Raw genomic sequence first — 72,089 nt, 5'->3', positions numbered from 1 at the left:
CAGGTCTCTGCCTGCTGTGAGTTAAAATACCCCAAGTGGTCCCCCTCCAGTCCTAGACCCTTGGAAGAGGGACTAAAAGTGTTCTATCAGTCCAACTATGGTCTCATCGGAACTGACGCAGGGTGGTGTAGCTTTGACGCGAACCCGCCTGGCTCTTTGGAACCGCCACTGAGCGATGCATCCTCAAGGCATGCCTTGCAGCCACTCATTGGAACCGGCATAGTGTGACGTAGCCTCGACACAAGTCCTCATCATAGCGGTTCCAGCTCATCGGAACCGCAGCTGTGTGATGCATACTTGATGCAAGCCTTCATCGCAGCCCTAGCAGCTCCTCAGCGCCACTGTTGCATAATGCACCTGATAGAGATCAGGGTATGTAAATTATTCCCACTACCACAGATAGAGTAATCTCACAGTTACACGCACATACATTCATCATACGCTAGGGCCCATTTCACTAACATACGCTCAAATACTCTACTGGCAATGAACCTGTGGGAAGAAACTCCTAAACACCCTGCATCTATATCGAGGACGATAGGACCTAATTATAGTGATTGTCCTTAAACATACTCTATACAATCTATACAATAATGATCAAAAATGCACACAATAATTGACAAGAAAGAAGAATATCCAACACCATGTTTAAAAGTTATATTGCTTTATCTAAATTAGTCAAAGTAAATCAATCAGAATAAATCAGTTCTCATAGTTACCTATTCTAACTAAGTGTCAGAACGGGTCAGGACAAGTCTCTCGGTAAAGTCTCTCAAGACGAAGTCCCTCAGCATCGATCCTCAGCAACGCAAGTCCACGCAGCAAAGGTAAAATGGCAAGTGGCAAAAGGGTGGCAAGATCCCTCCCTAAACTAACAGTTTTTATAATGAAAATTACAATGGAAAGACTCATCAAGTTTGCAAAAAACACTGAATCACTGAGCAGAGCGAGAAGGAAAGGATGCAACATTGCAACATTTGTGAACCTCCGCTCAGGAAAAATATACATAGCGAAGACTACGGAACAGGAACCAAGAAAATAAAACATGTATCACATTTAATCCGGCTTCTCCTCGGCCATCGAGTCACAGTTCAGAGTTTCCCTCTAAGGCTCCTTTGTCTCTCGAGATTGCCAAGGACACTTTCACTTTTCTTGGAGAACACCCAAAGCTGCTGCCGTCCTCATGGAAAGTTTCATAAAAGGACCATGGTCAGTCACCCTCAAGACCATTTCCAGCAGAGGTCTCCCTCGTCACGTCTTTCACATATTCACTCGAGGCCAGGCTCTCAAAATTAGCCATCATGGATTAGGCCTCCATAGGCCACAATAGACCATCTCAATTAAAAGAAATAAAAACAACGTTACTACAGCATAATGATTAAACAGTGTTAACCCCACTAATACCCTTATGTGTATGCATTTATCTAGCTTTTGCAACATAAAAAAGCATTAATTCAGACAGCGTTTTGTGCTCAAAATAAACAGCACACAGCAACGTTTAAACATGAAAACGTGCACGTTATTTTTTAGAAAACAAAAGCAGCACACACATGCTAACCCTTGTGTAACTTTCTCTTATGTTAAGACAAACAGATTGATTAATTAAAACACACTTGCACAAGACAAATAATTAATTTGTTATTTATTAACAGTTAATAAAACGCATAGACATACTAGAGCTTCAAAAAGCCCCTGAATTTTCTAAATGAAAACTCTGCTCCAGCAATCCCCCCTTTGGTGATTTTATCACCAAATAAACCCAAAAAAAAAAAATTTGTGAAAATTTAGTCCCATTTTAGGAGAAATCAGAAATGTCTTTTCCCCTTACACAACATTACACACCAGTCACTCTTTCATCATCTCTCTTTGTCTCTAAATATACACTCTCCCTCAATTCTTCTAGTTCAATTTCTTGAGGTTCTCTCTTCAACCTTTTGTTTTTCTTTTCCTTATTCAATTTCTTTTTCCCTCCCCTGTTTTTACAACACACACACACCAATTTTATTATTAATAAAGCCACAATTATACAAGACAAGGGAAACAATATTCTACCTATAATAGTACTACCTATTTTTGCAATAAAATCCTTAACAGCTATCATCTTATTAGCAATTTTAGTCCACAAACTCCCAGCTTCAAGTGGTACTAATTCTTCATGCAAATCAGTAATATTTCTGATATAGACCTTCAGGTCTTTACTTTCGTCAGGAATGTAAGTGCAACAATGTTGAACTTTCAGTATTCCACAGACTCCACCCTCCTTGGCCAATAGAATATCAAGGGCAAGTCGATTTTGCATAGACATGGCACGTACGGCACTTAATTCCGTATTCACCAAAAGAAACCCTCCTGCGGTATTTGTTGACAAGCGATCAACCACTGTGGACAGTTTCCGAGTTCCATAAGCATTTAAAGAAATTCCCACTGCTGGAATCAAAACCCCAAAAATATCACCCACAATTTCAGACCAAGTTTCTCTCTTAAAACGTGTTAATAAGTTAATATCTTCTACATCTCTTATTTTATCTGTATGAAAAATCTTAGGAAAAACCAGGCCCACATAACACGTGCCATACCAATGGTCAGGCAACTTGTAATAAGCCTTGTTCCCACAAACATAGTACACTCCTGGAAAAATCGTATCTTCTCCACCTCTGAAACCCCAACCTGCCGCAATGAAGTATGTATCATGGCACTCACTAGTTCCCACAAAATATGTATCATATTGGGATTTCCTTCTGGTAATGCAAAGTTTACCCTTCTGTGGCGCATCTAAAGCTAAAGTTGGACTAGCCCCGTTTTTCAACTCTTTTCCCATCTCAATGTCCCAAATTGTCTCACTCACTTCATATTTTCCCGCTTTCTCATGCATGTTCACTCTCCTTTCCTCTACCATATCCAGAAAAGCTTTCTCCTCTTCTTTCAGACTGCAAGTTAAATTATTCTTAAAAATATAATCTAATGTTAATCCTTTTTCTTCAATAAAAATCTCACCAAAAGTGTTAGCTTCTTTAGCTGGATTCAGCTCTTTGTTCATTGGCAAGTGCCCAAAAATACTATCTCTGTTAGACATCTTATAATCTACTTTCCCTAACAAATAAAAAACACTACTTAAAATGCTACAAGAAATACCATATGTAGCTGGTAAATGGTGATAAGTAACACCTTCTGAAACGGATGCAGGTAACTGCATACAGACATAGCAATCCCTGACTTCCATTGTCTTCACATATTCATATAACAATTTTGAAAAAACATTACTAGAAAAATTATTAATTGACCTATCTTTGTGTATGTAACTACTACTTCTAATTGGAATTACTTTTTGTGAACTCTTCTTTATATTTGTCACATTTTCTGTATTCATCCCAAATTCAACCTTAAAAGTCACTAATAAAACTAAAATACCCCATAGAAGCATTAATAATCCAGTACAGCAGCAGCACATCCTACACCACCTTTTAAAGAAGGCACATCTATTTTGATTATCCTCTATGTTAGCCATTTTAGTTTAGCCTCTACTACTCCGCTACTGTTTAAACTTCTTCAATTCTTTAGCAATTCTTCAGCTTTCAGTTTATCCAAATGATCTCTTCGTTCACTTGATCCAAGTGAATCCTTCTTTCACTCAGTTTGGATACTTGTCATCCTTTACTTCACTTTCTTCAACATCAAACTGTATTAGATCTCCAACACTCAAATCCAAATCCTCAGTATCTGACTCTTCTCCAATGTCAGTCAAGAGTACTTTCAGGATCTCACCAGTATCTTCCTCAACCACTCCTCGTACGGTCTCCTCTGGATTTCCTTGACTTTCCACCTCTTCACCTTCAGGCAGTGTCACATACATCCATTCCGGCGACCTATACTTTTGGTTAGGTTTTCTCACTCTTTTGACTTCTTCTGGTTCTTTTGATTCTTTTGATTCTTTCCCTTCAGCCTTTGAACTTTGACTTGAAATTTCATTCACTTGTTCAGCTTTTGATGAATTTGCTCTTATTATTCTGTATCTCAGCCTCTTAACTCGGTTGTTAGGCCAACGATCTCCTCTCACAACCTTTTTCGGCTTTGTTTCTTTATTACTCCTTTCTCCAATCCAAGTTCTCTTTCTCAGAACTCGACCCTCTGTTTGTTCATTTTCATCATCCGATTCTGTTTCAAGTGCTTTCTGCTTTCGTTTCTTAGCAGTTTTCTTTTCTTCCACAGATTCTTTCACCACTATTTGAGACTTCCCTACTTCTGTCCCTCCTCGGGTCTCCGACACGCAATTTTCTTGCTGTCTACTTGTCCCTTCACCTAGCTCGTCATGAATGTTCCCTTCACCTCCTCGGGGGTCTTCCGCAATCTGTCCCTCTCTATCTTCTTCTGACCCTACTTTTTCAAGTATAATCTCAAGTGGTTCTTCAAACTCCTCCTCCTCTGATTCAGGAGTAGTCTCTGTGTGATGTTTCTTTTCTTTTCTTTTTCCTTCACTGCTGTTTGAAACTTCAGGCTCTCTTACAGAATCTGATCTTCTCTCTGATACTCGCAGTGATTCTCTTGAAGCTCTCTCTGCTTCTTTTCTCACTGATTCCGTATCATCAGTATCTTCACCATCACTGGAATCTGACTCTTCAAAATACTCTTTACCAGTCCCTTCCTTTGGGTTTGGAACTCTCAGAGTATGACTTGCATGTACCCAGTGCTTCACTCCAGCACACTTTACTGCAGTCGTCGTAGTCAGAATAACTTGTCTCGGCCTTCCCCACCTTGGAATCAAGCAATTTCTTCTTCTGTGCACCTTAATCCTCACCCAGTCTCCTGGACTCAGATCATGGGCTTGCTTCTTCTCAAGTGTGGTAGCTTCTTCTCCAACCTGGTGAAACACAGAATGAACTGCGTCAGCCAGGCCTTTACAGTAATCCAAAATCATGCGATCAGTTATTGTCACCAACTTATTGACAGGCACGAATGCATGGCGCATAGCACGTCCCATGATTATCTCGTGCGGGCTCAAACCTGTAGTTCTATCTGGAGTAGATCTCATCATCATCAGAACTAAAGGCAAAACATCTGGCCATTTCATGCCAGTGGCTAAGCACATCTTTCCAATCCTATTCTTGATTGTGCCATTAATCTGTTCAACCACACCAGAAGCCTCTGGTCGGTATGCACAATGTAGCTTCTTCTGTATTTTCAATGCTTCACAAATTAAACTTATGAGCTCATTTTGGAAATGTCTACCTCTATCAGACTCAACTGTTACTGGAAACCCGTACCTAGGAATCAACTCCCTCAACAGTAACTTTGCCACTGTTAATCCATCATTTCTTCTAGTCGGGTAAGCTTCCACCCACCTTGAAAACAAACAGACTACCACTAGAACATACCTCAGTCTGTTCACTTGGGGCATTTCAATGAAATCAATTTGCATTCTTGTAAAAGGACCTCCTTCTCTGCCAATTGTCCCTAGACTCACCACTGTCTTTTTCCCAGTGTTAAATTGCTGACAAATTAAACACCTTTGACAAATGCTCTCTGCAATTGTCCTGAACTTTGCATTGTACCAGGTCTGCTTAAACGACCTAACCATCGCGTCTCTCCCCAAATGTCCCTGGCCATGATACATCCTTGCCATTGACGACAAGATTGAGTTTGGCATCACTGGTCTGCCATCTCTGTAGACCCAAACATGGTCTGTTTCTCTTGGAGCACATCCTGCCTTAATCCAATCTTGTTTCTCTTCTTCTCCTGCCTCATCCTGTAACTGCTTCACTTCATCCCATGTCTCTAAGACATTAGTAAACAACACAGAGAGAAAAGACATTTCCCCCTCTCTTTCCCGATTAATAGATTGATTTGTCTTGGCGCAGTATTGCGCAACATCATTGGCGTACCTGTTTCCAATCGTTATAAAATCCTCCCCCTGACCATGGGCAGCACATTTTACAACTGCTAGCTCTTTAGGCAGCTGTATCGCCTCAAGCAATTTTCCAATCAATTCAGCATTCTTTATTGGAGTTCCACCTGACGTCAAGAAACCTCTTTGTAGCCAAAGTTGGCCAAAATCATGCACCACTCCAAATCCATACTGACTATCAGTCATCACAGTTGTTCTCAAATCTTTCCCAATCTCACAAGCTTTCGTCAATGCCACCAATTCAGCAACTTGCGCAGATTTCACTCCTTTCAATGGTGATGCTTCCATGACCTCTGAAACTTTGCACACCGCATATGCTTCACATAGCACACCATTATCATTTCTCAGGCATGATCCATCCACAAACAACACATGGTCATTCTCAGGTAAGGGAAGATCCCTTATGTCTGGTCTCGGTTTTGTACAGTACTCAAGCACATCCAAACAATCATGATCATCTTCCATCTTTATACCCACATTTTCAATATCCAGCAAAAGTGTCGCTGGATTCACATTCACACATCTCTCAAGAGTCACATTTGATGCTCCCAGAATCACCTTTTCGTACTTAGTCAGCCGACTATGTGACATATACTGAGTTCTGCTTCTTGTCAAAAGAATTGCCACATTGTGAGGTACGAATACCCTTACAGGATATCCCATTATGATTCCTTCACTCTGTTCCAGGCTTCTGCATGTTGCAGCCACAGATTTCAGACAACCTGGTAAACCCACAGCTACAGGGTCAAGTGTCGATGAGAAGTACGCAATAGGTCTTCTCAATTGTCCATGTTTCTGGATTAACACTGAAAGTGCACATCCATTTCTCTCACTGCAGTACAGTTCGAATTCTTTTTCGTAGTCAGGCATACCCAGAGCTGGAGCCTCACACATTTTACTTTTGAGCTCTTCAAATGCTGCCAATTGTTCTGCATCCAGATCTAATGGATCTGACATCTCACTTTTTGTCAATTTAATCAGTGGCTTTGCTATTAGCGAAAAATTAATTATCCACTGACGACAATATCCCACCATTCCCAGGAACATTCTCACTTCTCTCTGAGTTTTTGGAGCTTTCATTTCTCTGATTATTCTGATCCTGTCTGTAGTCACTTTTCTCAGACCTTTTTCAATATTGTGTCCAAGATAATGCACCTCTTTCTTGCAAAATTGCAATTTGGCTGGAGATACCTTTAACCCTCCATCTCCTAGATGATTCAGTAAAGCTATGGTATCTACTTCACAAGCTTCACGTGTCTTTGATGCCACCAATAGGTCATCAATATATTGAACTAGTACTGAGTTCTCAGGCATGATTAAACTTTCCAACGATTTTTTCAATAACTGATTGAATATTGAAGGACTTTCTGTATACCCCTGTGGGATTCGACACCATGCTAAGATACGCTGGCCAAACCTAAATGCAAAAATCGGCTGGCTGTCATGATGCAATGGAATTGAAAAGAACGCATGACACAAATCAATCACTGTATACCACTCAGCATCATGTGGAATTTGATACAGAATCACTGATGGATTTGGCACAATAGGACAACATGCCACCACAATTTGATTAATTTTTCTCAGATCTTGCACGATTCTAAATTTGCCATTGGGCTTCTTCAGTCCCATTATCGGTGAATTACACGGGCTACTCAGTAGTTCTCTCAGAACTCCTTGCTGAATCATTTTCTCAATTATAGGAGTTATCCCTTCAATTATTTCTGGTGTCATTTTGTACTGAGGAATGTTAGGATATGTAATTCCCTCTTTCACTGCAATTTTCACTGGATCTACATTATTCATCAACCCCACATCCTCTCCTGTAAAATCCCAAACTGCTCTTTTCACTGTGTCTCTCAGCTCTTGAGGCAAATCCTCCGGATTAAATACTGCAAATGCACCAATTAACTCACTTTCTCTATTTTCTAGAGTCATTCGGTAGAAAACATCATCATCTGGTGTCTCAAAAGCTATTCCATCCGGTGTACAGAAAATTGTGCAGTTCATCTTGCACAACAAGTCCCTACCTAACAGGTTCACTGGACTCGTGTCACAGACAATAAATCTGTGCATGTCTGAAAATTTCCCTATCTGTACTCTTACTGGTTCAGTAAGACGTGTTCTGATTTGCGTATTGGCTACACCAACTACTTGGATTGCTTCATCCGAGAGAGGAAGATTTCTAACATCTGTTGACCTGACAGTGTGGCGTAGCGGAAGCGTGCTGGGTCGGTAATCCAGCTGACGATGAATCGAAACCATCCTCTGCTACCAGAGAAATTGATAGAGATCAGGGTATGTAAATTATTCCCACTACCACAGATAGAGTAATCTCACAGTTACACGCACATACATTCATCATACGCTAGGGCCCATTTCACTAACATACGCTCAAATACTCTACTGGCAATAAACCTGTGGGAAGAAACTCCTAAACACCCTGCATCTATATCGAGGACGATAGGACCTAATTATAGTGATTGTCCTTAAACATACTCTATACAATCTATACAATAATGATCAAAAATGCACACAATAATTGACAAGAAAGAAGAATATCCAACACCATGTTTAAAAGTTATATTGCTTTATCTAAATTAGTCAAAGTAAATCAATCAGAATAAATCAGTTCTCATAGTTACCTATTCTAACTAAGTGTCAGAACGGGTCAGGACAAGTCTCTCGGTAAAGTCTCTCAAGACGAAGTCCCTCAGCATCGATCCTCAGCAACGCAAGTCCACGCAGCAAAGGTAAAATGGCAAGTGGCAAAAGGGTGGCAAGATCCCTCCCTAAGCTAACAGTTTTTATAATGAAAATTACAATGGAAAGACTCATCAAGTTTGCAAAAAACACTGAATCACTGAGCAGAGCGAGAAGGAAAGGATGCAACATTGCAACATTTGTGAACCTCCGCTCAGGAAAAATATACATAGCGAAGACTACGGAACAGGAACCAAGAAAATAAAACATGTATCACATTTAATCCGGCTTCTCCTCGGCCATCGAGTCACAGTTCAGAGTTTCCCTCTAAGGCTCCTTTGTCTCTCGAGATTGCCAAGGACACTTTCACTTTTCTTGGAGAACACCCAAAGCTGCTGCCGTCCTCATGGAAAGTTTCATAAAAGGACCATGGTCAGTCACCCTCAAGACCATTTCCAGCAGGGGTCTCCCTCGTCACGTCTTTCACATATTCACTCGAGGCCAGGCTCTCAAAATTAGCCATCATGGATTAGGCCTCCATAGGCCACAATAGACCATCTCAATTAAAAGAAATAAAAACAACGTTACTACAGCATAATGATTAAACAGTGTTAACCCCACTAATACCCTTATGTGTATGCATTTATCTAGCTTTTGCAACATAAAAAAACATTAATTCAGACAGCGTTTTGTGCTCAAAATAAACAGCACACAGCAACGTTTAAACATGAAAACTTGCACGTTATTTTTTAGAAAACAAAAGCAGCACACACATGCTAACCCTTGTGTAACTTTCTCTTATGTTAAGACAAACAGATTGATTAATTAAAACACACTTGCACAAGACAAATAATTAATTTGTTATTTATTAACAGTTAATAAAACGCATAGACATACTAGAGCTTCAAAAAGCCCCTGAATTTTCTAAATGAAAACTCTGCTCCAGCACACCTTTGACCCGGAACTCATAACCTTTCAGCTGCTGCATGGCGCAATTCTCTGCAACCAGGATTTAAGGTATATTTTTCAGCAGACTAGCTTGGTCTTTGTATCTGTCCTGCACTCCATCACGGTTGGCCTAAACTTGTGTCTTTTTTCCTAGACCTCCACGACCAGATAACCACACTTGGCTCTTTGTGCTCTTAAGCATTACTTTTACCTAAATCTTTACATTTGCATTTCTCAAGTTCTACTAATTGGATTTTTTGTTTTTTTCGTGGCAAATATTTTGCTACATTTTACTCTTTTGTGTTTTCACTTTCTTACTGCTTGAAGTGCTCCATGAGTACTCACATATTACCTTTAAGTTTGTGTGCCGAGTTATCAAAGAGTTGAGCACAAGTTAATATGGGGTTTGCATGTTTTTCACCCTGACAAGAATTGTTATTGCTGCCTGAGTAGGGTTTCACTCCTTCAATCAGTAACCCATTTTCCTACAGTGCACAATTGCACATGGAGAAATCTCATTGCATTTATGCAATGGCGTGTTTAAAAAAACACACTGGCAAACCCATTATGTCTGCTTTTTTCCTCAAACAAGCATTGGCAAAGGTTCATGAGGTCTGACTGCAGGCATTAGGTATAAGGCACAGTTGCAGACGTAGAGTAAATGAGGCGTGACCCTGAAATTAGGGTGCCTGAGACCTGACTGACCTCGGGCTACATGAGATGCTCAGACTTAAGGGGTACATATGATGAAACAGCAGGCCTTTACTACATGAGACAAAGCTGCGGTCCTCGGGGGACATGAGCCACTGCAGATTTCAGGGTATATGTGCATGACTGCAGACTTGGGCACATGAGACATGACAAAATTAGCCATCATGGATTAGGCCTCCGTAGGCCACAATAGACCATCTCAATTAAAAGAAATAAAAACAACGTTACTACAGCATAATGATTAAACAGTGTTAACCCCACTAATACCCTTATGTGTATGCATTTATCTAGCTTTTGCAACATAAAAAAGCATTAATTCAGACAGCGTTTTGTGCTCAAAATAAACAGCACACAGCAACGTTTAAACATGAAAACTTGCACGTTATTTTTTAGAAAACAAAAGCAGCACACACATGCTAACCCTTGTGTAACTTTCTCTTATGTTAAGACAAACAGATTGATTAATTAAAACACACTTGCACAAGACAAATAATTAATTTGTTATTTATTAACAGTTAATAAAACGCATAGACATACTAGAGCTTCAAAAAGCCCCTGAATTTTCTAAATGAAAACTCTGCTCCAGCAATCCCCCCTTTGGTGATTTTATCACCAAATAAACCCAAAAAAAAAAAATTAGTGAAAATTTAGTCCCATTTTAGGAGAAATCAGAAATGTCTTTTCCCCTTACACAACATTACACACCAGTCACTCTTTCATCATCTCTCTTTGTCTCTAAATATACACTCTCCCTCAATTCTTCTAGTTCAATTTCTTGAGGTTCTCTCTTCAACCTTTTGTTTTTCTTTTCCTTATTCAATTTCTTTTTCCCTCCCCTGTTTTTACAACACACACACACCAATTTTATTATTAATAAAGCCACAATTATACAAGACAAGGGAAACAATATTCTACCTATAATAGTACTACCTATTTTTGCAATAAAATCCTTAACAGCTATCATCTTATTAGCTATTTTAGTCCACAAACTCCCAGCTTCAAGTGGTACTAATTCTTCATGCAAATCAGTAATATTTCTGATATAGACCTTCAGGTCTTTACTTTCGTCAGGAATGTAAGTGCAACAATGTTGAACTTTCAGTATTCCACAGACTCCACCCTCCTTGGCCAATAGAATATCAAGGGCAAGTCGATTTTGCATAGACATGGCACGTACGGCACTTAATTCCGTATTCACCAAAAGAAACCCTCCTGCGGTATTTGTTGACAAGCGATCAACCACTGTGGACAGTTTCCGAATTCCATAAGCATTTAAAGAAATTCCCACTGCTGGAATCAAAACCCCAAAAATATCACCCACAATTTCAGACCAAGTTTCTCTCTTAAAACGTGTTAATAAGTTAATATCTTCTACATCTCTTATTTTATCTGTATGAAAAATCTTAGGAAAAACCAGGCCCACATAACACGTGCCATACCAATGGTCAGGCAACTTGTAATAAGCCTTGTTCCCACAAACATAGTACACTCCTGGAAAAATCGTATCTTCTCCACCTCTGAAACCCCAACCTGCCGCAATGAAGTATGTATCACGGCACTCACTAGTTCCCACAAAATATGTATCATATTGGGATTTCCTTCTGGTAATGCAAAGTTTACCCTTCTGTGGCGCATCTAAAGCTAAAGTTGGACTAGCCCCATTTTTCAACTCTTTTCCCATCTCAATGTCCCAAATTGTCTCACTCACTTCATATTTTCCCGCTTTCTCATGCATGTTCACTCTCCTTTCCTCTACCATATCCAGAAAAGCTTTTTCCTCTTCTTTCAGACTGCAAGTTAAATTATTCTTAAAAATATAATCTAATGTTAATCCTTTTTCTTCAATAAAAATCTCACCAAAAGTGTTAGCTTCTTTAGCTGGATTCAGCTCTTTGTTCATTGGCAAGTGCCCAAAAATACTATCTCTGTTAGACATCTTATAATCTACTTTCCCTAACAAATAAAAAACACTACTTAAAATGCTACAAGAAATACCATATGTAGCTGGTAAATGGTGATAAGTAACACCTTCTGAAACGGATGCAGGTAACTGCATACAGACATAGCAATCCCTGACTTCCATTGTCTTCACATATTCATATAACAATTTTGAAAAAACATTACTAGAAAAATTATTAATTGACCTATCTTTGTGTATGTAACTACTACTTCTAATTGGAATTACTTTTTGTGAACTCTTCTTTATATTTGTCACATTTTCTGTATTCATCCCAAATTCAACCTTAAAAGTCACTAATAAAACTAAAATACCCCATAGAAGCATTAATAATCCAGTACAGCAGCAGCACATCCTACACCACCTTTTAAAGAAGGCACATCTATTTTGATTATCCTCTATGTTAGCCATTTTAGTTTAGCCTCTACTACTCCGCTACTGTTTAAACTTCTTCAATTCTTTAGCAATTCTTCAGCTTTCAGTTTATCCAAATGATCTCTTCGTTCACTTGATCCAAGTGAATCCTTCTTTCACTCAGTTTGGATACTTGTCATCCTTTACTTCACTTTCTTCAACATCAAACTGTATTAGATCTCCAACACTCAAATCCAAATCCTCAGTATCTGACTCTTCTCCAATGTCAGTCAAGAGTACTTTCAGGATCTCACCAGTATCTTCCTCAACCACTCCTCGTACGGTCTCCTCTGGATTTCCTTGACTTTCCACCTCTTCACCTTCAGGCAGTGTCACATACATCCATTCCGGCGACCTATACTTTTGGTTAGGTTTTCTCACTCTTTTGACACTTCTTCTGGTTCTTTTGATTCTTTTGATTCTTTCCCTTCAGCCTTTGAACTTTGACTTGAAATTTCATTCACTTGTTCAGCTTTTGATGAATTTGCTCTTATTATTCTGTATCTCAGCCTCTTAACTCGGTTGTTAGGCCAACGATCTCCTCTCACAACCTTTTTCGGCTTTGTTTCTTTATTACTCCTTTCTCCAATCCAAGTTCTCTTTCTCAGAACTCGACCCTCTGTTTGTTCATTTTCATCATCCGATTCTGTTTCAAGTGCTTTCTGCTTTCGTTTCTTAGCAGTTTTCTTTTCTTCCACAGATTCTTTCACCACTATTTGAGACTTCCCTACTTCTGTCCCTCCTCGGGTCTCCGACACGCAATTTTCTTGCTGTCTACTTGTCCCTTCACCTAGCTCGTCATGAATGTTCCCTTCACCTCCTCGGGGGTCTTCCGCAATCTGTCCCTCTCTATCTTCTTCTGACCCTACTTTTTCAAGTATAATCTCAAGTGGTTCTTCAAACTCCTCCTCCTCTGATTCAGGAGTAGTCTCTGTGTGATTTTTCTTTTCTTTTCTTTTTCCTTCACTGCTGTTTGAAACTTCAGGCTCTCTTACAGAATCTGATCTTCTCTCTGATACTCGCAGTGATTCTCTTGAAGCTCTCTCTGCTTCTTTTCTCACTGATTCCGTATCATCAGTATCTTCACCATCACTGGAATCTGACTCTTCAAAATACTCTTTACCAGTCCCTTCCTTTGGGTTTGGAACTCTCAGAGTATGACTTGCATGTACCCAGTGCTTCACTCCAGCACACTTTACTGCAGTCGTCGTAGTCAGAATAACTTGTCTCGGCCTTCCCCACCTTGGAATCAAGCAATTTCTTCTTCTGTGCACCTTAATCCTCACCCAGTCTCCTGGACTCAGATCATGGGCTTGCTTCTTCTCAAGTGTGGTAGCTTCTTCTCCAACCTGGTGAAACACAGAATGAACTGCGTCAGCCAGGCCTTTACAGTAATCCAAAATCATGCGATCAGTTATTGTCACCAACTTATTGACAGGCACGAATGCATGGCGCATAGCACGTCCCATGATTATCTCGTGCGGGCTCAAACCTGTAGTTCTATCTGGAGTAGATCTCATCGTCATCAGAACTAAAGGCAAAACATCTGGCCATTTCATGCCAGTGGCTAAGCACATCTTTCCAATCCTATTCTTGATTGTGCCATTAATCTGTTCAACCACACCAGAAGCCTCTGGTCGGTATGCACAATGTAGCTTCTGCTGTATTTTCAATGCTTCACAAATTAAACTTATGAGCTCATTTTGGAAATGTCTACCTCTATCAGACTCAACTGTTACTGGAAACCCGTACCTAGGAATCAACTCCCTCAACAGTAACTTTGCCACTGTTAATCCATCATTTCTTCTAGTCGGGTAAGCTTCCACCCACCTTGAAAACAAACAGACTACCACTAGAACATACCTCAGTCTGTTCACTTGGGGCATTTCAATGAAATCAATTTGCATTCTTGTAAAAGGACCTCCTTCTCTGCCAATTGTCCCTAGACTCACCACTGTCTTTTTCCCAGTGTTAAATTGCTGACAAATTAAACACCTTTGACAGATGCTCTCTGTAATTGTCCTGAACTTTGCATTGTACCAGGTCTGCTTAAACGACCTAACCATCGCGTCTCTCCCCAAATGTCCCTGGCCATGATACATCCTTGCCATTGACGAAAAGATTGAGTTTGGCATCACTGGTCTGCCATCTCTGTAGACCCAAACATGGTCTGTTTCTCTTGGAGCACATCCTGCCTTAATCCAATCTTGTTTCTCTTCTTCTCCTGCCTCATCCTGTAACTGCTTCACTTCATCCCATGTCTCTAAGACATTAGTAAACAACACAGAGAGAAAAGACATTTCCCCCTCTCTTTCCCGATTAATAGATTGATTTGTCTTGGCGCAGTATTGCGCAACATCATTGGCGTACCTGTTTCCAATCGTTATAAAATCCTCCCCCTGACCATGGGCAGCACATTTTACAACTGCTAGCTCTTTAGGCAGCTGTATCGCCTCAAGCAATTTTCCAATCAATTCAGCATTCTTTATTGGAGTTCCACCTGACGTCAAGAAACCTCTTTGTAGCCAAAGTTGGCCAAAATCATGCACCACTCCAAATCCATACTGACTATCAGTCATCACAGTTGTTCTCAAATCTTTCCCAATCTCACAAGCTTTCGTCAATGCCACCAATTCAGCAACTTGCGCAGATTTCACTCCTTTCAATGGTGATGCTTCCATGACCTCTGAAACTTTGCACACCGCATATGCTGCACATAGCACACCATTATCATTTCTCAGGCATGATCCATCCACAAACAACACATGGTCATTCTCAGGTAAGGGAAGATCCCTTATGTCTGGTCTCGGTTTTGTACAGTACTCAAGCACATCCAAACAATCATGATCATCTTCCATCTTTATACCCACATTTTCAATATCCGGCAAAAGTGTCGCTGGATTCACATTCACACATCTCCCAAGAGTCACATTTGATGCTCCCAGAATCACCTTTTCGTACTTAGTCAGCCGACTATGTGACATATACTGAGTTCTGCTTCTTGTCAAAAGAATTGCCACATTGTGAGGTACGAATACCCTTACAGGATATCCCATTATGATTCCTTCACTCTGTTCCAGGCTTCTGCATGTTGCAGCCACAGATTTCAGACAACCTGGTAAACCCACAGCTACAGGGTCAAGTGTCGATGAGAAGTACGCAATAGGTCTTCTCAATTGTCCATGTTTCTGGATTAACACTGAAAGTGCACATCCATTTCTCTCACTGCAGTACAGTTCGAATTCTTTTTCGTAGTCAGGCATACCCAGAGCTGGAGCCTCACACATTTTACTTTTGAGCTCTTCAAATGCTGCCAATTGTTCTGCATCCAGATCTAATGGATCTGACATCTCACTTTTTGTCAATTTAATCAGTGGCTTTGCTATCAGCGAAAATATAATTATCCACTGACGACAATATCCCACCATTCCCAGGAACATTCTCACTTCTCTCTGAGTTTTTGGAGCTTTCATTTCTCTGATTATTCTGATCCTGTCTGTAGTCACTTTTCTCAGACCTTTTTCAATATTGTGTCCAAGATAATGCACCTCTTTCTTGCAAAATTGCAATTTGGCTGGAGATACCTTTAACCCTCCATCTCCTAGATGATTCAGTAAAGCTATGGTATCTACTTCACAAGCTTCACGTGTCTTTGATGCCACCAATAGGTCATCAATATATTGAACTAGTACTGAGTTCTCAGGCATGATTAAACTTTCCAACGATTTTTTCAATAACTGATTGAATATTGAAGGACTTTCTGTATACCCCTGTGGGATTCGACACCATGCTAAGATACGCTGGCCAAACCTAAATGCAAAAATCGGCTGGCTGTCATGATGCAATGGAATTGAAAAGAACGCATGACACAAATCAATCACTGTATACCACTCAGCATCATGTGGAATTTGATACAGAATCACTGATGGATTTGGCACAATAGGACAACATGCCACCACAATTTGATTAATTTTTCTCAGATCTTGCACGATTCTAAATTTGCCATTGGGCTTCTTCAGTCCCATTATCGGTGAATTACACGGGCTACTCAGTAGTTCTCTCAGAACTCCTTGCTGGATCATTTTCTCAATTATAGGAGTTATCCCTTCAATTATTTCTGGTGTCATTTTGTACTGAGGAATGTTAGGATATGTAATTCCCTCTTTCACTGCAATTTTCACTGGATCTACATTATTCATCAACCCCACATCCTCTCCTGTAAAATCCCAAACTGCTCTTTTCACTGTGTCTCTCAGCTCTTGAGGCAAATCCTCCGGATTAAATACTGCAAATGCACCAATTAACTCACTTTCTCTATTTTCTAGAGTCATTCGGTAGAAAACATCATCATCTGGTGTCTCAAAAGCTATTCCATCCGGTGTACAGAAAATTGTGCAGTTCATCTTGCACAACAAGTCCCTACCTAACAGGTTCACTGGACTCGTGTCACAGACAATAAATCTGTGCATGTCTGAAAATTTCCCTATCTGTACTCTTACTGGTTCAGTAAGACGTGTTCTGATTTGCGTATTGGCTACACCAACTACTTGGATTGCTTCATCCGAGAGAGGAAGATTTCTAACATCTGTTGACCTGACAGTGTGGCGTAGCGGAAGCGTGCTGGGTCGGTAATCCAGCTGACGATGAATCGAAACCATCCTCTGCTACCAGAGAAATTGATAGAGATCAGGGTATGTAAATTATTCCCACTACCACAGATAGAGTAATCTCACAGTTACACGCACATACATTCATCATACGCTAGGGCCCATTTCACTAACATACGCTCAAATACTCTACTGGCAATAAACCTGTGGGAAGAAAATCCTAAACACCCTGCATCTATATCGAGGACGATAGGACCTAATTATAGTGATTGTCCTTAAACATACTCTATACAATCTATACAATAATGATCAAAAATGCACACAATAATTGACAAGAAAGAAGAATATCCAACACCATGTTTAAAAGTTATATTGCTTTATCTAAATTAGTCAAAGTAAATCAATCAGAATAAATCAGTTCTCATAGTTACCTATTCTAACTAAGTGTCAGAACGGGTCAGGACAAGTCTCTCGGTAAAGTCTCTCAAGACGAAGTCCCTCAGCATCGATCCTCAGCAACGCAAGTCCACGCAGCAAAGGTAAAATGGCAAGTGGCAAAAGGGTGGCAAGATCCCTCCCTAAGCTAACAGTTTTTATAATGAAAATTACAATGGAAAGACTCATCAAGTTTGCAAAAAACACTGAATCACTGAGCAGAGCGAGAAGGAAAGGATGCAACATTGCAACATTTGTGAACCTCCGCTCAGGAAAAATATACATAGCGAAGACTACGGAACAGGAACCAAGAAAATAAAACATGTATCACATTTAATCCGGCTTCTCCTCGGCCATCGAGTCACAGTTCAGAGTTTCCCTCTAAGGCTCCTTTGTCTCCCGAGATTGCCAAAGACACTTTCACTTTTCTTGGAGAACACCCAAAGCTGCTGCCGTCCTCATGGAAAGTTTCATAAAAGGACCATGGTCAGTCACCCTCAAGACCATTTCCAGCAGGGGTCTCCCTCGTCACGTCTTTCACATATTCACTCGAGGCCAGGCTCTCAAAATTAGCCATCATGGATTAGGCCTCCATAGGCCACAATAGACCATCTCAATTAAAAGAAATAAAAACAACGTTACTACAGCATAATGATTAAACAGTGTTAACCCCACTAATACCCTTATGTGTATGCATTTATCTAGCTTTTGCAACATAAAAAAACATTAATTCAGACAGCGTTTTGTGCTCAAAATAAACAGCACACAGCAACGTTTAAACATGAAAACTTGCACGTTATTTTTTAGAAAACAAAAGCAGCACACACATGCTAACCCTTGTGTAACTTTCTCTTATGTTAAGACAAACAGATTGATTAATTAAAACACACTTGCACAAGACAAATAATTAATTTGTTATTTATTAACAGTTAATAAAACGCATAGACATACTAGAGCTTCAAAAAGCCCCTGAATTTTTTAAATGAAAACTCTGCTCCAGCACACCTTTGACCCGGAACTCATAACCTTTCAGCTGCTGCATGGCGCAATTCTCTGCAACCAGGATTTAAGGTATATTTTTCAGCAGACTAGCTTGGTCTTTGTATCTGTCCTGCACTCCATCACGGTTGGCCTAAACTTGTGTCTTTTTTCCTAGACCTCCACGACCAGATAACCACACTTGGCTCTTTGTGCTCTTAAGCATTACTTTTACCTAAATCTTTACATTTGCATTTCTCAAGTTCTACTAATTGGATTTTTTGTTTTTTTCGTGGCAAATATTTTGCTACATTTTACTCTTTTGTGTTTTCACTTTCTTACTGCTTGAAGTGCTCCATGAGTACTCACATATTACCTTTAAGTTTGTGTGCCGAGTTATCAAAGAGTTGAGCACAAGTTAATATGGGGTTTGCATGTTTTTCACCCTGACAAGAATTGTTATTGCTGCCTGAGTAGGGTTTCACTCCTTCAATCAGTAACCCATTTTCCTACAGTGCACAATTGCACATGGAGAAATCTCATTGCATTTATGCAATGGCGTGTTTAAAAAAACACACTGGCAAACCCATTATGTCTGCTTTTTTCCTCAAACAAGCATTGGCAAAGGTTCATGAGGTATGACTGCAGGCATTAGGTATAAGGCACAGTTGCAGACGTAGAGTAAATGAGGCGTGACCCTGAAATTAGGGTGCCTGAGACCTGACTGACCTCGGGCTACATGAGATGCTCAGACTTAAGGGGTACATATGATGAAATAGCAGGCCTTTACTACATGAGACAAAGCTGCGGTCCTCGGGGGACATGAGCCACTGCAGATTTCAGGGTATATGTGCATGACTGCAGACTTGGGCACATGAGACATGACTGCAGACCTCAGGTAAATGAAACATGGCTCCAGGTCTCAGGGTACATAGGACGCATGACTGCACAACTAGGCTTCAGGAGGCAAGATTGCAGACTTTGGGGTGCATAAGGCGTGACCATGGACCTCAAGGTTCCTGAGGTATGACTGCAGGCCTTAGATACATGAGTCATAACAGGAGACCTAGGGTAAATGAGGCATGACTTAGGGCCTGATTTCGATTACAGCGAACGGGATATCCATCACTTTGGTGACAGAGGATCCCATCCGCTAAGATCTAAATCAGGCCCTTAGACCTTAGAGTGACTGAGACATGACTGACCTCAGGTACATGAGGTATGTTGGAACTGGCACGTTCTGGTTGGCTGAGGTGAGGCACTAGCCAGGCAGAACCTACCACTCCCGTCAGGGGCGGGTGATTACACTCACTGTATAACCTACGCTCACCCTTGGATAGCTTAGCACTGAGCAGTCAGGCTCATCACAGAGGCAATGTGCTTAATTGGTGCTGGTGCTTTCCGGTGCTTAGCACCGGCACTTATTCATCAGGGTCGGGTCTACATAACACCACGCGTCTGCACCTCTTTGGCAATGTGAATGTGGCGTAACTTAGACTAGACAGTATATAATTAAATTACCTCACTGACTCGGAGCATCACATACTGGTCCAGACCGTCTGACTCATAATTTATTTACTGCATGCATGAATCCAATATTCAGATCAGATTGATTCAGTCGTGAGTGATGGTCACGATGCATTTTGAATTTGCTTTCTCTAGTTAGGTTGGCAGGACACTGATTGGGCAGGGGGCTGGATTTGGTTATGTGGGGGTAGGACTGTGCGTCAGGCAGCGTGGGCAGAATTTTTTCCAAAATGCCACGCCCCGGCACACCTGCATGCAGTGGTTCCCGCCACGAGTCATCAGCGGTTGAGGCAGTGCTGGGTTGAGGTGTTTAGCCTGGCTCTGAGGACATCGTAGTGCAGGCCGCCTATCGAATATAAAGGCAGGCCAGACGCTCACAACCACCACGGCAGTAACCGTCACTAACAGCCATAATATAATAAGCCATTACTAATGCTGTTTCTTTTTGGTGAATCGTGGTTGGCGTGATCTGATGGTCACCGGCGTGGTAGCTCCGGCCCATGCCCCCTCCTTCCAGCCCTCTCCTGTCATTAAGCAATCTAGCCATTACCTCTACTTCCCAAGGCCTCTTACCCCTCACTACAATCGTGCCTTGTCAAAAGACTTGACCTTCTGACAGACCAAGCATCACACACTTAACTCAACATTGCTGCAAAAAATAAGACACAAACGGAATCCCCAAGAATTTGCAAACAATTGAAACAAGCCCCTTTGCCACTTTTGCATCATGTTTAACATGGGAAAAGTGACGTACGGGTGGCACAAGTCGCTTGTAAATAAGCCCCAAAGTCTTTATCCAAAACCCGTACAGTTTATAAAAATTAAGAATTGCTCATGTCGCTGTTATGCAGATGTCAATAAAGAAAACTTCTTGCACGTTTTCTCAAGAAGCACGATGCTCTTCCGTGAATTACCCCTCGTTAGGCGGGGGGGAGGGGGCTGAAATCCCAGCAGGAACCACCAAGAGGCTGGTTCGCCAGCGCCGAAGTCAGCAGCATTGGCCATTACGCCACATCCTCTCCCCACTTTCTTGGTTAGTAGTTGGTTCTGTTTTAGGCAGCGCTAGCAGAAGAAATGGGCTGGGGATAGCTGACGAGCGCCCCGGCACTTATTTTTTTACAAATTAACCACTCTGTGTAAAGCATTGGCACAGCTCTCTCACACAATAAATACAATGAGAGTCACAAAAGAGACTTCACACCTGGTGTATGTAAATACAGTTTGTATTCAACACACACATTAATTAACAAAACATGAACATTATGCATTTCTGGGCATACATCACATTTGGACATATCACTAGCAGTACCAGGCCCAACCATGTTAAGATGACATCAGTAATATGCACACTTGGAAAGATCCTACTTCACCCCCCAGCAACCTTATGCAGTGTGAATCGTTGTCAGAAAGAGGCCCACCCTGGCAATGATTATAACTCAATACCACACAGTTATAGAGTGCACCCCAGATCACAACAATTTCAAAAATGTGTGCACACAGATAATTACATCACTTTCAAACAGCATCACCAACCAAGGCTGCAAGGGTAAAATGTCAAATGCAGTATTCTTTCGGCAAGGAATCAACGTGTAAAGCAACACCACCATGCGGTGTAATTAATAACAGTCACTTCCACACACCCACTCAGCACTGATTCGCAGTGCCATAGATATCAGGCAGGTCTGTATGGAGCTCACCCACACACACAGCACCATAATGGGGGGCAACTGATATCCAGCAGGCCAGTTGATAATACACATTCATACCCCGTGGCCCAAAGCTCCTCCTCCTGACTATCCTACACCCACGGGCTGGAGCTAAAGAAAATGTTCCCCCTGATACTAGGCTGACCGCGGCCGGAGTCTCACTTAGGCAGGGTCCCAGGAAAGAGGTTAAGGTAGGCAGCAGGGCCAATTAGGAGGCAGTCGACAAATGAGGGGTTTGGCCACTACTCAGGAAGTTCACCCACAGTATGTGGAGCAGATGCGGGATGAGGGTGATAGTCATTCAATTAAAAGGTTCCACACTGGGAGAGGTATGGCGCAGTGGCCAGGGTGCCTGACTCTGGACCATGGGGTTCATGGTTCGATCCCCGGGTCCGACGGCAGGTTATCACAGCACCATGTGACTCTGTGCAATTGCTCATTTAATCTTCCCGATGGCCCCCAGCACCGGGACACCGGAGGTAGTGGTGCACTTTACAAATGCTGGTATTTCATTTCTTTTCGTATTTCACTGTGCCTTCCTGCACCTGTCCAGTTGTCCAACGCACAGGGAGAGTCACGCAGTCTTTTGACCCACTTCCTTTCGCTCTCGGAAGCATACCATAGCCCAGTCAATTACTCTCAACACCGAGGCCTGATCTGGGCAATACTACCTGGCAACACAAATTTATCGGGTAGTTAGTCCACCACACTGATGGCACGAAAGGAACAATTGAGGAATGAGGAAAGAAGCAGGGGAGACTCGCAGGAGAAAGAGTCACCCCTTAGGACACACGTTGATCAAAGTAGCACCAGGCAATATGGGCACAAAGGAACATTAATCTGCTCTTGTGCACCTCTCTGGAAAGGCACAACGTCTGGTGAGCGTTTATCTGAGTCTCACCAGACAATTCAGGTCACACACAATCAAGAGTTGCAAATTCTGTACCTCCCTGGAAATGTGGCACAATGTCTGGTGCGTGTTAATACGGGTCACACCAGACAATTCCGGTCACACACAATTAAGTGTTGTAAATTCCATCTGTCCATGGAAATGAGGCACACCATCTAATGCACATTGATCTGTGCCCCACCAGACAATTCCGGTCACACACACGGGCGCAAGATCATCAGTGCCACATGAGGTAGTATGAGGCATTACTACAGGTAAGCCCTCATCTCCGGGGTTGCAACCTGTAATTAGGACACCACATGCAATGAGCATGCAGTCGGCGTGTCACACAAGAGAGGCCACGTGGGGTCCCAAAACCGTTGAATTCGCTCACTATCAACAACATGCTAATGCGTGTTGAGGCCCCACAATGCAGGGGCCACACTCCATGCGGGCAGTACTCTTGGGGCTCCACACAAGGCAATCCGGTCTCCAGGCACAATACTGAGTTCCACCATCTCACCGCGCTACCAGTTGGGATCCAGCGGACAAGTAGACGGTATGGGTCCCTCGCGGGAGGTCTTTAATATCACTGAGACCTCCACAAAAGGACATGAGGCAAGCCAACAAGCCCTTGAAGAGCACACTTCAGGGTGCCAACAGCAGCAGGTAGTCAGCCCAAGCCAGCTACTATTCAGGAAGGGTGCACTGTCCCTTCCAATTACAGTAATTCTCCTTGTGCGTGAGAGATTCCTCTGGCAGTGTGCACCCCACAGTCCCCAGATCTCCATCCTCACGTCCCGACAAGTGTATCTGTACCCTGCTAAAGTATGGCACCAGTAGTTGTACTGTAGTGTGCCTTTGAAGTTGGGGGTGGTTCAGAAAGTTTACCTTTGAACCACAGACATCTCTCCTAAATGTTTGTCCTGTCTGCCATGGGGCTGTGGAATGCAGATCTTAATCTTTAGTGGGGCCATGATCCAGCTTCTCAGGGGCCAAGTGCCAAAAACTCTACCTCCAATCGATTCAGTGAGGCCCTCAAAGGGCAGAGGTCTGTCATTCCAGTTGCATGCCTAATGTTGATAGCTGTCTCTAGGGAATGTACAGATGTGCTCCCCTAGCCTTCAGTGTGGACAGGAGTCAAACTAAAAGTCACACAAAGAGTTTTAGAACAGAGAAATGGCCCCTTACTATAAGTGCAAAAAGAACAATTGATGGACAGAATGCATAACAATGTCATGCATTCACCCCAGTACAGAGATCTGGGCCTAAATCCATCGTTTTCTTACTCACCATGCCATTCCAGTTTGAACCCAGCCATATGCAAATCAGTCTTCATCCTGTGCCTCATGGGAACAGTCCAGCCTGAACTGCCAGGCCAGGGTCAAGAATGATTTGCATATAGCTGGGTATACTCTGAGGTGGTGAAGTGAGCTAAAGAATAATGATGGATTCAACCCAGAAATGAGACATGACTACAGACCTCAGGGTACACGAGGCAGGACTGCAGACCTTGAGTACATGAGACATGACAACTGACCTCGGGTACACGAGATATGACTGCAAAGTTTGATCACATGAGACATGACTGCAGACCTCAGGCACATCAGAGATGACTGCAGACCTCAGGTACATGAGACATGAATGAAGAACTCGGGTATATGAGACATGACTGCAAACCTCGGTCAAATGAGACATGACTGCAGACCTTGGGTACATGAGACATGACTGTAGATCTCAGGGTACATGAGACATAACTGAAGATCTCAGGGTACACGAGACACGACTGCAGACCTTGGGTACATGATACATGACTGCAGACATTGGGTACATGAGACATGACTGCGGCCCTTGGGTACATGAGACATGACTGTAGATCTCAGGATACATGAGACATGACTGCAGACCTCGAGTACATGAGACACAATTGCAGACCTCGGGTATAAGAAACTCTAACTACAATTCCACTCACTGCATTTACATGATCACCTGCCCATGCAACATGTGTTACGTTGGTATGACCACACGCATGGTAAAAAACAGAATAATGGAACATTACAGCAACATACGCTGCAAACGTTTGACGACTAAGCTGAGCACGCATTTAATTGAGAAACCACACTCTCCACACTATTCGTTCCAGAATGAGCAACAATGGATTTTCCGCCTATCTACCCAAATAACAGGATTAAATGATGACATCCCCGGGGGAGAGATCCAAAGATGACGTCACTCCCACAACTGACCTCGATCTGATCTGCCTTGATAGTGGTACAGGATAGTTGGGGAATCTGCCACATCTGATATTACCCCGTAACTATGTCACTTACTACATTGGTAGATACCCGACTGATCATGACAACATGAACACAACATGCGAGTTGTTGCCAGCCATATAGGACAGAGCACCTTCTCATGTGCTCTACGAGGCCTATATGCATGTATCCACATTGCCATATGGGATAATGCCACCACACTCGGAAAGTCCACCACTGTATGGTCCATCTCAACCCCCTCTTTTTACATTCATCGGGCATCTACTCCACTCCAAGATGGCCCCCATTTTCTGTATGTCCACGAGTCCGAATATGGCGCCTGTTGTACTCCGCATGCAGAGTCCTAGATCTGGTCTAGTAGCTCACCAAACACATCAAGCCAATGCTACTAAAACAATGGCTCTCTAGAGAGCGCTTACATTCGAGCAGAGCTGAGCAACGGGTAGGTTGCATGCTGTCCGCGGTGATCTTGGACTGTAAGTACTTCTACAAAGTTCCATTTCCTTCCTCTTTAACATTTTGAAAGTACCTCGCACTGTGTAGGAATTTCTTGCCCTTGTACCTCTAGGCGGTACAATGCTTTGGGCAACTCCTCTCTGGCTCATTGGGGCCCTTCCCCTTGTCTCTAGCGGTAAGATACCATGGAGTTTACCTTTGAATTACCCCCCATAGCGCATGAGAGCTTCAGCTAACTGTTGATCATTTCGACACTAGCCACATCAGTGAGAATTTATGTTTGATGTCACTGCTATTACCACACTTTTCCATGGCTGCCATCATCACAGTGGCATATTTTCTGAGTATGAACCAGCCTCCAGGCGGCACGTATGTTTGATATTGATGCGCCTCAAGGAGTTTTGGATTCCACCCTGTCCCACATAAGATCGACACTCTAAATTATGTAGCCTTTCTTTAATGACTGCCGATCACTCACCCATACCGTCCACCTTTTGAAAGTGATCCTGACGCACTGCTAGACCAGCAAGGCACTGTACTCGAGCATGTAATCACCTGGCATGCTCACCCTGTCAGGCACAGACACTGTAAACTGCATAATATGTACTACTGTTGTGCCTCTCATCCCTTTCCTCCCATCCCCTCTTTTTCCCTTCTAGTTTGGTACATTTGTTGACTGCAATAAGGTATACTTTATATCATGTTGCGTGTGGGAGAGCACAGCACTAAGTAAGACATGTGCATCTGACTATCCCCCCAGGAGTAGTTTAGTTAGTATCTTTTTCACTGCACTGATGAATTGCCTTGACCTAGGCCTACACTTGTTTTCAACATAACCTAGGGTTTAACACATGAAAACTTAATATACAAATCCCTAAGAGTTATTTTTACATTTATAGCACTCTACTCACACACTACTCCCTCAGCCTCACACTTCACAAATGGCAGCTCAAAAAGAACTCCGGTAAGAGCCCCCTTCCTCTGGCCCGTTGGGCATTGCAATGCCGGCCCAACGAGGAGCTGCCCTATGATGAAGCATGACAGCCCTCTGGTGTGTGAGGGCTCTTGCTCCTGAAGGATCAGATTCCTCAGACTTGATCATTCAGGACTCTGTTGACCGACCTTCAATAGGAACTGCACACCTTCTTGTTTTCCAGCATAACTTAAGACCTCAGGTACATGAGGCAGGACCGCAAACCTCGGGTACATGATGCATGACTGCAGACCACAGGTACATGAGACATAACTTTAGACCTCAGGTACATGAGGCAGGACCGCAAACCTCGGGTACATGATGCATGACTGCAGACCACAGGTACATGAGACATAACTTTAGACCTCAGGTACATGAGGCAGGACCACAAACCTCGGGTACATGAGGCATGACTGCAGACCACAGGTACATGAGACATAACTTTAGACCTCAGGTACATGAGGCAGGACCACAAACCTCGGGTACATGAGGCATGACTGCAGACCACAGGTACATGAGACATGATTGTAGATCTCCAGGTACACAAGAGGTATGACTGCAGACCTCAGGTACATGAGGCAGGACTGCAGACCTTGAGTACACATGGCATGCCTGCAGACCTTAGGTACATTAGACATAACTGCAGAGGACAAGTACATGAGGCATAACTTTAGACCTCAGGTACATAAGGCAGTACCGCAAACCTTGGGTACATGAGGCATGACTGCAGACCACAGGTAGATGAGACATGATTGAAGATCTCCAGATACATAAGAGGTATGACTGCAGACCTCAGATACATGAGGCAACATTTTAGACCTTAGGTACATGAGGCAGGACCGCAGACCACAGGTACATGAGACATGATTGTAGATCTCAGGGTATATAAGATGCGTGACTGAAGACCTCAGGTACATGAGGCAGGACCGCTGACCTCGAGTACACATGGCATGCCTGCAGACCTTGGGTACATGAAATGTGACTGCAGTCCTTGGGTACACAAGACTTTACTGCATACCTTGGGTACATTAGACATAACTGTAGACTGTAGATCTCAGGGTACACGAGGCACGACTGCAGACCATGGGTACATAAGACATGACTGCAGACCTCAGGTACATGAGGCATAAGTGCAGACTTTGGGTACATGACATGACTGTAGATCTGAAGGTACTTAAGCATGGTTACGCATCTGGGATTCATAAGGCATGACTGCAGACGAGGGGTGCAAGGAAGCATGACAGCAGACCTCTTGCTGCCTGGGCATTGAAGTATAAAAGTGTGTTTGAGGGTGTGCGAATAGCCACAAACATGTAAGTCTGAGGCTGAGCACACTCTCACAAGGCAGACAAGCCCTCTAAGGCCCATTTAGGACCACTCCCCCACCATTTGAGGAGGTTGACTGCGTGTGTTACCAAACTACAGTTCGTCATGAAGACATTGTGCCCCTGAAAAAAGGTTCAAATTTGTGATGTCGGGTGTCAAGTTTGCCTCTTTTTAAAATTCATCTGTTCCAAATAAAATCTCAAAACATTTTAGTGTTTATTAGTATCAGCTTGAATTTGTCAGTCAAAGGGAGACATCCAGTGCTTAATTTGAGCCGATGGTTTCCACTGTTCAGCATCAGCGCTTAATTGTCAACTCTGGCGCTTGTGACAGTCTGCCACAAGGTGCCGCTGTCTGGCTAATTTAGAAATGACCACAACAACAGTTAATTATTAATTCAATATACATTAAAAATGACTATTACTTGCTGCCCAAACTATTCTTATAGCTTTGGGAGCCTGAAATAGACCAAATTGTGACACATGTAGGAGTGGGATGGTTAGTAGTTGTGTTATTACTATTACAGCATGGCAGGGGCAATGTGTGGTGCAAGCTGCAGTGATCTCGTGACAAGAGCCCTGGCACTTAAATTTTACTAATTAAGCACTGCAGACATCCCTCAAAGATGCTGAACAGTCACATTTGCTTTTTGTTAATTTGTGTCCTGCAGTTCACATACTTTCATCCTTTGACCATGTTTCACTCTCAGCCTGTGAGAGGTCTGTCATGAGAGGCACCCTTTGATTTACGCCTGTCCCGTCTCTGGTTGGTACCCTATCCCTTTTAATGGTGTAAGGCAGCAGGCCTCTCTCCTCACAGTGGCTCAGGCTTCTCAACTGAGGTGAGGAAAAATCACGGCAGGGCGACAAAGTCTCCTTAATCCGCACTTATAAATATATAATAATCTGGCTCTCGCTCAAACAGGCATCGGCTGTAAATCAGAGCTGGCTGCATCGGGCTGGTAGGGCTGGATTTATTTACACCGCAGGGCGGACAGGTTTGGACAACTCTGCAGATTAATGCAGGCAGCACACTGCGGAATAAGTCAGCAGAGCACAGCAAGGGAAGCCCCACAGGGACCCGCGCAAGATGGCTGCTCTGCAGAGATTAGCAAAGGAGAGAGGCAGGAATTCAGAGCACGGCTGTGCCGAGATTAGCAGAGCCAGGAAGAGAAGAAGAGAAGCAGGAAGTGAAACCACATGTGCAGAGACTGGTCATGCCAAGAAATGTGAGATTGTAGAGCAGAGCGAGGGGTGTGCAGTGGCGGCTCCTCTGCTAAGAGACAAGCAGGAGAGATGCGACGAGGAGGACGCGGTGCCGAGGTAAGTGAAATTGTATTTTTATTTACCCCCTTCTCCTCCTCCCCGCCACCCCCGATCCATGTCAACTTCCACTGGGGGTGTGCATAGCCTACCAGAACCGGGAGTACTCAAGGTAAAGTGTACAAAGATTATCAGAGCCAGGAAGTGGAGAATAGAAGCAGTAAATGAAAGCTACAACATGCAGAGATTACCAGAGGCAGGAAGTGGCGAAGACAGGGGTTAGTGGACAGTAGTTCAGCCCTTCTTAGCTTACCTATCTCTCACAAAATGACCTGGTTTTTCAAGTGGGGCAACTGCGTTTTTGGCCCCGGGCTCGGTGGCCATCTTGGGAAACCTACCAAACCCATATATTTCTGAAAACAAGACACCCATGGAGTCCAGGAAGGTATGGCTTGCGTGGATCCTCCAGCGTTTTCCTACCCAGTATCCCCTGCAAACCTCAAATTTAGCTGAAGCAAAATCACATTTTTTCTCATGTTTCTGTGTGGGAAAGTTGTGGGATCACCAGCCCGACACAAATGTCCTACCACACAGCATTCCCCTTGGTCTCCCAATAAAAATGATACCTCACTTGTGTAGGTGTCCGATGCTGAATGGCCTAAAATCGTATTTTTAAACAAATGTAGCACTTAGAGTTTGCTGTGCTATACCCTTAATAACCATTGTTTTTGGCCCTTCCCAGTCACAGTCCCTTGGCTCACCCACAAAAGTGAGGTGTCATTTTACTCTGGAGACATGGGGGAATGCTGGGTGGTCAGACATTTGTGTCAGCCCAGTGACTCCACAACTTTCCCACACAGAAATTTGAGAACATTTTTATTTTTTTTCAGCTAAATGTGAGATTTGCAGGGGATTCTGGGTAGGAAAAACGCTGGAGCGGTCCATGCAAGCCATATTTCCCTGGACTCCCCCGGTTGTCTAGTTTTCAGAAATGTGTGGGTTTGGTAGGTTTCCCTAGATGGCTTCCGAACCCGGGGCCAAAACCCAGGTGCCCCCATTTGCAAAACCAAGTCGTTTTGTGATAGGTTTTTTTGATGTCTCCACAATATGTTTTGGGACCTTGTCTGTCATGGGTACTTGGCCCACCCACACGAGTGAGGTACCATTTCGATCAAGAGACCTGAGGAGCGCTAGGTGGTAGAAAACTTGTGTCAGCCCGGTGATCCCACAACTTTCCCATACAGAACGTTTAGAAAAATGTGATTTTTTCAGTTAAATTTGAGGTTTGCAGGGGATTCTGGGTACAAAAACGTTGGGGGGGTCCACGCAAGCCAGCCCTCCCTGGACTCCCCCGGGTGCATAGTTGTCAAAAATGTCTGGGTTTGGTAGGTTTCCCTAGATGGCTGCTGAGCCCCTTTGGAAACCAGGTTGTTTTGTGATAGGAAATGTTGATGTCTCCACAACATGGTTTGGGCCCTTGCCTGTCGCGGGTACTTGACCCACCCACATGACTGAGGTACCATTTTCATAGGGAGACTTTGTAGAATGCGGGATGTGTAGAATTTTGTGGATTCACACAGATTCCAGACCTTTCCATCACAGAAATGTGAGGAAAATGTGTTTTTTTATTAAGTTTGAGGTTTGGAAGGGATTCTGGGTAACAGAACCTAGTGAAAGCCACACAAGTCACCCCATCCTGGATTTCCCTAAGTGTCTAGTTTTTAAAAATGTATAGCTTTGCTAGGTTTCCCTAGGTGCCGGACGAGCTAGGGTTCAAAATCCACAGCTAGGCACTTTGTAAAAAAAAGGTCAGTTTTCACTGTAAAAAAGTGGTGTGTCTACGTTTCGTTTTGGCCCGTTTCCTGTCACGGGCACTAGGCCTACCCACACAACTGAGTCACCAACTTTATCAGGAGACTTTGGGAAATGTGGGGTGTGTGAAATTTTGTGGATCTATGCAGATTCCAGAACTTTCCATCACAGAAATGTGAGGAAAATGTGTTTTTGTTTTAGAAAGTTTTAGGTTTGTTAGGGTGAGAGCCACACAAGTCACCCCATCCTGGATTCCCCTGGGTGTCCAGTTTTTAAAAATGTATAGGCTTGCTAGGTTTCCCTGGGTGCCGGCAGAGCTAGGGTTCAAAATCCACAGCTAGGCATTTTGCGATGCAGGGCGTGCAACGAAATTCGTTTTATGTATTTAATTGTTTACTTAACTCCAATTATCCATATTCCGGTTTTTAGTACCCCCCGCCCTGCCTTTCCGCCCCACGGAACTCCCTCCACGGGCCGCGGCTGCGCAAGCCTCTGAGTCAGATTTATGAAGCCACGCAAGGCCACCATGCATGGCTCTGAATGGCTCATAAATCTGGAGGAAAGCAATGCCGAGCAAATCACTGCGTTGCCGTACTCTGCGCAAGGGATGCGTTACGACTTGCGTGGTAAAGGAACGCATTGTAAAGCTGCGTTCATGGTTCACAGCACGTTGAAAGGCATGTAGAAAAAAAGCAGGAGAGGTTACGACATCCATCCAGCCTGTGGATTTTGTACCACCCTTTCCATGATGAGCCAGACACCAATCAAGCACCTTAGGACAACTGACCTCTGAGATGATGTTTCAGACCAGTCTTTTCTCCATCTTCCAGCCAGCATCCATGGAAGCGATGGCAGATATGTATTGTGTGATGGTTAGTAACGCCGAGATACGGTGGTCCAAGGTCCATGACAGCCACAACCCATAGACTGACCTGCATGTATTTGGCACACACATTGAATGTAGGATGTGACATAGACAGTAAATAAGGAATGATAAAAAACAGGGCTCGATCACTGATATTGTCCCTGTGTGTGCATAAGTATAGGTTTAATATTCTTAACACTACAGAGCTGTATGATAAGATATATATATATCATCATGGTAGGTAGATGTGACGTTACGACTTCTCAGCCTATACCTGTCTACACTTACCTGCAAGATACTTTGGTCATCAATGGCTTGGCCACCATATTTTAGCAGTTCTATATTTTTGTACTCAATATTTTCTGACATGCACCCCCAGGGAAAATGCTGCTGCTCTGCTGTGTTCAGTTACTTCTTTTAACTGCTCACCTTTTTCACAAAGGTGTAAATGTGGAAGGAGGAGAGGCAGAACGAGTGGTCTATGCTCGATTTTTGTTAAACAAGCTATGACCAATGGATATCCTCAGCTAGAACCAACTAGCAAAGAACCTCTTATTTGCCAAGAAAACCTGCACTCCTCATACTTTTACTAATTCTGAGCAATGTGAGGAAATGCCATGATTTTACATTTTTTAGGCAACCTCATTACAAAGATGTTTATTTTTGTGAGAGGCTGTTTGCACCCCTTTCAATACCCTGTGAGCCCCACATAAGGGGTGGCGTGGTCTAGTGGATACAACATTTACATGTACCCACAAGGTTGACAAACTTCGCACTTTGAGAACATTGCAAAGTTTTGCCAGGTTTCCAAAACTACACTTGCAAGTTAAAATTCTCTGAAGAAGAACTTCCCTGGAAAGTTAGCCCAGAATGAGGTTTGAGGACCAGCACAGGACCATGGAATCAATCAGAGATTTGTAAAGCGCACTACTCACCCGTGAGAGTCTCAAGGCGCTCAGGGGCGGAGGAGGGTATGCAGATCCATTTCAGCCGAAGAGCCAGGTCTTGAGGGTCTTCTTGAAGGTGTTCAGGGAGGGGGCACATCTGATGTCTGTCGGTAGCTCGTTCCAGGTTTTAGCTGCAATGTGGGGAATGGTCTGCAAAAGGTGACTTGCTGTGCTGTGCTGTGCTGCGTGATTATTTGTTAAATATGCCCCTTAGTCTTTTGTCCAATTACATTTGATTTTTTCCTTTGCATTTTGGTGTTCTAACCTATTTGAGAACTAAACTGTTAATATCGTGCTAATTTCTCTTCTCTTAGAACTTCTGAAACTAGTTTCGAGAGTTACACCAAACCATTGATATTAACTAAGACCCATCCCTTCTTTCATGCCGAACTTGGGATACATTTGTCCAACAGATTATCATGTGGACTTGAGTGAATTTTCTTATACAATTTTGAATTAGCTTTTTTTGGATTTCTTTTCCTTTCCATACCTTTTGCTGCACATGGCCAATCTACAAGTAACTTAAAAAAATCAAAGAGGCTAAATAGTATTTTTTTGTACATAATTCTTGAAACACTGCCAAAATTGTCAGCTATCTTACTCATTTTTATCCTATCCACGGACATGGACACAGCTGAACACAGAGAGTCAGACTTCCACTGTTCAACTCAGAGCCCACAGAGATCAGCTGCGGAGTGCCTCAGGGATTCTTCCTGAGCCCCACTCTCTTCAGCATCTGCATGGCCCCACTTGCAGCCATTGTCAGAAGCCACGGCTCAACATCGTCTCCTATGCCGACGACACCCAGCTGATTCTTTCCCTCAAAGACGAACCCACAGCTGCCAAAAGCAACCTCCACAACGGTATGAAGGCAGTCGCCGCCTGTATGAAGGACAGCTGTCTCAAGCTCAACTCAGATAAGATTGAAGTCCTCATCCTGGGCTCCGCCCCCTCCGCCTGGGACAATTTCTGGTGGCCCGCAGTGCTCACTACACCCCACACCCAAGGACCATGCACAAACCCATGGCATCATCCTGGACTCATCGCTCACAGTGAACCATCAAATCAACGCTGTGTCGTCCTCCTGCTTCCACACTCTACGCCTGCTTCATAAGATCTTTAAATTAATCCCCACTGAGTCCAGGAAAATGGTCACCCATGCGCTTTTCAGCAGCAGACTTGACTATGGCATCACACTCTACACCAGCACCATCCAGAAACTAAAAAAAACTGCAGAAAATCCAGACACCTCTGCTAGACTCTTCCTGAACATCCCACGCCACAGCCGCATCACCGGACACCTGAGAGACCTTCAACAAAAGAATTACCTTTAAACTCCTCACACATGCCTACAAAGCCCTCCACAACGCCGGACCTGCATACCTCAACTACCGCCTCTCGTTCTACACTCCCACTAGACATCTCCACTCCCCCTAACAGGCCATGACCACCTTCACCTCTCTCGCTGCAAAGACCAGGAACTCCCTGCCTCTGCTCCTCAGGCAATCACCATCGCTGCCGCAATTCAAGAATGACCTCAAGACCTGGCTCTTCAACTGAATCCCAGACACATCCCCACCCCCCACTCAGTGCCTTGAGACCCTCATGGGTGAGTAGTCATGCTTCATAAGAATACCGATTGATTGATTGATTGATTGATTGGCTTCATGCCTCAGAACCACAACACCTACAATACTGCATGCCGTAGAAATATGGCGCTGCTGACTGCCTGACTGCACCAAGTAGTGTGCAGTGGTAAGTGGCACGACATGTGTTCCGCTCTGCTCCACTATTAATCTGATCTACCCACACATTTTAAGTTTTCGCTTCCCTTTTCTTTTGAGGTATAAGAGCAGCTAATTTCTGCTGTTCAACATGACTTGAATAAAACAAAAACAACAAAAAATTGTTCACTGAGATAAATAAATAATAACGCCGACATCTGTTCAGTGGAAGAACTAATTATGGGAGCCGGGACTGCAGCCTCTCTGTGGGTGATGTGTGGGCAGCAGGAGCTCCTCCAGAGCAGGGCTAATGAGAGGAATCCAAATAACCTGATGATGTTCATGCCATGTTATCAAACATTGTGCCTTGGTACATAACTAACGAGGAGGAAAATGTTAATTACACTGAGAGTTTATAGGATGTGAAGCGCATAACTTTCAGACCACAAAGGGCTCCCACACAACAGCAGGAAAGACAACAACCAAGTAAAAAGTAAAAGCACCCGCCTCCACTGAGCTCCAATCTGATCAAGTCCTTTCCGGTTAAACCCTACTCCATCGTGATCATGAGAGGGACCCCATCTAGGGTCCTCTGATTTATGCTGCACCCAAGGACACACTCCACTAGGGGTCTGTAGTAAATGAAGATGCAAGGTAGCCAGTAGTATTGGTGAAACAGGCTCAGGTGTATTCTCAAGTTAGTAGTCTCAGGTTACAGGTAAAGATGGTAGTAAGGAAGCAGGAAGGTATCAGGAGAGCCTGACCGGGAGCAGCGTCCTTGCTGCTCAGCCCACGCACTCCCACTGACATTCACTCAACCAGGCACGCATCAGCATTCTAATTACATCACAGTCACTCTAGCTGAGCAGCAGGGGACATAACACTGAGGGGAGAATGCATGGCATAGAGATGCAGATGCAACAGGGTCTACCAAACCTTATAGAGTTTTTGAGTTCGGACAGCATTCATAATCTTTCAGAAGCTTTAGTCATGCTGACCATCTACAATAAGGATGCCCCCATCTGGCGCATAATTTGTAGAAAAAATAATAATAATAAGTGCAAGTCCCGAAACTTTCTTAAGAGGCTGAGTGAGGACCGAGTATGGCTGGGCATCATCAGATGTATAGTACATTGCATGTCATTCTATGACAAGAGTACATGGTTCAATGCTATAAAACTCAATATCAACACTAACCAAACATGATAGCAGATCACAAATACATCATGGGCGTCAATAAGGACAACATATTTTATACCACTCAATTCTAGTGATGATGGCTGAACCCCATGATACTATAGTAACGTGCCCTCGGTCGTGTGGGTCACAGTTTTGATGAACGAGGTTACCAGTTTCCAACCAGACCCCATCACAAACAGGGCATGGGTCAACGGCTGTTGGCCCGGTGCAGAGTCCATAATACCCCACATGCGTCTCACCTCTGCCATCAGGTTCCCATGTGCAAGAAAATGACCCATCGGGAGGCCGTAATCATCCTGCAACTGGCAATAGGGTATCATCTCCCAGTCACTGAATAGGTCCCCCATCGAGGACACTCCAGCATCTCTCCTGGTCATCAGCCCCTCTCCCCCAATGACTGTGTGGAACTGTGTGAAGAAGTTCAGACTAATGGCCGGAGAGTAGGGGATCATGTCTGGCATGAGATTTAGGCTGTTCTTATAGCTCTGGTAAGCCACTCTCACCAGGCTATTTGCCTCACGGGGGAGGCGTGCTCCAGGGAGCAACATTGATCCTACCAGTTCTCACGCTCTGTGTGGCGGCAGTTCACCCACTCATCCAGCTGCCACTCAGCCAGCCATCTCACCGGCCATTGCAGCTGCGCCACTAAATAATAATGTTCGAAATTTCGCGTGCCTTGGCCACCCTTTTCCAATGGCAGCTGCAATCTGTCTCCTGCCCTTATTCCATATGAACCCTCCCAACATAGTGTAGAGCTCTGAGAAGGTGGCACGAAGCACGAACACTGGCAAAATATGGAACAAATACAAGAGGCCGGGGAGTATCACCATTTTGGAAAGTGAGATGCATCCTTAGACTGTGAGCGGGAGAGTACTCCAGAAGGCCATCTGTGTTTGTTCCCCCTCAATGAGATCTTTTGTGGTAAACACTGATCCCCAGATATTGAAAGAGCTGAGGCTCCCATCTCACTACCTGGTCTCCCACCATGACCTCCTGTGGGGGACGGACTGCGCTCAGGGGGAAAACGCTTGATTTGCCCAGTTAAATCCCAATCCTGACTCCCGCCGTGATCCCGCCAGTATCTCGGCTATTTTGGGAACCCCCTTTGGATGTCCTGAATGTAAAGAAGCTCATCATCCACTGCGCAGTGCACTGTTACGAGTGTTAATGTTGGGCTCAATGACTTGTACTTACAATACTGTGCTCTGATGTTTGCACATGTACACCCTGACAAACCCATATGGGATATATCTTCATTATTTGAAATGTCTATAAAATTCAGTTTTAAAAAAAAAAGGATGCTGGTAGTCTAAAGTAGACTCTAGGTTCTAACAATCTATGGGGCATATCTACAAGGTGGCGATAGAAAATTATCGCCGATTTTGCAGCCGTTTGTGGCCGAAAAGCGGCGATAATTCTATCGCCTAATTAGCAAGGTCACACTATCGCGTGAAACCTTGCATTAGCGCACAAATTCTTAACGCCCAGCTTTGCATCTCTAATGAGATGAAAAGTGGGCGTTCCTGACCTGATATGACTGGAAAAATGTCGCTAAGCGACATTTCTCCTATCATCAAGCCCCACGCTATGAAGCATAGCAGCAAGAAAAGTAGCGATAACCCCTGTTATCGCTACTTTCCTTACGCCTGCTTCACTACTAACTTAGCCATGATATCCTATGGAAGGTGGATATCATGGCTAAGTATGTGAGGCCCTATCATCAAGCTAATGCCAAACTTTGTGAGATTATCGCTGGGTTTCCAGCGATAATCTCACGTTTTGGCAGTTAGTGCAAGGATTTTTATCGCTTTTGAGATAAGCGTTGCTAATAGCACGCTATCTCAGCGATAAAAATCCATGCTAGCCGGCGATAATTATCCTAGCGCTAAGTGCGCTTAGCGATAATTATCACCGGTTGTTGCTGATATGTCCCAATGATACTTTGGGTAAAAATTGAAAATGACTGGCAGGTACCCTAGGTGACAGAAGGAAGTTTAATTCAGAGTGTCCACCAGCATGATAGGATTTTTATTCTTGCAGAAAATGGAACATGGAACTCTATGCCATTACCTCTGTATCAAGAGTTGAATTTAATGAAGTTTCCTAAGCTATTAAAGATGTGGCAGATTCCCACCAATCAGGAGTCAGTTAGGTCTTTTTGTCTATGAGTCCCCTCATTCATAGCAGAATGTGCTTCTGCAGTGATATTCCTCTTGTTTTTTGGCACTAAGGTACCCTACTTGAATGGCCATTGCAGGTTAAAAATTTAAAAACAGATACAAAAATCCGTTTATTCAAGAGTTTTTGGTGGCGGTTTCTCCAGCAAAACGATTGCATTCAGCAGAGCAGAGGCCACTTGAGAAGACAAGGTCCTGCCAGATCCTCCAAGAGCCACCAGGGCTGGTGGAATTTCTGCCTCTAATTGTGGTCCATGAAAATGTGCCTCCACAAAGGGGGTCGATCGTCAGTGTCCATCTGTCTAGTTTCTCCAGCATACTGTGAATGCTCCTAGACTTTCATGGAAGTAACTCTGCCACCTGGGGCGATAGACTCGCCTCTCTCTTATGAGCAGCTATTCCACCACCAGTTCTCCTGGAGGGTGGGTCCCCAAAAACATTTTTCCATGCAATTTCCCAGAGCAATTTTGGATAGTTGTTTAGAAAAAAAATGGATGAACAGAATTACTCTAAATTTAGCAGAAAGGTAGATCTTTCCTCAGAAAGTGTGCCTTTGGTAATTTGATGTAAAACCTTTCAGCGGTTTTAAAAAAATGAAGGCTCAGATGTTAGTGATATCTGGGTGGCGCTGAGCGGTCTGATTTAAAAGCTACAACATCAACAGAAATGTTGCAGACGCCAATTCGGGGTCTCAAGTATTGGGTCCTTGTGGCCTGAGCTGTAAAAAAAATAGGATACAAGGGGACAGTGGAGGTGTGCCCTGACCCCCTGGCCCTTGTGGGAGTGGGGAGGGCAGTGGGGTCTCAGGGTGGGCGGAATTTGCGAAATTCACTTTCGCAAATTATCGCGAAAATGTTATCTCCGCAAACACGTGGAAATATTGCGAAGGTGCGGAAGTTTTTTTCCCGCCCGTTCGCGGTATTTTCTGCGTGGTCACGGCTCGCCAACTTACCCATGCGGTTGCTCGTGGGCGCGGCCATCTTGTTTTCACTTGTCTCACGGTGCATGATCGCGAGAAGAAAGACGTGATCGCGCGACGAATGACGTTACTGCGGGCGCGAACTGTCGTGAGACAGAGCAAATGGCTACCAACAATCCAACATCTTGTGGAGAACGCGACCGGATCGGGAAAACTTGTCGGCGAACGCGGGGATTCAGGTAAGGCGATCGTGCGCACGCGAGAATTTATTATTTTACAGCGCGAGCAAGCAAAATATTTACGGTAAAATGCGGATTGCAGAAATTTTGACATTTTCACGCACTCCGCGGAAGGTGAAAATGTCAAACTATCGCAATTTCCGCGAGCGGAACGGAATTTTATCCCAATATCCTATTGGATTAGCAAATAAAGGTTTAACTACATAGACAGCACAAACTGAACTGGGAATTTTGCTTCATTTGAACTGTGGGATTATGGGAGTTAAATTCATACTCTGTTTATTGACTCATATCTATAATGGATATATTTTATACTTTAGAGTCATGTAATCTTGTAATGTAGTAAGGAGAATGTTTTGTATCTCCTTTAAAAAAAATATACTGTTAGAGTATTTAAATCCCCTCCTCCAAGATGGTGAATTGTATATTCGCTTTGCTAAATGGGCCAGGAGGCCCTTTTTCACTGTTTTGTACAATGTAGCTGTGCACTTTGAACATTAATAAAAGACTATGGGCCAGATATCCAAAATTTAGGGCTTGTGATTTCCTAATTGCGATTCTTCCCAAACCACAATTTCAAAATCACAAACCCTAATGTGCAAAATAAGTATAAATAAAATAGTGATTCCTATTGGGTTCGCAAATCAACCTACCTCATGAATATTAATGTAGTAAGTCACAATTTGTCGCCCATTAGGATTCACATGAAAAACAACAGGGTGATGGAATGCTTGAATTAATCTCAGCCACTGGTTATCGCCCTGTATCGCATTCTAATCCAGAGTTTTTTGCCCACCATGCATTTCAGTTTGCACCCAGCCATATGCAAATCAGTCTTGATCCTGCGCATAATGGGAACAGTGCAGCCGGACTTGCTAAGCCAGGTCCTTCCTGAATTGGAATACAAGCAACCTAGGACTGGTTTTGCACTAGTTAGGGCTTTTCAGCCAGGTGTAGCTTGGTTCCAGTGGCACAGTGAGCCCTCGACTCACTTTAAAGTTTCATTTTTAATGAATAGGCCTGCTCTTAAAAAATATATTTTTTTCCATTCTCAAAGGGGATCCTTTGAGACCACTTCCTATTTGCGAATAGGTTACCATTTTCTTTAAGGAGTCAATAAAGTATTAATGTTTTGCGACCAGAATTTGGTCGCATAACATTATTACATTCCATTCAGATTCAGTATTTGGAAGGGACACCCAAAACACGTACCTAACAAATACCGAATCACAAACATGAATTGTCATTCAGTAACATGTTATTGAATCATAATTTGTGGTTTGAACATATGTAAATGCATTTTTTAGGTTGGAAACATCCCAATAGGGTCGTTTGCGACAGCAAAAATGTGTTGTACATCTACCTCTTAATTATCTAATTCAGTCAATAGAGAACTGTTTCAAGTGACTTTGATCATAACACTATTGATGGTTGGTGTGGAGACTGGGAAACTATTTATTGGACCCATTTCTGAAAACTGAGGTGTTTCGCTGCCTGTGATGCTTTGTGCATAAATATATTTAAAGGCTATGGCAGTGAAAATAAATCTGGCCTTATAATGGATGTTATTTAGAGCAACTGTGCTAATAAACATGCGTTCACACATTTATTACTCCAGTGCCAAGGTCAAGTTATTGTTTATTACCAAAGTACAGAAAAAATAACATCAGAAAAATAGTTGAACATAAAACTTGCTGTACACAGTGAAATAACTTGTATAATATTTATGAGGTCTCCTCAGTGTGATTTTTATCGTTCTGCACAAATTCAACCCTTTGAATCCTGTTTTTGGGTAAATACTTTGGGCCAGATATAACTTTTTTTCAAGCAACGCAGCAATACAACTTGCTGTGCTGTGTAAAATGAAGAGGCAAAAAAGTGTCATATCTATCAAGATATGACACATTCCTTTCCTCGGCCTGTGCTGGCGGAAATGTTTGCAGCCTAGTTCCAACACAGGCACCCTTCCACCACTGAGCAAGGGTGCCTTCGTTACAGGCAGGATTATTTTTGTGCAGGAATGGACACCTTCAGGCACAAAAGAAATCCTCAAAGACATTTTCCTCTTTTGTATGTGTGCTGCAGAAACAGAAAGCAGCAAGAAGAAATGAAGATATTTCTACATGTTGCACCTCTGGTGGGAATGTTTCCATAGTGTAGTTATAGTTAGGACCTAGTTACCATAGGAAGAGCGTTACTTGGTTAGCAAATAACTTTGGCGCTGTTTGACGAATTTTCGCAAAACTTTTCCCAGAAAACAGTTCATCCACCGCAACTCCTTCTTGGAAAGTTTCGCAGTGATCCAGCAAGCACTGCCTGAGAAAACAAGCTTTGGCATAGCCAATAGGTCTCGCCTCTGGGACCTTAAAAGTGTTTAGCCGGAGCAATTGCCTTTGCCAATTTCTTTAAGCTATGGTGTAGAGCATTGCGGCTGCTGTGCAGCATGTTGAAAAGTTTTTATAAAAAAGTGTTATAAACATTTGTGACGTTATAAATATATCACCAAGAAAATAATATGTACAATTGAACGACCCTATCCAAAAAGAATTAACAAGACTTCTAGGTGCCGATCACGATCCGGTAAAAAAAATTCCCGTACGACTCGTATCCGGTCTTTTTACCGTCCGAATCGTACAAGTGCCGTACAAACTGGCAATCACGATTTGCATGGTAAAAAGCCCATACGAGTCGCATTGGGAATAATTCCCCACACGTCCTCGGGTCGGAAAAAGTGTCCGACACGTCCTCGGACGATTTACCGTACAAACGTGCAAAGCGAAGTCCGACCGGGAAATCACGATCCGTCCCGGGCGTCCGAATGTACAACCGTATGGTTAAAAGACCGTCCGCACCGAACTCCTATAGCAACCATGGAGACGTCCAAACAGGTGCCCGGTACGCGCCGTACCCACCCCAGCCCCCGCATGTACGCGCCGTACCCCCCCCAGCCCCCGCATGTACGCGCCGTACCCCCGTGTATGTACACCCGAGTACGTGTCGAACCCCCCGTGTATGTACACCCGAGTACGTGTCGAACCCCCCCGTGTATGTACACCCGAGTACGCGTCGAACTGTACGTGTCGAACCCCCCCGTGTATGTACACCCGAGTACGCGTCGAACTGTACGTGTCGAACCCCCCCCGTGTATGTACACCCGAGTACGTGTCGAACCCCCCGTGTATGTACACCCGAGTACGCGTCGAACTGTACGTGTCGAACCCCCCGTGTATGTACACCCGAGTACGCGTCGAACTGTACGTGTCGAACCCCCCGTGTATGTACACCCGAGTACGTGTCGAACCCCCCCGTGTATGTACACCCGAGTACGTGTCGAACTGTACGTGTCGAACCCCCCGTGTATGTACACCCGTGTACGTTCGAGTCGTACCCCCACCCGTGTATGTACGGTGCGTACCCCCAGTGCGTAGCGCTGGGGGTACGCACCGTACATACACGGGTGGGGGTACGACTCGAACGTACACGGGTGTACATACACAGGGGGGTTCGACACGTACAGTTCGACACGTACTCGGGCGTACATACACGGGGGGGTACGGCGCGTACATGCGGGGGCTGGGGGGGTACGGCGCGTACATGCGGGGGCTGGGGGGGGTACGGCGCGTACATGCGGGGGCTGGGGGGGTACGGCGCGTACATGTGGGGGCTGGGGGGGGTACAGCGCGTACATGCGGGGGCTGGGGGGGTATGGCGCGTACATGCGGGGGCTGGGGGGGGTACGGCGCGTACATGCGGGGGCTGGGGTGGGGTACGGCGCTTACCGGGCCACCTACTCTGGTCGCTTCGCGCCGTACTTCGCTTTTCCGGCACTTTTTGGGTGCCGTAAAAATATTGCCGTCCGGACTGCTGTCGGTTCGAATCGTACTTCCTGGGTCGTGAAACGCGGCCTGAGAGCGTCCCGACGTCACGTCGGCGCATTCCCCGGATCCCATTTGTATGTATCTTTTCGTCGGTCGGTGTTTTGTACGACTCGTACGGAAATGGTGTTTCCGTGCGAATCGTACTCGCATGTTTGTAAAGTTTTGCGACCGGGTACGAGTCGGACGGAAAAAAGCCTCCGTCCGACGGTTCGTACCCGGTTTTTGCCGGATCGTAATTGGCACCCTAGTCTTTTTCTTCTGGCATTGCTGGCAACTTCTTCCTGCCTGTTGTAATGCTGGTTTGTCATTGTTTATTTTTGTTATGGAGGTGGACGGGGGGGGCATAAACAACGTATGGTGGACTTATTCTTTTTGTTTCAGAAGTTCCTCCTGTCTGCCGAATAGAGAGAAGAGCCAGGTGTCCTGCTTTTACTAAATTTAGATTAACTATTGTCCCGAAAGCATGGGTATCGCATTACATGTGAAGTTTTTTTATGTTTGAAAAGCTTTATTAAAGAATTAGTGGAACAGAAACGACATCAGCATAAAAACAACTAAGCTCAAACATAGTATAAGTCAATAACAATGCTAATATCAGTGTCAAAGAAGCAAAAAAGCGTTTTATGGGGATTTTAAAAGAGAGGGAAAGTAGGAAGAGATAGGGAGGGGAAAAAGGGGGGGAGGGAAAGGAAAAAGGTAAAATCACAAGGGCGCAAGGTTTACAAAATATGAACTCTAAAAAACAACATTACGGCTTAAAATCAAGCGGATAAATGAACAATATAAAACAATCAGCATGAAAGGTAACATAGCATGAGAACCTATAAAGGATAACAAAAGGAAGAGAGTCAGAGTCTTCAAGGAGGCCTAAAATTTTCTGAGGAAATATGCATAGGTTTCTTTGAGGCCAATTGATCCAGGTAGGTAGTGAGGGGTAACCAGAAAAGATCAACATTACGAATTGGCTTGCAGGAAGAGGCAAAAGCAACATCAAGCCTACGAAAATGACATAAAGTATTCCACCAACCTTGTATGGAAACATTTGTGAGAGATTTCCAATTGGATGAGATGTGTTGGAAGGCAAGAGCAAGCATGAGATCGAAGAGGCCATGTGAATGTGTAGGTAGATCTAAAGAAACAGAAACATTACCCAGAAATAAAGAAGTAGTAGAGAAAGGAGCAGAAAGAGTAAAAATACGAGAGAGATATGACCAAATCCTTTCCCAGAAAGCAGAAACCGCAGGACAGAAAAAAAGTAGGTGAGGAAGATCAGCATTGGGGGCACCACATGTCCAACATTTAGAGTCAGAAGAGGATAAAAAGCGAGACAAGGAGAGAGAAGTAAGATAAAGTCTATGATAAAGATAGAATAAAGATTGGGTAAGGGAGGCAGAGCGAGACATTTTTAAGGATCTGGCCCAGAGCTTATCCCAGAGAGCAATAGACCAAGTGCAACTAAAGTCCGCTTCCCAGGAGAGCTCCGTCTTAGTTTTGGTACGTTCTGGATTAGGAGAGGCAAAAAATCTATAGATAAGAGATGCTTTGGGGAGAGTAATGAGAATACTAAGGAGAGGAGATGGAGGTACAGATAAGGACAAGGAAGGAAGAGAGTAGTAACGATCAAGAATTATTGCCATAAGGGAGGAGAATTTCTGTAAAAAAGATCGCGGGCATTGAAATAAAAGTTGAAATTGGGGAAAAGAGCAGGGTGTAGAACCATCGAAGAGTTGATGAACCCACTTGACACCTCTTACTCTCCACGCTTTCCAAAAAATTGGTCTATTATTCAAGAGAATAAATGAGTTATACCAAATGGGTGTATTTAAAAAAGAATCACGCGTAATAGTAGCAGGAAGGACCAAGGGTCTTAAAAGTGAAGAAGTATGTTTGAATAAGGGAAGTGAAGAGTAGGGGGTCTTAGCAGAGAAGCGTATTATTTCATCGAAGGAAAAGGGCAATAGTAATGTTTGTTCAATGAGAAGCCAAAGAGGAGAGAAAGGAGAAGAGATCAGTGAGAGCCATCTTGAAGCTTGTCGTAGAGAAAAGGACTTGTGGTAAAGGCGGAAATCCGGGAAATTAACTCCACCATTAGATTTGGGTTTACGAAGGGAGGTGAGGGAAATTCTAGACCTTTTATTTTTCCAGAGAAACTGCGTAAGGAGAGAATCAATACGTTTAAAATAGATTGCAGGGATATGAACAGGTAACATGGAGAAGATATAAATTAGAATAGGGGATATCATCATCTTAATTGAATCTAAACGGCCCCACCAGGAAAGAAAGAGAGGGTTCCAAGAGGAGAATAATTGTTCGATTCTAGATAAAATTGCAGACATATTTAATTTAACTGAAGCAGAAATAGAGTTAGAAAACCAAATACCCAGATATTTAATCTTTGAGCTATTCCAAGCAAAGCCAGTAGAGGAGAAAAAATGAGGAAGACAGGAAGTGGTGAGGGGCAGGATTTCAGTTTTGTCTGCATTTATCTTATATCCTGAAACTATAGAGAAAGAGTCAAATTCAGAAAGTAAGGGGGGAACAGAGGTTTCTGGGTCCAAAATAAACAAAAGAATATCGTCCGCATATGCAGAGAGTTTTAATTGCTTATTACCATAAGGAAAACCAGAAATCAATCAATCAATGACATTTATAGAGCGCGCTACATACCCGTAGGGTCTCAAGGCGCTGGGGGGGGGGGGGTGCCGCTACTGCTCGAACAGCCAGGTCTTCAGCTTCTTCCTGAAGGAGAGGTGGTCTTGGGTCAGGCGCAGGTCGGTCGGGAGGGAGTTCCAGGTCTTGGCGGCCAGGTAGGAGAAGGACCTTCCTCCTGTAGTCGCTCTTCGGATGCGGGGGACGTCGGCGAGGGCGTGGTTGGTTGATCGGAGGTGGCGTTTGGGAGCGTAGAAGTTGACTCGGCTGTTGAGGTAGCTCGGGCCTTGGTCGTGTAGGGCTTTGTGTGCGTGGGTGAGGAGGCGGAAGGTGATTCTTTTGTTGACGGGGAGCCAGTGAAGGTCTCTCAGATGTCCGGAGATGTGGCTGGTTCGTGGGATGTCGAGGATGAGTCTGGCTGAGGCGTTCTGGATCCGCTGGAGTCTCTTCTGGAGCTTGGCGGTGGTACCGGCGTAGAGGGCGTTGCCGTAGTCCAGTCGGCTGGTGACGAGGGCCTCGGTGACGGTCTTCCTGGTCTCGGTGGGGATCCACCAGAAGATCTTCCGTAGCATGCGAAGGATGTTGAAGCATGCCGATGAGACGTTGTTGACTTGCCTGGTCATGGAGAGGGAGGAGTCCAGGATGAAGCCCAGGTTGCGTGCATGGTCTGTCGGTTTGGGTGCGGTGCCCAGGGCGGGAGGCCACCAGGAGTCGTCCCAGGCGGAGGGTGAGGAGCCCAGGATGAGGACCTCCGTCTTGTCCGAGTTCAGTTTCAGGCGGCTGGTCGTCATCCATTCGGCTACCTCTTTCATCCCTTCGTGCAGGTTGGCTCTGGCGGCGGCGGGGTCGTTGGTCAGGGAGAGGATCAGCTGGGTGTCGTCGGTGTAGGAGATTATGTTGAGGTTGTGCTGGCGTGCGATGGCCACGAGGGGGCTCATGTAGACGTTGAAGAGGGTGGGGCTCAGAGAGGATCCTTGAGGGACGCCGCAGATGACTTCGGTGGCCTCTGACTTGTACGGTGATAGACGGACTCTCTGTGTTCTTCCGTTGAGGAAGGAGATGATCCATTCCAGCGCCTTGTCCTGGATTCCGACGTTGCTGAGGCGCTGTACTAGGGTGCGGTGGCAGACAGTGTCGAATGCCGCGGAGAGGTCTAGGAGGATGAGGGCCGCTGTTTCTCCGTTGTCCATCAGGGCTCGGATGTCATCTGTGGCGGCGATGAGGGCGGTCTCGGTGCTGTGATTGGCTCGGAAGCCGGACTGTGAGGGGTCGAGGGATCCATTCGTCTCGAGGAAGGCGGCCATCTGCTTGTTGACGGTCTTCTCGATGACTTTGGCTGGAAACGGGAGGAGCGAGATGGGGCGGTAGTTCTTGAGTTCGGTGGGGTCCGCTGTGGGTTTCTTGAGAAGAGCGCTGAGTTCGGCGTGCTTCCAGCTCTCAGGGAAGGTGGCGGTGTCGAAGGATGTGTTGATGATGTCTCGCAGGTGGGGTGCGATGACAGCGTCAGCCTTGTTGAAGATGTGGTGAGGGCAGGGGTCAGTCGGTGATCCGGAGTGGATGGAGTTCATCGTGCGGGTGGTGTCTTCGGTGCTGATCGGGGTCCAGGCGTGGAGGGTGGTGGTGGGGGGTGGTTGTTCGGTCTTGGTGTTCGTTGGTTGGTTGTTGAAGCTGTTGTGTATGTCCGCGATCTTGTTGTGGAAGTAGGAAGCGAGGGAGTTGCAGAGGTCTTGCGATGGGGTGATGTCGTTGTTTCCTGCGCTGGGGTTGGATAGCTCTTGCACGATGTTGAAGAGTTCCTTGCAGTTGTGTGCGTTGTTGTCCAGCCGGTCCTTGAAAGCAGTTTTCTTGGCGGCGCGGATCAGCTGGTGGTGCTTCCGGGTGGCCAGCTTGAGGGTGGAGAAATGGAAGTGTTGCAACGAATGGAAGACAAAAATGGTTCGAGAGCTAAGACAAAGAGAAGTGGAGATAAGGGGCAGCCTTGACGAACGCCCCGTTTAAGAGTAAAGAGCGAAGAGAGTTGACCATTTACAAGTACCGAAGCTTTGGGGGCAGAGTATAACAGGGAAACAAGGGATATAAATTTGGGACCAAAACCATACCAGTGTAATGAAGCAAATAAAAAAGACCAATCAACCCTGTCAAAAGCCTTTTCCGCATCAACAGAGATAGCAGCTAAAGGAGTTGAAAAAGAGGAGACTTTATTGAGAACATTAAGAAGCAAACGAGAGTTATCAGATGTAAGTCTGCCTTTAACAAAGCCACACTGTTCCTTGCCAATGAGATGGGGCATGAAGGGATCTAAGCGCAACGCAAGTAATTTAGCAAATAATTTATAGTCAACGTTAACTAAAGAAATCGGACGATAGTTTTTGCAAAATTGGGGGTCGCGACCATCTTTTGGAATAAGACAGATGGTAGCATCCTGAAAAGTGCCATCCGCTTTACCAGATGAATAAAAAGACTGGAAAAGAATCATAAGTTTAGGGAGTAAGAGATCAGAAAAATGTAGATAAAATTCAACGGGGAAGCCATCAGGACCGGGTGTTTTACCTTTAGTAAGGGAACTTAGGGCAGTGGAAAGTTCATGCAATGAGAGGTCAAGCTCAAGATCCAGAAAGTTGAGATGAGAATTAGCAGGTGTAGGTAGCTTCTCAAAGTAGTTCTGAATAAGAGAGGGGGTAGGAGGAGATTCTGGGGTGTAGAGATGTTGGTAAAATAACTGGAATTGATCAAGAATTTCCTTATCTTTATGTAAGAGAGTATTATCCGAAGAGTAAATAGATTCTATATAGGTACGTTCTTTACAAGACTTAAGGTAGTTAGCTAAGAGTTTCCCTGACTTATTGCGGCCTCCATAATAACGAGCGCTAGAACGAAGAAGAATTGAGGCTGCATTGTCAGTAGTAAGTTTGTTAAACTCTAGTTTCGCTCGTAGAAGCTCTGGGGGCACAGATTTATCGGAAGAGGTATAAAACTTATGTTCTAAAGATTTTATATGGGCTAGAGAATCTTTCCGCCGTTGCAGATATTGTTTCTTTTTCCTAGAGACGAAGTCAATGATGAAACCTCTTGCAGTAGCCTTAAAGGAGTCCCAAAGAATATAAAGAGGGGTAGTAGTATCGGAATTAAGTAAAAAGAACTCGTTAGCGAAGGAGCGAAAAGAGAAAGAGAAAGTAGGGTCACTAAGAAGACTGCAATTGAAGCGCCAGCAAGAGGGCTTGGGGCGTGGTGGAAGTAAATCAAGGATAGTTACGATAGGGGCATGATCAGAAATAACTATGGGTTCGATAGAAGAAGACAGTAAGTTTTGAGATAAAGATTGGGAAAGAAAAATATAGTCGAGACGAGAAAAAGATGAGTGAGGAGGAGAGAAAAAAGAGTAGTCCAAAGTATCTGGGTGCGAAAGTCGCCAAGAGTCAATGAGGCATGTTTGCGGGATGGTGTCAAGAAACTGTTTGTGGGATTTATGAGGTGTGAAACGGACCGTAGATTTACGGTCAAGGAAAGGGTCAACAATCTGGTTACAGTCTCCTCCTAGGATAAACAAGTCATCTTTAAATTGAATTCATTTGTTCGTGATAGTAGACCAAAAAGAACAATCCGGTTGCGTAGGACCATAGACGTTAAAAACAGTTAAAGGAATAGAGTTAATTAACAATTTAGCAAGTATCCAACGACCTTCGGTATCCCCTTCTTGTGATAGAACAGTACATTTTAGTTTTTTGTGACATAAAATGGCAACTCCATTCTTTTTATTATTGGAAGGTGAAAATAAAACAGAACCCACCCAGCCCCTCTTTAATTTAAGGGATTCGAGTTCAGTAAGGTGGGTTTCCTGTAAAAAAACAATATCAGGGTTGTAGGCAGCTAAATGGGAAAGGACTCTCTGCCGTTTAATAGGATTAATAAAACCTTTTACATTCCAAGAGACAACTTTGAACTTACAAGTAATAAAAACTCATTAAAAACAAAAGAGTAATGCATATATAAATGTATACAAGTACAATAAAGCAGAAAAAATGAGAGAAAGAGAAAAAGGATAAAGAAGATAGGGAAAAAAGAGAGACGAGAAAAGGAAAAAGAGGAGTTCAACCAGTGTATAAAAAGGAGGGAAGAGGAAAAAAGAGGGAGGAAAAGAGAATGAAAATACAAGAAGAGACAGCACATAGCCAAAAGGACGACTGAAAATAACATACCTGAGAGGGATATGAAGAAAAGGGATATTGGGGCAATGGCGACACTCAACAAGACGAGCCACCCAAGAACTGGGAGTCCAACTGCACCAGGACGAAGACGTGAAGACGTAAAAATGTAAAGAGGGAGTCTTATAAGTATAAGATAAATAAGTCGACCACACTGTATAAATCAATAAAAAGAGAACAATTAACATCCAAGAACAATATGAGAATATAGAAACCAAATTGACCAACAAACAACCTGAAAAAGATACACAAAGCGCGAAAAAGGTCAAGATATCAGGGGGAAAAAATGTAAAGAACAAATGGTATACAATACAATGAAAAGCCATGAAAGGTCATCAGGACAAAAAACACAATATAATAGAAAATTGCCGAATAAAGATCAATGTAAGTTACATCCAAAAAGACGACCTGTAATGGAAAGAAAAATTAGAAGATCAACCATTGGGAGAAGCAGAGGTATCCATGCCACTACTAGAGTGGATATGAATGAAATTCTTAAGTTCTGCAGGCTCCTGGAAAGTCCAAGTTTGATTCTGGTACGTGACCTTGAAGATACATGGATGGAATAAACCATACCGGGCCCCAAGCGAGCGCAAAGGGGGACGAAGATTCAAAAACTCTTTCCTTCTAGAGGCAGTAGCGTTGGAGACATCTTGAGTAAGAAAGACCTTCTGACCCAACCAAGAGAGTTGACGTTTAGAGCGAGCTGCAGATAATACTGAGAGAAGGTCCGTAAATTTCAAAAAGAGGATGATGACTCCTCTTGGCTTAGTCGATGCACAGGAACGAGGGCCACATCTATGAGCCCTTTGGATGCTGAGAGAAGTAGTAAGAGGCATGTCCAAAAGCTTCGGTAGGAAGGAAGCGAAGAATGACACGGGCTCATCTCCCTCCAAAGATTCCGGCAGGCCATAAATGCGAAGGTTGTTTCTTCTATTTCTATTTTCGAAATCCTCAGTGTGTTGTTGAAGGGCACGAACTGATTTTTCCAAGGAAGATATGCGTTGGGAGTTGACCTGTATCTCCGGCAAGTGTTGCTCCACAGATGTCACTCTATTGTCCATAGAAGACCATTTTTCCTCAAGCAACTGCATTCTACTGTTGGTTTCTTCAACGAACGGGCGCAAAGCGCGTATCTCCTCCAAAAGTAGCTCCATAGAGACAGGAGATGGCGTTTTATCTGGAGAAGGGGGATCCTGCTTCAGGCGTTTGGATGAAGCAATTGGCGGAGAGGACTTATTTGAAGTCGATGGTGTCGAGGAAGAGCGATAAGAAGCAACACCCGCCATTTGGCCTGAAAGAGGAGGTGAATCCGATGTCGAGGATCGTGGGAGAGTTGGCGCAGGAGCACCCTTTGCGGAGATAAAAACAAATTTTGGTTTACGCAATTTGCCCATATGAAATTGACAGGTAAGTCACACAGAGAGCAAAGTGTGGTAAGGAAATGCTCCAGGAAAAACAGCTGAAAATATTGGGCAAAGAGAAAAAAGACACTCCAAAGTATCAAAAATAAGGACAGACGCTAAAAGGGGCACTCCCCTGTAGGCAGCGATGAGCATTCAACATCAGTAGTGCAATTCAGGGTTGAGAATGATTAAATTGCAGGTAAGAAATATGGCAGTTGGGCATGCTGTGAATAGAGGCAGTTATCCTGAGGAAAAGCCACCATGTAGGGAAAAAACAAAGAGAAGCCCTCCATATAGCATGATTTATGCTGATAGTCCTTGGAATAAAAACCAATGAGACCGAGGACAGCGTCTGGAACATCGAGTACAGTAGCACTATAAAATTACCTCAGGGCGCGACGCGCGCGCCTAAAATGGTGGCCGTCATAAGTAGAGCAGAGCGCCGGCATATAACTCAGCAAGCGCGACGCGTAGAAAGTCCCAAAACGCGCTCACCGCGGGCAGCCGATGCTCCGATTCACATTGTTGATGTTGCGAAGTTGCGGCGCAGGAGGAAAAGGCAGCTACGGCACCAAATATGTCCCGGTGCGGCGGAGCAAACCCCTCAGGCAGCCATCTTGCGTAGCGCCGTGACCACGCCCCCCACTTGTGAAGTTTTTGAAAGCTGCAGGAACTCTCTATAGCATCGCTCATTGGAAAGCCGGGCTTTGTCAAGGGTTCTGTTGCCTCTCATGCGCACACGTGGGTGAGTGTGAGAGGTTGGCATTATATATCTTAGCAGGGCCTTTTCGGCCAAAACATGTTAGTCCCATTGGAGGCAATTTTGAATTAAATACTGCTGGATTCACCACTTTGGGTGTGGGGGTGTTTGTGTCTATGGTGACTGGAACCGTGCATCGTTGTATAAATATATATATAGATCTACCTCTCACAGACACACACTCACTCACGAAATGCCCATTCCCAGGATCACACAAATTGATAATTTCTCTCTGTACATAGAACTCTGGTCTTCTGGATTCATATCTAGGTAGACAATCACAATACCACTTCTGTGTGTTTCAGTGTTCAGCATATTATGTTCCCATGGCCTTTTAATCAGCAGAATGTGCAGCGGGACACAGCACGCGGTCTGCACCTTTTCTGGCAACTTTTTGAAATGTTGATCATTATTTGAAGGTGTAAAATGCCAAGATGTTCCCAGTGGTTGTAGAACTGCAATTAAGCGTGAGGTTTCAGGCTTCCGGGCGAAAGAAAAAACTGAGGCTGTGGGTAATGATCACAGCTTACTTTTGAGCTACTGTAATATACATAACAACCTACACCGAGTGTTATTTTATTCAGTGCTGTACCCAAGAAGACTATCTGAATTAAACATGTCATAAAATATCCAGAGCTGTGTTTACAGTTATCACTTTATAACTTTAACCCATTACCTGGATTCCCAATACCCCTCTGTGTCGGCTTGGCCATAGCTCTCAGCACTCAGTACTGAGACGTTGTGAGATGTCTCGGTGTGACCAGATATCCCAGTACTGAGGCATCCAGAGGACCATTCAATGCGGTCCCATGGCTGAGACGCAGTAAGAGCTCTGAAGTGAACTCTGTGTATTTCAATTCTTTATTGAGCTTTTCACATTACTGTAACAAGAGTTGTATAATACAAAATTTACAAGCCAGTCGCCACACCGGGCGAGAAAATCAACTGATTCAAACTCCAACTGTAAACATATCTTTTTAAAGCAATTATTAATTGATAACTGAAATCAAATGAAATGAGGAAAAAAGAACAACTCTGAACTGCACCTCAGAGCTATCCAGACTTCTGGCCGACGTCTATCCCAGTGCAACATGTTCAGATATTCCAGTCCTGAGACACTCAGAGGGATGGACTTGTCACATTCAATGCTATCTCAGGGCTGAGGCACTGTACGGGCCCAGCTTGGAAACACCAGGCGGTCGGTGGGCAAGTTGGGCATTTCAGTAGAGAGTCATTGCCTGGATTAAAGCGGGCAGTGCAGGTTCATGTGAGACGGTGTTGCCCAGAGCTGGGCCAGCTGGTTGCTGCTCAAGGCCAGGTTAGGAACTTGGTGCCACATGTACAAAAATCTATAATTGCTATTTCCAATTGGTGATTCTTACCGGATCGCAATTGGGCTATCGCAATTCCTGATGTAAGAAAATGTACCTCTTTCAAAGAGGGCGCCTCAAATCAACCTACCTCATGATTAATAATGAGGTAGGTGACAGTTGGCGACCCATTAGGAATCGGAGCCATCAAAGAGATGGTAGCCTGGTGAGGTCAGCAGACCACTATATCTGTGACTGCTTTATATTAAAGCAAATATTTATTTTTTTACAGCCCGTTATACTTAAAGGAAAATGGGATGTGTTTAAAAAACATAAAATCCAAATTTGAAGTCTCATTTTTAGGTCTCGCCTAGCAGCATGCTTACGCTGCCCTGCGAGACTTATTGTAAGGGGGCTTCAAACAGCTCACCACATGCTTGTGCGTGTGTGGCCTATTGCTTGCGGTTACCCGCACGGGCGCCATATGTTTGGAATTATCGTGCCCAGACATGGCCGCGATAATTCAAAACATATGGCCTGGTGCTCACTCTTGCACGCACGGGCTTGTTCAGCTTCATGCTCGTTCATGTGTGGGTGTCACTGCTGGCAGAGACCGCGCCTTTTTCGTGGCATTGAACTTGAACTCTGCTGACCTTTCTATAATGAGTGAATTGAAAACATCTCCCGTCGGAATACGCCTTGTGGACAGTGGCTTCCCCGGTTCATAATCATCTGATGAATTAAAGGGGCAGGCCTGCTTTCCGAAATCAAAACCACAGTGAATATTTTACAGCACGCGCGCATTCTGCGCCTGCAACAATCCTTTCTCGTTATAGCCCTCGGTAATCACGGCTAAAAGCAGAGTGTTTCCTTGGTTTTTTCTTTCCAATTTGGATGTCAAATGTGGCTTATATTTAGTTTTAAAAAGCGCACAGCTTTATTGTGTAGACATTTAATTAAATTATAAATTGATTTTCCCTCTCAACTGTTGTGTAACCAACAGTGCAAAATAGAACATATCATTTGTGACTTTTATTAACGTTTAATCGTCGATCTTTGTAATTATTACCAATAATGACACCTCACCTCCCCCCACCACAGTTACATATGATTCTTTAGCACAACAATCTAGGGGACGGAATCAGGGACAGAAACAGCAACAAACATGTCTGTAAAATGCCTACTGTTTGTGCGTTGACGTTGCAAAGATACATGCATTTTATGTTTTTTTCCTAGGCTAAGATTTAGAGAGAGTGTGTGGGGGAGACAGAATTGATGGAAGACAGCTGAATCCAGTCAGCAGCTGAGAGTCCAGCACTCTTGGCTACTGATCTTAATCATAATACATTCTCCGTCTGGTTTGTCAGCATCTATCATTCAGCAGTACCACCAATGGACAGTAATTTGAGGTGTGGCTTATTAGATCCCACCACCTTATGAATAATAAAAAGTTATGGAAAATTGCATCCAGGCCCGCTATCCAATTTTCGCCAGTGTCACCCACTCTCTAGCGCGCTGACATGTTTATGCATGATTTCTATTTCATATGGATTGCCTCCGATATGTTCTTCTGATCTATCTTTTAGTAAGTCTTTTGTTGGCATTTTCTTATTTATGTAGTTTATTTTCTGAATTGCATTCAATATTTGAAACCTGAAATGATGTTAGACGACATAAAGCATGTAGACCTATTATAGACTACACCTTGCAAAGTAAAAGTTTGCATTTTCTTTTACTTTCCTCCGACATCAAAACGATACATTGAAACTTCGTCTTTGCTGTTGTAAGAAAAATGGAGACAGGAGACCACTGTCTGACTTTCTGTGACATCACTACCTTTTTCATCAGATAGAGCTCATTCATAAAATTAAAGACAGTCTAATTAAGAAAAGCACTTTCAAAGCAAGTGAACAAAAATATAATGGAATTGTTTTTGGATTGGGGGAGAGTGTTTAGATTGGAAATCCGACAGAAGTCAAGAAGACATTAATAGGAAGAAACAACAAAGGTAATTTTTGCAAAAATTATAGATACATTTTCACAAAAAATCCCTTTTATATGGCACATTGTATGGATGTGTTCTTCAGATGTTTTACTCACCATGAGTCTCATTCACAGAAGATGTGCGCATTCAAGTTGCTTGTAGTTGCGGCTGTATGTCAGATTATTGAGGACAGAAACACTGTCCTAAAAATATTGAGATCAAAATATTGACAGCCAAAATATGGTTAAGGTAATTTTAAATAGGTAAGTATGAATTAACTATTGTTCATATCCAAGTACCTTGAGCATATATCATTAAGGTGCATATACTGGAAGTATATATGACCGGCATAGTGGCGTTCTTGGAATGTTTTTTCTTAAAGCATTAGAAACAAGCATTGGCATAGCCAATAGGTCTCGGCTTGGACCTTATAAGTATTTAGTTATGCAGCACAATATCCTTACTGCAACAACATTAACTGTTGCATGGCTAAACACTTATAAGGCCCCAAAGGCGAGACCTATTGGCTATGCCAATGCTTGTTTAAGAGTAGGCAGTGGTCCATGGGACCTGAACCTGTGTCCCACATCCAAACAGGCCCTCGGGCTGTCTGCCACTCAAGTGTTGAGTGCCCGTTTGGATGTAGGACGCTTTGATTGCCATTTTGGCGCCGGAGGAGTAAAGGGCAGCAGCTAGGAGCCCAAGAGCAGGAGGGAGACGGCCCCAGGTGAGTGAAACTCACAGTATGCAGCAGCTGCAGGCTCATGCCACGCCTCCTGAAACGCAGGAGCCGCAGGATCGCGCAATGTAGCATGGTTCAGCGGCGCCGCGCCCGCAGCAAAGCTGGAGGTTACACATTACTATCAGATATGAGTGTTCAACCCACTGAGCCATCATGCCACCATCATTAATGCTGTTAACGATGACGCCACATATTTTGTGTACGGCCTCGTGCAGTTTCATGAGGAGATAGAGTTCTGCAGCTCACTTAGCTGTAGCTCTCGAGGATTTGTGTGGATCTGTAGTGTGAACAAACTCCTCCACATAATGTCTTGAGTCAGTACCTTGACCTTACTGTCCATTCTTTCCTTCCCGACACTGCCAGGGATGGCTGGCGGCCTGGGGCTGCTTTCAGAGCAGGGCGTCATGACGTAGTTACCGAAGCTACGTCATGAACCGGGCTCTGAAGTGTGGGAATGAATAGTCCTGGTGAATATGTGTAAACATAGCCTAAGTTTAAATAATGAATTCTCACTCCTTCTGCTGCCAATCCGTCTGACCAGCATGGAAGCACCTGTGATTACTGCGCATTTCCCGCCTCTATGGCAGCGCTGCGCGCGCGCAGCCGCCCTCCTTCACACATCTCGCTGTGCCTCGTTTCTGACACATTCTTCTGTATTTCGGTAACATGTGTTATTTGTCATGGCTAAGTGCTTGTACAATCCGCCTATTGACTTCCCGGCGCCTCCTCTCCTGATGCCGCGGATCCTGCTCGATATTGCTGACAGCTGCCGCCGCTGCCTGTCGCTGTTCGCTTGGAAGCCAATTAGCGCCTCACAGCCCTGCTCTGCCTTTTCTAAGCGCCTCACAGCCCTGCTCTGCCTTTTCCCAGCGCTTCACAGCTCTCTGCTACCTCTCCTCAACGCCTCACAGTCTCTTCTCAGTGCCTCAGGGCCCGCTCTGCTTTTTCTCAGCCCTTCTCAGTCCTTCTCTACCTTTTCTCAGCGCCTCACAGTCCTGTTCTGCCTTTTCGGGTGATTAACAGCTCTCTGATACCTCTCCTCAGCACCCCACAGGCCTGTACCGCTTTTACTGGGCACTTGACAGCTCTCTGCTACCTTTCCTTCGCACCTCACAGTCCTCTGGTACCTCAGTGCCTCACAACCCTGCTCTACCTCTCCTCAGTGCCTCACAGTCCTGCTCTACGTCTCCTCAGTGCCTCACAGTCCTGCTCTGCCTCTCCTCAGCGCCTCACAGTCCTGCTCTACATCTCTTCCGTGCCTCACAGTCTTGCTCTACATCTCCTCCGTGCCTCACAGTCCTGCTCTGGCTCTTCTCAGCACCTCACAGTCCTGCTCTGCCTCTCGCTCAACGCCTAACAATCCTGCTCTGCCTCTCCTCAGCGACTCAGAGTCCTGCTCTTCCTCTCCTCAGTGCCTCACAGTCCTGCTCTGCCTCACCTCAGTGCCTCACAGTCCTGCTCTGCCTCTCCCCAGCACCTCACAGCCCTGTTCTGCCTTTTCTGGGCGATTGACAACTCCCTGCTACCTCTACTCAGCACCTCACAGGCCTGTACTGCCTTTTCTGGGTGCTTGGCAGCTCTCTGCTACCTCTCTTTCGCGCTTCCTAGTCCTCTGGTTCCTCTCCTCAGCGCCTCACACCCCTGCTCTGCCTTTTCTCACTGCCTCACAGTCCTGCTCTGCCTCATCTCAAAGCTCCTCTGTCCTCTGGTACCTCTCCTTAGCGCCTCTCAGTCCTGTTCTGCCTTTTCTGTGCCCTTGACAGCTCTCTGCTACCTCTCATTTGCACCTCACAGTCCTCTGGTACCTCTCCTCAGCATCTCACAGTCCTGCTCTACCTCTCCTCAGCACCTCACAGTCCCCTGGTACCTCGCCTCAGTGCCTCACAGTCCTGCTCTGCCTTTTCTCAGCACTTCATAGTCCTCTGGTTCCTCGCCTCAGTGCCTCACAGTCCTGCTCTACCTCTTCTCGTAGCTCCACAGTCCTCTGGTACCTCTCCTCAGTACCTCACAGTCCTCTGCCTCTCCCAAATGCCTCACAGTCCTGCTCTACCTCTCCTTCGCACAGCACAGTATCTGGAACCTCTCCTCAGCGCCTCATAGTCCTGCTCTGCCTTTTCTCAGCTCCTCATAGTGCTGCTCTGCCTCTCCTTGGAGCCTTACAGTCCTGTTCTACCTCTCCTCAGTGCCTCAGAGTCCAGCTCTGCCTCTCCTCCCCAACTCATAGTCCTGCTCTGCCTTTTCTCAGCCCCTCACAATCCTGCTCTGCCTCTCATCAATGCCTCACAGTCCTGCTCTGCCTCTCCCCAGCACCTCACAGTCCTGCTCTGCCTCTCATCAGTGCCCCTCAGTCCTGCTCTACCTCTCCTCAATGCCTCACAGTCCTGCTCTGCCTCTCCCCGTTACTTAACAGTCCTGCTCTGCCTCCCCTCAGCGCCTCACACTCCTGCTCTGCCTCTCCTCAGTGCCTCAAAGTCCTGCTCTGCCTCTCCTCAACGCCTCACAGTCCTGCTCCAACTCTCCTCAGTGCCTCACAGTTGTGCTCTACATCTCCTCAGCGCTTCAAAGATCTGGTCTGCCTCTCCTCGGCGCCTCACAGTCCTGCGCCACCTCTCCTCGGCGCCTCACAGTCCTGCTCTGCCTCACCCTAGAACCTCACAGTCCTGCTCTGCCTCTCCTCAGAGTCTCACAGTCCTGCTCTGCCTTTTCTCAATGCTTCACAGTCCTCTGGTACCTCTTCTCAGTGCCTCACAGTCCTGCTCTGCCTCTCCTCAGCGCATCTCAGCACATCTCAGTCCTGCTTTGCCTCTCCTCTGTGCCTCACAGTCCTGCTCTGCCTCTCCTCTGTGTCTCACAGTCCTGCTCTGCCTCTCCTCAGTGCCTCACAGTCCTGCTCTGCCTCTCCTCAGTGCCTCACAGTCCTGCTCTGCCTCTCCTCTGTGCCTCACAGTCCTGCTCTGCCTCTCCTCTGTGCCTCACAGTCCTGCTCTGCCTCTCCTCTGTGCCTCACAGTCCTGCTCTGCCTCTCCTCTGTGTCTCACAGTCCTGCTCTGCCTCTCCTCTGTGTCTCACAGTCCTGCTCTGCCTCTCCTCAGTGCCTCACAGTCCTGCTCTGCCTCTCCTCAGTGCCTCACAGTCCTGCTCTGCCTCTCCTCAGCACCGCACAGTCATTTTGTTATTAGTGTTTCATTGTTCTTGACCTGTGAGTCAAGTAAACATTGCAGCCCAATGGGAGTCTGGTCAATAGGTATGAATGTGTGAATGAAAGTGTTTTATATCTAGCACAAACCTAATCAAGAGGCAGCGGAGCAGAGCACAGGGTCCAAGCAGACACGGTCTCCCATTGCCGCCATTACGCTGGACGCTGAAAAAGCATTTCATAGGGTTAATTGGGATTTTATCTTCGGCGCGCTTAAATGGCATGGCTTTAGCCCACCCATTATTAAATACATTCAATTGCTATATTCTGCCCCACTACTCCTATTTGGGTAAATGGATGTCTATCAAGAGGGACGAGACAGGGGTGTCCCCTTTCACCTCTCCAATTTATTCTTGCTTTGGAGCCCTTTTTAGAAACATGTAGACGTTCACCACAATACACAGGTTTTAAATTTAATAATATTGACATAAAATTCACTGCCTACGCGGATGATATTCTTCTATATATCTCTAATCCATCAACTTCACTCCTGGCTTTCTTTTCCCTTCTACCAGAATACTCTTCTGTCTCTGGCTATAAGTTAAACATTGATAAATCCGAAGTCCTACCCTTGAATAAGTATTGTCTTCCATATATGTTTCATGACACTGGTTTTGAATGGAACTCCAAAAATATCAAATGTTTAGGGATGCTTTATGCTAATAATATTAGAGAAACTATCAAAATTAACCTCGCTGAAATACTTAAAAAATGATCAAATCTCACGGAAAGCTGGTCTCCACTTTTCTTATCTTGGTGGGGTAGAGTAGCTACGGTCAAAATGATGCTTCTTCCAATTATTAATTTTGCTGTTTCTATGCTTCCAGTCTCCCTTCCCAACATCTTTTTTAGCACCATTTATCGTTCTTTGACCAAATTTCTTTGGAATATTCGCAAGGCCAGGGTTTCACTTTCTCGTTTACAACTTTCCAAGGAACTGGGTGGAGTAAATTTCCCTAATCTCACCTCCCTACTTACAACTCAGCTGTCTTCTGCGGATCACGTCTCGTGCACTCCAATTTGGTATAACAAACATCTCAAAATTAACAAAAGAGCTTTATTTTGGAAAGAATGGATCGACAAAGGCATCATCACATTTGACCATCTATTAAGAAATGGTTACCCTATGGATTACCCGGAGATACAAAGATCCTATGGTATTTCATGTACACAAGCCCAACATCCCTTGCTCAAAGATTCGATGACTCTTTTTTTTTCTCAAAGTAACCTTGCTGATACACATGAGCAATCTATCTCATCTCCTTTGGACTTCTCCACTCATTTTAAAGCTGCTGTTATATACAAGTCACTTTCCTGCCCTGTTAAAGTTAGATCTAAATCCAAACTAGAACTTCAGTGGGAAAACGACCTATCACAAGACTTTTCATTTCAAATATGGGACTCCATTTGGTCCAAATTCCACACTTCCTCACGCTCAGCTAGTACAACCCAAACTTTATATTATTTTTATAACAGACTTTTTTAACCCCTACTGACTTCCACAGATTCAAGCTACTGGACTCCCCAAAATGTTGGTTTTGTCCCCATGAGAGCAGCGATTCTTTTCATATGTTTTTTCACTGTCCTAAGGTTAAAGCTTTGTGGTCCCGTATATGGCCCAAATTGAATGACATTTTATCGACTAATGTTCCTTTTGATATTTTACATATATTTTTAGGTAGTTCTTCTATTGTTTGGAATGTACAGAGCAATGTGGGCAAATTCATTGATTTGCTTGTAGCCATTTCCTTTCAGATTATTACCACTAACTGGAAGGATACCTCGAAAATGTATTTTCAAGCTTGGTGGAATTTGCTTTGTCACCATCACAGATTTGATCGAGCTTATGCTTCCTCTACTTCTTTGATGATAAAAAAAGACTTGTTGTGGTTACCACTAACATCCTTTCTTTCTAGGTGTGCCAATTGATTGTGCTTGTACACTGATACCAACCTGTATCTTACTATATTTTAAAGTTATATATCTATCTGTCCTCCTTTCCTCCTCCTTATTCTATTCCTCTGCTGTACTCCCTTTCCCTTGCCCTCCTTTTCCCTTTTTCTCCTCTCTTTTCTTTCCTCTCTCTTTCTTAAACTCAAAAAGTTAAAATGCATTTACTCTTTGTACAGACTTTCTCTTTTGAGGATGTTTTCCTATTTTCTCATTGCCATGTGCATTTTGTCCTAACTCCCATCCTCTTGTTTTAATAACATGTACTGATGTTTTACTTTGTTTATTATCTCAATAAAGAATTCTAAACTTAGAACCCTATTGACCTTTTCAAACATTGATACCGTTATGCTGACTTTGCAAGATTCAGACATCTCCGTAAAAATCAATACTGCTTGAAATAAAATGCATAGATATTGAATCCAAAAGGGATTCAATTTCGTCACTGAAACAGGTGTTTCATTGGGTCTTGAAGTCCTGGAGGATATAGTCACAGGTATTAAAGTCACAGCACTCCCAACTGTCCAACTCGTGGTTAATTGGCTATTTTCAATGGGGAATATATCTATAGTCGGGGATTGATTACTATATAGAGAAATAATACAAACATGACAAGCCACTGGAGAGACATTTTTTGTCAGGTTCTTGATACAATAATATGGAGGAACCACACAATCGCCCACTGTTGTTCACTAAAATTCTTTCATTGGCTTTTTCCTGATGGTAGCTTTTCTGATCACTTAATGTAGCATGGTTATGAGATTCAGGAAATAAACCATTGGAGATGACTCGAAGAGCTTGCATTAGATCTTTCCTCTTTTTCTCACATTCGTTATCAATCCATGGCACCCTCTCAGGAGATTTGCTCACAAAAATTGCGTTAGAACTAGTAGCTAGGTATACAATTGCAGAATCACTCAAACGTTGTGAATGTTAAAATGTTTCTGAAGATTTGGCAATTCTATCAGCGCACGTGTCGGCGACTAAGAATCAGATAGATAATCAGAAAGCTGAACATTAACATTCACTTCTAGCCTATTTGCATTAGGTAATGAAAAATGAGGATCATAATCCTCTATTCAAGCCCCCACTTGCCCAGCACCCTAATAAACCACTCAGTTCTCCACTGTCTATTAGCCACATCAAGATTAGTTATGGCCTGCTGCAGCAGGTTGGGTTACATTAAAAATGTAATCCAAAGAAAGATGATTGCTTAAAAAGCAATTGAAATGGTACCAATGTCCTTGAATCAAAATGTCATTAAAAACATTGGGGCATATTATCAAGCACGGCGTTAAAATTATCGCCGCTTTAGCGGCAGAAAACTGCCGCTAAAGCGGCCTTAATGGGCTTGATAATATGCCGCAGAGAATTCCAATAGAAGCCCATGTTGACACCAGAACTTGGGCTTCTATGGGAATTATTAAGGGCATAATATCAAGCCCATTATCGCCGCTTTAGCGGTAGTTTTCTGCCGCTAAAGAGGCGATAATTGTAACGCCGTTTCTTGATAATATGCCTCCTTGTATGTGCGCCGCGCACAGTGGTGGGTAGAGGATACAGGAATGTCCTCTGTATGTCATTTATCTCTTACCTGGTCAGCCCTTGGAACATATAGATCTTTAAATAAAGTTATTTCCTTAATTATGAATTACTCAAATGAAATCACAAAGGGCAAAACATGAATCTTCTTCATTATAGCCAAACAGATTAAAATAAAGATCACTTAAATTATTAATGTGAGAAGTGTATACATAACATTGGTAAATTCAGAAGCTAGACAATCCAAAGACCTTCACTTAGCTATTCATGCACACCATGCATTTCTGTGAATTGCCCTCAGAGACGTTTTCTCTAAGAAACACCTTCACGGCTACCTCAGTCGAGTGCTGCAAAGTTTTTGACAGGACAATCCGCTGATATTAAACTTGTTAACCCAAGTTTTGTTCTACCCACCCAAAATTAGTTAGGTCCCTTTAAAAAACTGCCAAAGTCATTCGAGTTGATATTACTAGTCTGTAATGTTTCTTGAAGACAGATTACAGTATTCTCGTCAATCAGATCTAAAATGTCACTATAAATATTTAACCTCATAATCCACCATAATTCCAGGTAACAAATGAAACAAATATATTTGCTCTATTAGCCAGGATTCACTGGGAGTGTGAAGAAGGAAGAATATCCTTCTCAGTTCCTTGCTGATAGGGCTCAAAAAAGAGTGCCATCCTAACACAGACAAACTATTCACTGATGTCACCCGTACCAAATTCCAGAAGTGAATCGGATGATCAGTTTTTATTTAAAATCCTACATTGAGCATATATTTTAAACAGCACAATTTCCATATTGCAATTGGCCATTGTATGTTATCTGAAACTTTTGAAATTTATGACTCAATTTACAATTAATAAATCCACTTACTTTTCTTTGCTCTCCTGTTGCAATTACTACAATTAGTCCCAACATAGAGGGGCACCCACATCTCTTGGAATGGTAACTCTTAATCCCAGATGAAATATGTAACCTTTTTTAGTAAGAAACCGTTGTGTTAACCTGGCATCACAGCAGGTTACATAAGACACCTTTGATTGTGGTTTTCCATCTCGTAGTAATGTACCTTCCTATTAAATTCAAAGTTCCTCCAAGTAATGTGTGTCAATGCACCAAGTTCTGCAAGAATTGTCATCAGATTCCCTCTATTCAACCAATCATGGCTCACTTCAGAGTGGTATAAGAGAGTAGTATTACAGAGCTGGAGATGTGTTATTATACATTGGAATGTGGGAGCTCTATTGAAAACAATGGAGTGCTTCGGGCTTCGAATGGCCAGTAGAAGCCGGGAGCTCCAACATTCCAACGTTTGTTCACAGCTGTTGCTGTGAACAAACGTCCTCATGGAGCCAGAGTGGATTTAAATCCCCTCGGGCACTGTGAGGCCTTTGTTTTACAAATAAGAACATTCTACCCTCCGTAGCGGGCTCTACTGGCCATTAAATGCCCGCTCCCTTGTTAAAGGCCCGAACTGAATGCTGGAGTGGGCCTTTGATGGCCGGTAGAGTCCGCTACGACGGGCTCTAAGGCTATATTAGCAGTTCACTTGCTGGAATTCAGTATCAGAGTCAATGACAAGTCACCTCAGTAATATGAAGAGGGCACAGAGGTAATCATGTTAGCCAACCCACTTGTTACTGGAGAAGTGGACGCTACCATTGGCGCTGCTATAGGTGTGCATAAAGCATTATGCTGAGTTATATGTTTGTGAGCTTGAGGTAACCTATGAAGGTACACTGATAACATTTGTTCATAGTTTTGGACTTTTCGCCCTCTAATCAATACTTGAACAGTTGAAGATGAATTAGAAATTGGTGTGTGAGTACTTGATGTAACTTTCATAGGAGTACTGTTCATGTCAGCTCCAGTAAAGTCATTGGATAGATTTGCTGAAGTTAATATCACTCCTGTATGCCGTATTTGGGTAGTGGCTTACTCGCTCGTCGTTTTCCACTTAAAACAAAGCACTGTTATCAGCATAATGCTTTATTTTGGTAGGGCCTTGCGCCTCCCCCCACTTTAGGATCTCTTGAGGCTCCTGTCTTGCTTTACCCTCAAAAATACCACTCCCACATGATGGCCCAAACACAACGAAGCAGGAGACATAAAACACAACAACACCTAGAAAGGGTTTTCACTTTACAAAAATGAAACCCATCAAAGACTCTCTTTTTAGAATAAGGCATGGGGTTTTATTTATGCAATGCTCTCTAACAGAAAGGCTTTCCCAGATGTCAAATGAATAGCATTCAAATGAATATAGTGATATATATTTATATGTAAGCAATAATAACACACTTGGCAAATGTAACAGTTGAATGCATGAATAATATTGAATAAACAAGCAGCAAATAATACTGGACGTCCTTCAAGAAATTAGAAAGATATATACACTAAATACATCAAATGATTACTTTGAATGTACACTCTGACTCACTCACAAATCACAAAGAAAACACCTCAAATAACCACAGCCACTGGAACCACGAATCACAATGGCATTAGGCATAAGAGTTACCACGTTCCTTCTACATTCTCACATGTTCCAGCCTTTATCTTAACGAAGCTTACGAAAGCCTTCCAGGGTACATTCAACAATCTCTTCTCCAAGTACAAACAACCTTGAACGTGATTAACCCAAACAACTGGCAAACACTCTAGGGGCTGTCTGTCCGCGCAAAAAAGCTCAAGGAAGGCAGAGTCAGAATTCAGGATGTCAAAGCCAATAGTAAGAACTTCATAATACTTCCCAATGTACAACAGAATGCACATTTGTGCATCACTGCCTATAGCATCACATACTTCATCTCTCAATGTACCACACAATGCACATTTGTACACCACTGCTCATAAAACTGCACTTTGAGACCAAAAAGTACATTCCACTCCCCTCTCTCTCTCTCTCTCTCTCTCTCTCTCTCTCTCTCTCTCTCATGCTTTCAAATGCACATCCCACACGTTCTGTTCTTGGCAAGTTGTTCTACTGTGACAGGTCCCACTTCAGAACTACGAGAAGAAATCTTGTATGCAGGACGTACATTCAGGCTAGGATAAAGTAAAACACCAAAGTTAATTAAAATTATGGTATTCAAAGGTCATCACATGGTGTCAAACCATAGCCTCTAGCACTACAGCTCCCCTAGATGGGCCTGCCCCCCGGTTTGAAGTCCCCTGCTCTAGAGGTAAGATGTCAAGAAATTTCTGAATTGACCAGAGCAAACCAAAACAGGTGCTCATCACTGACATAATTTGAGAGCTAGAAATAACTTATTGTCTATTTTAACTTCTAAATTATTAACAACTGGAGTAGGAGGAGGGGATCAACTGCTTGTCCACTGATCTCTGGCCTTCCCAAACAAGAAGATCTCTGTGCTATCAGCATTGCATTGGAGGTGACTCTCTTGCATCCCAAGTAGAACATACTTCAGGCACGCAGCGAAGGATTATCTGTGGCAGAAAGGTCAAAGGTGAGGAGCAGCTGCAAATGATCAGCAAATTAAATGGTGAAATGCCATGCGATTCAATAAGTTCAGCTAAGGCGGTGTTAGAAATTTGGTTTCTGGTTGACTCGGGTTTGGGCCCTAGTCAAGCAGCCACCACAGTCCTAGTCACAGCAAGGCACAAGCGAATCCCCAAATTAACCTGTGCTTACTCCAAGGTAGCTTGGCACAGAGTAGTCAGGCTTAACTTAGAGGTAAAGCATTTGTGTAACGCTTCAAACAATAAAACAGCTAAAACACAACACAAAAAGATCCCACTCCAGTTTAGGAAACAAGAGCTTAATTTAATAAATAAAACAAGACAAACTACAAAATTCCAATTAGTAAAACTGGAGATATTGACTTTTACATTTTTTAGAGCAAATAGCACCAGAACGTGTAAAATGCCCACTGTGGATATCTGGTCGGCCGGGCCAGGATAAAGTCAGAAGTTCAGGCTGACTGTGATGGAGCGTGAACAGCTACAGGGACTCAGTTAGTCCAACTGAACAGAGGACCTTATATCCTGGTTTGTGGAGAGTTGCATGGATCTGGGTTGAAGTTGCATAGTGCAGGGAGGCAATGCGTCAGTTCCAAGATGCGGCCAGACTACAGTGCGAGGTCCTGTTGCATTGATTTTGGGGGTCCGTCAACAAGGGTTTGCGATATGAGGTTCAGAGGCAGGGATGCGGTGCACAGTTGGGGTGATGCGTCAGTTTCGAAGAGCTGTGAGGCGGCGATGAAGAGTCTGTTGTCGTTGCCATTGAGGAGAGATGTGAGGGCCTGCACAAAGGATCTGTCACACAGTGGCGGTTCCGAAGGCAATTGAGGCTAACACAATGCGTCCAATCCATGCAGCAGCGAAGATCCGTCAGTTCTTCTTGGGGTTGCAACACGCAACACAGGAGATGCATCTATTCCGCTGGTACCACAGAGGCTGGCAAAGCACCTTAAGGCTGCTTTCAAGGTTCCAGGACTGGGTGGCACTCCTTGGCAGGGTAGACTAACAGATAGCAGAGTCCAGGTGCAGATGAGAGATTGTTGGAAGCCAGTCATGTCCCTGAGGCTTCAGATCAGGAGGCCAGCCAACTATCCCTTGGATTCACTCTGGGTTCTCGGTTCAGGTGATGCAGGTGCAGTGATTCTCATCCAGGCATGTTGGCAGTATGCAGCAGGTCAGCACAGCAAAGCAGGAGTCCAGCAGAGTAGATGTCCAGCAGAGTGGCAGTCAATGTGGCAGCACAGTAGTCCTTCCTCCTGGCAGAGTCTCCACAGGTCCAGAAGTGTACTAAAGTGCTGATGTCTGTGGCCTCCAATCAGGTGGTCTGTTAACCTCAATGCAACATTCTAAAATGGAGGATATTCTAGTGGGATGTGTTCAGACACCCACTGGATTGAAATACCCGTCTTTCCCTGTGACCAGGAACCAGTGATAATCGTGGAGAGCTGGCTACATGAGAAAGTTGTTGTTGCAAGTTTATTCACGTTTCCTTTTGGGACACCGTGGGCCATGTTTATCAATTTTTCATACAATGCATCAAACACCTTGCTGCACTATGTGAAATTGAGAGGGTAGGAATATGTCATACCTTTCAAGATATGGCGCATTCCTGCTCTCTCCTTGCTCTGGTACACTTTTGGCTGACTAGCACCAACCAGGCACCCTCATAACCATGGTGCAAGGGTGCCACCCGTTGCCGACCAGATTGTTTTTGTCCAGGAAGGTTCACCCCCTGCACAAAAACAATCCTTTGAGACTTTTACCTCATTCTACAAAGAGAAATAAAGGTATTTCTCCTCTTTATGCCTCACCTGGGAATGCAAAGCATTTTGGTGCATTCCACCTGGGAATGCAAAGCATTTTGGCGCATTCCCAGGTTTACCACTCATGGTAAATCTGGGAATGCATCAAAATCCATTGGTGGATGCATGGGAATACCCATGCTTCAACCATGGACACCTCTTTAGGACACAGTAATGAAAGGCAGTGAATTGCGATGTCTTGCATTACTCTAGGTTTACCAAACACCACAGGGCCAAATCTCATCTGGGTTTTGCGTTGCCCTTGTGTTACCTTGTGTGGCACAAGAGCGACGCAAACCTTTAGTAAATATGCGCTCGGTTTCACCACACTGTGCATTATACACATACAGTGACCTGCATCCTTTCATCACATGTCTGCTGCTGCATCCAGAGATGTTTTACGGCTTGGGCAAAGTGGGCAAATGCCCAGGGCCCTCACCTTCTATAGGGCCTAGTGGGAAAGTGATTTTTTTCTCTGTCTGCCTCTGTCTATTTCTGTATGTTAAACTCTCTCCTTTATACCTACCTCTGCCTATGTCCAATGTCATCTAAAGGCTTTTTAGGTCCTTGGCAAGGCATTTTTCAACTGCTTTTGATTGGCCATCCTTCTGTAAGTTTGAGTGGCATCATGCGGTTTTGAATTAGCAGAAAATTCAGAGTTGTTACGAACTGGGCCCCCAAAATATGTTTTGTCCAGGTCCCCAAAAATCCCTAAGATGACACTGGCTGCATCTCAAGAAGGCTATGCTTTCCCCCTGCTTTTTGAAAGGGGCCCCTCTAGCTGATGCCTCGCCTTTCACCTTCTGGGCTCATAGTCAGCTGCCACGACTGACCTTCTGACCCCTTCAACATTCCATGATAGTCACTTTCCTGCCCTGCCATGTGTAAAACGTCCTTCTTTCCTTGCTGCTGTCACCATAATTCTACGCTCACTTCTCAGAAGCTCTTGAAGAATCAGCCACAGCCATTGCCCCAGACTCTAAACCTTACTCAGCGTCACCTGATAACTCAAGAACGTTACATTTACTTCAAGGCCACAATTATGGTCACCGACAGGACCACTTACTGGAAGATAGAATGGTGGAGAAGGAAGCAAGCGCTTGATGCTTCGAGGAGGGCTTGTACATAATTTCTTGAACTTCTGCACTAACTTTGTTCTGTATGAAACATAAAATAACCCAAACAATGGGAAGTCCACAGTCCTTTGTGTCTTTGAAATATCCTTTATTAAAATTTGATGTTTTTCCTAAAAACAGCCAAGACAACAGCCAACGTGTTTCGTTCAAAAGAATTGAACTTCATCAGGGCTGCGAATAATACAGAAAAGCCCGGATGAAGTGCAACATCATATTTCAACGCAGGATATTACGGGGCACCAGGGCAGGATCACATAGACCAACACATCCTCACACTCCTCATGCATCACCATACAACTTGCGGGCAGTCTTGTCTTTCGACAGTTTGCGGTCACCACTAGTCCACATCATCTTTGGGGTGAGGCAAACTTCCCCCACACATCCAACTCCAGGGTTTGGAACCCTTGGCAAACATCCATGGAGGCCCTATCATCTCTCGTTCCCTTTCTGGAGAACTCAGGTGGGGGGAGGTTGGGGGGGGGGGTTCTGTGCTGAGCCCAAGCTGTCCCGAGGGCATAGTGCAGAAGAGATTCCTGTCTGCTCTCAGCACCTTGAAGCCTGATCATTCTCACCACACTTTTCAGAGGCAGAACCTGGGTTCCAACAGCCTAGTGTCTCTGTAGGGCAGAAAAGTCACAGCAGACAGACAGATACTAGGGGGCAGATTTATGTTTCCTGAGGCATCCCTGCACATCAGCAGGGATGCGCCAGGAAAGATGCGTCACACAAGTTTACCCTTGCGCCACCACAGATGCGCTGCATTTACAATGCAGCGCATCGTGGCGCAAGGCTAAACAGATGCGTGACACATCTGATGGCATAAGGGCGACGCATTGCTGGAGTCGTGTCGCAAGCACGACACAACTCCAGCAATGCTCAGGGGCTGCCCATACCTAACATGCTGCATCATGCCTTACGCCTGCTTCAAGCAGGCGCAGGGTTTTGATGCAGCAGCGTCGGAAAAGTGACTCCGTGAAATCTTGTAGATTTCACTGCGTCACTTTTCCGAGGCTTTTTCCGAAGGAACGCCCACCCTGCATACATTAAACCTGACGCAGGTTTAATGTAGCGCAGGCCTTTACAACGTGACGCATCTCCCTAGATGCGTCACGTTGTAAATAAGGCGCAACATGGCGCATGGTTTACGCCGCCGCTGCGTCACAGAAGTGACGCAACGGCGGCGTAAATGTCTCGCAAAGGGCTTGTAAATCTGCCCCTAGGTACATTAGGTGTGTGAATGATCCTGCCCTGGCCCTATTTCACAAGCTGTGCTGAGAGACACAGAGGTCAGTAGGGAAACCATGTCCTAAGTGACGCCCTTCTTAAGATCTGGCAGTGGCACCCAGGATGGTGAGTTCTTCAGCGGGCATAGCTCAGCCAATGCTGGTGTGGCGCGTTTTATAAGGCCAGGTAGCGTCTAATTCCAGCTGGATTAGATTGCATGACTGAAGTGGCAAGATGGCTCCTCTGCCTGGCACCACTTTTTGTTAGAACCACGGCCTCTAGGACTTCATATGAAATGTGCATAAAAGCCAGATTACTGCTGGCTACTGCCGCCTTCCCTGGCCACTCAATGGCCGTGCATACCTGCTCTTCAGTAACGGAGGCCCTTCGACCACAGATTAGAGACACGCATTGATCACAATCTGGCGCCTGTTGCTGCAGCGTGCCCTGATGACGTAGAAGGCTATGATGTATGCCTACCTGACTGTGACATGCATTTAGACAAATGTCTGGTCTATTCAAAAAAGTCTGCATCTCTGCTCGGCCTCATGAAGATAAAAGGGCAGGAAATTAAAGTGAGTCATATCCAATAAAATTCTACATTGAATATTTATTGCCTATTAAACAGCTGCCATTAAAGGTTGGGTGACGCGGAAATTAATAGACTTTAAATCAAGCTATTTAGAGAAGGAACGCGGCTGAGAGAGTGGATGGGGAGTGTGTCTGCAGACACACTGTCCCCACTCAGGCTCCAAGCCACACAGCTCCCTGGGGGCTGAGAAATCTCTTGCTCAAGTGCTCTCTGGTGGGCAATGGTGCTTGGCACTTGCCCCATCCTACTGAGCTGCACGTGGTGATCCGCAGCCCTGTGGGCTACCTTCAACCCCCAATCACAGCTTCTGCGAGCCGGGGTAGCCGATCTAAGGTACCCAGCTCCCATTGGATGTGTTATCAGGTAACATTCACACAGCTCCCTATGGGCTGTGATACCTAGCATCCTGCTCCACAGCTCCCTGTGGGCTGTGATATCTGGTACTCTGCTCCACAGCGCCCCCTGGGCTGTGAAGCATGACCTTGTGTTCCCCAGCTCTGTAAGTGCCTGTGATACCCTACTCCCTGCTCCACAGCTCCGAGTGGGCTGTGATGCCTGGCATCCTGCTCCACAGCTCACAGCTCCCTGTGAGCTGTGACACCTGGCATCCTGTTCCACAGCTCCATGTGGGCTGTGATAACTGGCATCCTTCTCCACAGCTCTTTAGGGTCTGTGATAACTGGCATCCTGTTCCGCAGCTCAATTTGAGCTGTGTAACCTGGCCTCCTGCTCCACAGCTCCCTCTGAGCTGTGATACCTGACATCCTGCTCGGCAGCTTCCCGTGGGCTGTGATACGTGGCATCCTGCTCCACAGCTCCATGTGGGCTGTGATACCTGGAATCCTGCTCCACATCTCCCTCTGAGTTCTGACATCCTGCTGAACAGCTCCCTGTGGGCTATGATGCCTGCCCTTGTTCCCCAGGTCCCTTGAGGGCTGTGATATCTGGCTCTCTGCTCCGTAGCTCCCTGTGGGCTGTGATACCTGGAATCCTGCTCCAAGGCGCCCTATGGGCTGTGATACCTGTCATCCTGCTCCTCAGCTCCATGTGAGCTGTGAAACCTGGTATCCTGCACCACGGCTCCCTGTGGGCTGTGACACCTGACATCCTGCTCCACAGCTCACATCTCCCTCTGAGCTCTGATACCTGACATCCTGCTCCTCTGCTCTCTAGGGGGCTGTGATACCTGGCATCCTGCTCCGCAGCTCCATGTGAGCTGTGAAACCTGGCATCCTGCTCCATAGCTCCCTGTGGGCTGTGACACCTGACATCCTGCT

The sequence above is a fragment of the Triturus cristatus genome, chromosome 4_2 (genome assembly GCF_964204655.1).
Source record: "Triturus cristatus chromosome 4_2, aTriCri1.1, whole genome shotgun sequence".
Taxonomy (NCBI): Eukaryota; Metazoa; Chordata; class Amphibia; order Caudata; family Salamandridae; genus Triturus; species Triturus cristatus.
This window is presented reverse-complemented; position numbering follows the sequence as displayed.